Source organism: Juglans regia, chromosome 10 (genome assembly GCF_001411555.2).
Source record: "Juglans regia cultivar Chandler chromosome 10, Walnut 2.0, whole genome shotgun sequence".
NCBI lineage: Eukaryota > Viridiplantae > Streptophyta > Magnoliopsida > Fagales > Juglandaceae > Juglans > Juglans regia.
The window spans coordinates 14,175,065-14,247,153 of record NC_049910.1 but is presented as its reverse complement, the minus strand read 5'-3'; the positions used below and the strand labels follow the sequence as shown (position 1 = coordinate 14,247,153).

Sequence of the window (72,089 nt, the reverse complement as noted above, 5' to 3'; positions counted from 1 at the left end):
GATTATGCATCTAGATATTTACATAATATGACTTTAAATTCGGCTGCATTGGATTATGCATATCAAGAAATTTGTATAGCAATGAATAATATTTCTATAAATTTGAAGATGCACAGTTTACTATCTAAATCTTATTTTATTATTTTTTTCTCTCTCCTACCCCTCTCTCTCTCTCCACCAAAAGATAGAATTTTAGGAAAAAAAATAATAGTGAATGCTAAATAATAAAATTTGCAGGGATGCTAATTGTAAAATATAAATAATAATAATAATAATTTTAGAAAAAAATAAATAATTATAAAATAATAATATATTTTTTTTTATTATTGATATATAATCCATATAGAATTTTGTTTTGATATACAAAATAAATTTTTGAAAGATGTGATTTTACATATTGAAAAACCAATGCTAGTGTTATAATTAACCGGGGGCTCTTTTCAAGTGGTGGGTTGTTTGGTTCAAGAGATAGCCATAGAGTAAGAGTATTATCTCAAAGACTCAAATCTCTTTCTTTGCAGTCTGTGGCAGGCAGTGAGGAGAAAAATATGTCAAAGCTGATGCTTGCTTGCTGCAAGGTATACATATCTGAAAGCCGGAACAGGGTTGCGTTGGAGACAATTGAACGAGCAGCCAAGCTATTCCCGGAAGCTGCCATTATCAATAAGTTTGAAGATGAGACTTACAATAGAGTTGGTTACACCCTTGCCTCCAAGTTGCATCCAAAGCCATCTTACGAACCATGTCCTTTGAGAACCGCTGTGCTTGCCATGGTTAAGGCAGCATTTGAGACAATTGACCTTGAGTTGCATTGTGGAAGTCATCCTCGACTTGGAGTTGTGGATCACATATGCTTTCACCCCCTGGCATATGCTTCATTGGACCAAACGGCTGGGGTTGCAAAGTCTTTGGCTGCAGATATTGGCTGTAGGATGCAAGGTTTCTGCCCTTTGTCTTTGGCCGTATCACACCGTAGCTAGCCGCAAACTATTTAATTGATGTTATAATTGATAAATTAGGGTTACTCTGCTACTGATTGTAAGTATATCATGCAGTCCCCACTTTTCTATATGGTGCTGCCCATGAGGAGGGGAGAACGCTTGATTCAATCAGAAGAGAGCTGGGTTATTTCAAGCCGAACTCCAGTGGAACTCAATGGGCTGGGGGGCCGAGGTCAGAGTCCCTGTTGCTAAAGCCAGATGGGGGCCCAGCTCACATGAGTGGAGAACAAGGTGTAGTGGTAATTGGAGCAACCCCGTGGGTTGATAACTACAATGTCCCTGTCTTCTCTGCCGACATTACTGCTCTTCGAAGAATTGCAAAACGGGTAAGTGAAAGAGGAGGTGGACTTCCTTCAGTACAAGCCATGGCACTAGCACATGGTGAAGACGTCACTGAGGTAGCTTGCAATTTGTTGGAACCAAGTAAAGTTGGAGGAGATAAGGTTCAGCAAGAAGTCGAGAGGCTTGCAAGGGAAGAGGGCATGGTTGTGGGGAAGGGTTACTTCACTGATCTATCACAGGAAGAAATAGTTGAAGCTTTCTTAAAGTTGGGTCCTTGCATGTAAGCGAAAATGAAATGATAAAGATGCTATTTTTTGGTTTGAACTTATATTAAAGGGTTTATAATGAAAAGGTGATTTTTCTGTCTTCGATTATTTATACATTGATCATTTGATTTCTGCAATTTTTCATGTGCATGACATTTTGCTCTTTTTTTTATTCATATTATATGAACTCAATGCTGCCATTTCTTCTCTAGATGTATTCTATATTCTTTGTTCAACTAATTGTTGCTTCATGTTAAAGGAGCAAATAGTGACTCAGCATTACTGGAATATTCTGCACTGCATTCCTAACCAACTCACACCTTGAACGTGCTGGAATGGAGGAAGATTCTCGAATACTTTTGTAACCGAATACTAGTCTTTTCTTATCATTTTCTTTATGTAAATATAGGACATATAATGCCTATAAATACTGCACTGTTGTGGTTGTATAAAGTGTGGAAAATATATACCAAGAGGAGATGAGTTTGAATCAGACTTTACCTTTCGTTGAGTCATTTCTTCGAATGGTTGTAATGCTCTGTTTTCTTTACTTCTTCATGGTATCACAGAGCTCTTAGGACCTCCGTCACATGTCAAACATTATCACTCCCAGTCTTCATTGAGAGAAATGTTTAGCAGAATGGAAAAATCCATATGCCAGGTGATTGTCTGCAGTTTCACATAGCAGTAAACAGAAAAACAGAAAATTATATGTACTTGACCTTGAAAACTACCTGGCAAAAAGTTATGGACTGAGATTCTAGTGAGGCCTTTGATATGTGCTGTTGACCAAGTACCCATGGTTTCATCTGTGCTCGTATCTCTTCGTTTCTAGTTTCAGTGTCCTTCATTTATCCCTGAAAGTGTCGGTATGTATACTAGGATGAGGACCAAAAACTAGCTTTCAGGGAGTTTCAGCAGAAAATGCGTTAATCTTGGTGAACAAACACTATTCCATATTGGTGAAGCAACTTGAATATTTTTGGATAGCATTGAGCAGCAGTCCATTACAGTTACAGCCCCCCATATGTGGCTGATGCTAAATTTCAAGGGTTGCTCCTATTATCCACCAATTTTAAACTGGGGCAGCAATTTATTGCATGTGGAGAGAGAGAATGCTAGACTAAAGCCTCATTTGTTTTCACAGATGAGATGAGATGAGTTGAGATTAAAGTTAAAAGTTGAATAAAATATTGTTAGAGTATATTTTTTTAATATTATTTTTATTTTGGAATTTGAAAATGTTGAATTGTTTTTTTTAATTTTGTGTGAGAATTTGGAAAAGTTGTAATGATTAGATAAGATAAATTGAGAGGAGTTGTGAAAACAAACGAAACCTAAGTGCCATTCCTAGGAAACCTGTTCGTATCTGTTCTGATATTGTCTATAATATGAACAAGAAAGAATAAATTCCATGAAGGGCTTCCATTGTTCTCCTCCAATTGGATATCTCCTTCTAGCTGGGAATTTCAAGACTGCATTCTTCCCACGCTCAGATACCTTCCTGGCTCGGACTGCTCTGTTTTTCCTCTATCAACTTGTATTTGTAGTTTTTGTGGCTCGGCCTTGGGTTGCAGTTGAGTTATTGATTGAGTATCTTTTGCAGGTTGCAGCTTTGTGCTTTGCTCATTGGCTTCATACTGTTATTAACATGTAGAAGGAGTTTGCTATGAGTTGCAGCTAGTTGTCTTAGGATTTGCAGTTTCATTGAAGGAAAAATAGTTCCATATTCTGAAAAATCTAGTTTCACCAGATGGAGGAGGTGCCTCTATTGAAATATCTCAAAATAAAAAATAAAAAATAAAATTATTGAGTCCAGAAGCCATCATCTCAGGGTTCATGGGTGTGGAGAAGGATTTTCACATGGTTTACTGATTTACTTGAAAGATTTTGTTGGCAGGTAGGACTAATAATAGAACTGATGTTTTAGATACCCCCTTGGTCCTTCAAAGAAAAGACTTACGGAGTCAGCTCTGCTGTAACCAATGTCAACTTTAGACAGGTACCAGAACAATAAATCCTTGTTCTGAAGTTGGAACCCGTGGCTGATTATCTTAATTACCATACTCTCACAAAAATATATGTGCAGACTTCATTGCATGGCAGTATGGAAGACAGGAACCTAGTTGAAATTGCTATTTCTAATGGGAGCATGGTAAGATGAAAAATAGTTTGGTAAAAGGTAAGGGATCCACCCCTTCATCTCTACTTTGGAATTTCAAGAAGCATATATAAGTCTTTCAAGTCCATTGCCTGTATATTAATTAAGCAGTTGACAACTTTTTGTAGGATTGTATAACATCTATGTGCTCTTGTTTTGATCTGTAGGCATTCTAATGGTGTCTTCTGATGTTTTCAATGCCAGTATAGACTTCTATGTTCTGCAATGTACAGCTTGCCTGGACAAGATGACACCCTTCTAACCTATTTTGTCAATGTTACATTGTTGGTGTCGCTTTTAGTCCCAAAGTTGTCACCCTTTTTTCCCCTCCTGCAGGCCACACACCACCCAAACAAGTTGATGGAAATTTAAAGTGGAATAAATTTGAATGTTAGAGAAAGGGCTAAGCATGGGACAACCGGTAATAGAAAATTAGATTAGGGTTCTCAAGGCTGTTGGTATTGTACTTGAGTTTACAAGCTATGCCTGTATACAATTCTGATCATTTTAGAGCTTGCCAAGTTATAGTTGGTACTAGGATCATTGAATTAGAATGTCTACACCTAGGGATGCTGAAAATCTTTTCTAGTGCTCTATTAAAAGCCACAATCTTTAACTTTGGAACTTGATTATTTTCTTGACTCGTAGAAGAGCACGATGAATCTTATATTACGTAAGTTGTGGTCTTTTTTCGCTAACTATTTTGGTAAAGTAAATATAGAGGAAAGAAGGCAGAGTTATGGATATTAAATAATATTATTTAAGGAAAATAGTAAAAGAATAAAATTGATTAAGTAAATGCTGAGGTGAATCAATAGAAGCAAAAATCATGCTTAAAAAATTATATAGGTAATAGATTCATGAATCTTATCATAGCCAACCAAAGATTCATTGTGAACTTCGAAAGGAGCTTCTCTTGAAACAACAACGGATTGATCTGAATGCCACCGAAGCCATAAAGGACTATCTAATTCTGACAATGAGTTCCAATTGCATTATGTGTTCAGAAAATTAACTTTTTCTTCTTTTCTATTCAAGTCTTTTTTTGGTTCTTCTTGAGTTTGCTGCCTAATCATTTATGTGAAAAGTGCCTATCATTTGCATATGCATCTCTATTTTGCCAATAAAGGAGAATCATCAAATCAAAAGGACTCTGAAATGATTAGGAAGAACATTTTGGGCTCTGCCTACAACTAATGCAGTCAAGGTTTTCATATGGCATGCCTATACATGCTCTACCCACTAAACTAAACTTATATAAAAGGCATGTTATTGTAGACCCTGTATGTTCTATTTGTATGAGAGGATGAGACACCAGGTCATGTTCTGTGGTATTGCCCTCCAGCTACTGATATATGGTTGGAAATAAAAAACTTCAAAAGGCCTCCATCACAGCCACTAACTTTGGTAGGATTTTTCAACAGATGACAAAAAGACTGACATTGCAGGACTTGACATTATTTGCTATTGTTGCTAGATCTTTGTGGCATAGAAGAAACACCTTGATTCATGAAGGGATTTTTCACATCCATCTACACTATACAACCATGTTGTCCAGGTTTATTATGAATTTCATGATGTGTTGTTGTCTACAAAACATCCATCACCTCCTGCTTAGCCTTAGATTTTACACTGGGGAGTTCCACAAGTTGATTGGGTTAAAGTCAATTAGGATGTTGCCATCAACACACTACAAGAAAAATAAGTATTTGTGATGGATTATTTACAACGATAATGACTATTTGCGACAAAACAGACGTATTTTGGCAGGAAATAATCATTTTGGCTGAAAATAACTAATCACAAATAAGTAGTTTTCAAAGATTATAGCAGGATTGGTATTGGATTTCTTAGAGACTGTGATGGTAAGGTTTTGGCTAGTTTGATGAAGCCATTGATTTTTTGTTTAGATCTCTTAATAGCTTAAGCTCATTGACTACTTGAAGCTGCTTTGTTTTGCAAGGATGTTGGGCTGCAGTTTTATCTTTTTGAGGGTGACTCTTCTCAAGTTGTTGATGCTATTAAAGCTAAGGATTCTAATTCTTATTGTTTTAGTCCTCTTGTATCAGATATCAAGCTTATATTTGCTAGCACTTTTTGGAAAATTAGACATGTTAAGAGGAAGGCTAATATGGTGGGTCATAGACTAGCTCAGAAAGCTGTGATGCTTCTTTCTGAATTGATAGACATAGATGCTACTTCTCCTTGTATTTCTTCACTTGTAGTGGTTGATTTCCAACATTCTTTTTGATCTAATGAACCCCGTTTCTGTTTTAAAAAAAAACCGAGAAATGCCCAAATGGGTAGAGAAGATGGGGCCACTAGCATTTAGCCAAATGCTAGTAGAATCCATTAAATCGTTTAAGAAAACCAATATTGACTTGCATTAGATTGGGCAAAATGAAATTATCCTAACTTTTAGCTACAGTAATTGAAATAGGTTCAACAAATTTGACTTCAAAAATACAAACTTCATCCTAATTTTTTGCTCTTATTTCACCCAGTCGAACAATACAGCTTACAACTTATAATAAAAATTTGTACAATATTAATTAACAAATTCATAGAAGTTTAGATATTTACCGTCACATTCTCACTTGCAAATAATAATCATTGAAAATATAAGTAAAAAATAATAATCCAATTAGAATGAACTTTATAACCATTATGTTTCGAAAAATAATATGACCAAAACAGTTCTTAAAAAATAATAGAAAGTTAGAATTAAATAATATTCTATCATTATATACAGTTTGGACGGATAATCCAATGTGAAATTAAGTTTTGAGAAGGATAGATAAAAGAAAAAAAATGTGATATTAGGTAAAATTTACCTAATGGTATAGCCAATCCAATACTAATTAAAGGGAAAGCACTATCTCCCTTCCACAAGTCTTGACAGAAGGGATATACAAACTATTTTAGTCTTCTCTCTCCCTTCCACAAAAGATTCTAACAGAATTGAGGTGGGAGTGTAACAAAGTGATAGAGGAGTACAGTGGGGACATGGAGGAGGAGGATTCTGTGGGCAGCACTGCCACCAGAAAAGTTTTCCGATGATAGTGTAGAAGGAAGGCGAAGAAGAAGGTGCTTAGCTTAGTGAAGGAGATGAATGAAATAGAAGAGAAATGGGAGACGCTCTGGCTTACAAAGGAGGAGGGTGAGGTCATAGAAATTGAGAGAGCTACGGAAGAAATCCTATATAAAGGCGAGTGTAGTCTAGTAGAGAAGGTCTGTATGGAAAGGAGCATCGGCAAAGAAGTGTTAAGAGTCCACAATGATGAAAGTATGGAGGGTAAGTAAGCCAGAGAAATTTGTAGAACTTGGTAGGAACGTTTTCACAATAACTTTTGTTAATTAAGCTAATAAGCAACGTGTCTGGAGTGGGAGGCATGGTTCTTTGACTCACATTTGATTGCATTGAAACTATTCGATGGAGTGGGAGGCATGGTTGAGATAGATTGTTTGATGGTGGTTTCATGGATCCAACATGGGGCATGTTCTCATTGGTATTTATGGGATTTTTGGAAAGAGGTTATTGATCTTCTTCAAAGTGTTAATGCTAGTATTTGCCATGTTTTTCGAGAATGTAATATGGTGGCAGATTATTTTGCCAAAGAAGGAGTCCATAACTCGTGTATGGATCTTCGGGCTCATAGTCATCTTCCTCGTAGACTTAAAGGTTTGTTGTGTCTTGATAAATGGTTTTTGCCTTATGTGCGCCTAAGCTGAGGGATGTAGCGGGCTTTTTCTTGAACTGGAGCAGCTTGTTTTTGGCTGGTTTGTCATTCTTTCATTTTAGTTTGTAGACTTTAATGGCATGGAATTTCACGAATTCCTAGTTTCCAATATGCCTACATAAACAGGGCATTTTCTTTGTATCGTGTTACTTTGGTGATTTAATAAAGTCTTATTTTTACTTATCAAAAAAAAGTTTGTTGATTTTTTGGTCTTTATTGGATTTTACCATGTTATCACGGTATTCTTCCGTCATAAGTGAAGGCTTTTAATAAATTTGGGAAGGGGTCACTCATGGACATATGACCTTGCCTCTTTTTTTTTTTTTTAAAAAAAAAAAAAAAAAAAACTATTCGACGAATATACACCACCACAGAAGTTGAGGTTTGGTCAGGAGAAGTTTTCGGTTCAGATGCATAACATGCCTTTTGCATGTATGAATGAAGAACGTGGAAGCAAATAGGGAATACCATAGGCATGGTAAAGGAGGTAGATGTGAAGGAGGATGGTAGTGGATGGGAAAAATATCGAAGTGTTCTCATCAATATAGATCTTACTAAACCACTGGACAGAGGTAGAACCATTACTGTGAAAGGTGAAAAGCTATGGATTCCTTTAAGGTATGAGAAGCTACCTAGGCTTTGTTTTTCTTGTGGCTGTCTAATTCATGGATTTAAAGGATGTGAAGGAAAAGTGGAAGGGAATGTTCAATATGGGACGTGGCTCAAGGCTAAATCAAAAACAGATGCTAGAATGAAGAAAAAATAGGGTTCTACAGGTATAAATAGGGGTGCAGATAGTTACCCTACAAATATGGAAGAGAGGGTGGGTATCACAAGTTGAGGTAATAAGAGAGGGTAATAAAAAGGAAGAGAGAAAGAAAAATAGTGAAGAGGTGAGTACTGACTTGGTGAGGGTGGATATTGAAGTTGGGGGTGTGGATGAGAGTAGTGATGGGAGAGGCAGGAGTGTTGAAAAGCCAGTTATGAATTACAAGCTATCAGATATTGTGGAAGAAAAAGAAAAATTAATAGAGGTAAGGAGAGGAAGGGAAGATGAAGGGGAAGTGGCAGGAAGTAAGAGAACTATGCCTATTGAGATAGATAAGTTAATGGAAGTCCCAGGCTCAACTGTTAAGGGGAGTAAAACAAAAAAGACTTAGGCAAAGGGTGAATGGAAGAGAAGAGCTAGAGATAAGGGGGAGGATGCAGACAAATCTGGTGGTTGTATCACTCGAAAAAGAATGAAAGACGAGGACGAGGAGGAAGAGGCAGAGAGTTTGAAGTATTAAAAAAGGTAGGTCGAGCAGTTATAAGAGTTTGGAAGGTTCATATCAAGTATTGGCGGCAACTGTTCAACAACCCCGCCAACCATAATGAAAACATTGAGTTGGAACTGTCGAGGGCTTGAGAACCCTCAAACAGTTCAAGACCTCTACTATATGGTAGAGGAGAAGAAACCCGATTTAGTCTTCTTAATAGAGATTAAGTTATGAGCTGAGAAATGCACTAGATTGAAGAAGAGGCTCAATTGTAAATGTTGCTTTGTGGTGGAGCCAGTTGGGAAAATGGGTGGTTTAGCACTATTATGGAACAATAGGGCTAAGGTAGAAGTATTGAACTACACTCAGAGGCACATAAGTGCCTGGATCACAGAGGGATAAGGGAATGAAAGGTGGTTGCTGACATGTTTTTATGGTCAGCCTGAAATTGTCGAAAGGGCAGAAGCTTGGGATTTGCTTTTATCATTAAGGCCAGGGTGGTGTGTGATACGGGATTTTAATGAAATCTTAGCCCATGATGAGAAGGTGGGTGGCAAGCCGAGATAGGAAAAACAAATAGAGAGTTTCAGATCAGTACTTGAGAAGGAGAATCTTTCAAACTTAGGATGGAGAGGGAATAAGTTCACATGGAGTAACCAATATGTAGATGAAATTTTCACAAAAGAAAGGCTGGACAAGGTAGTGGCTAATCCATGTTGGGCACAAATGTTTAGAGAGTATTGGGTGGAAGTACTAACTGGAAGAAGTTCAAATCATAGGCCATTATTGTTGATCATGAATAAGGAAGGAAGGAAAGCATGGAGGGGGAGGAAAGTTTTCAAGTATGAAGCTAGCTAGGCTAAAGATGAGGATTGTCAAGGAGTTATTAAAGAGGCCTAGCACAATTATGGGGAAAGGGAAGAGTCAGCACAAAACATTCAAAACCTGTTGGAGAAGTGCAAATGAGCTCTTACCAGATGGAGTGACCAGTTGAGTGTGGACAGAGTGAAAGAAATAAAGGAAAAGCCTGAGATCCTAAAAAAACTACAAGATGAAGAGAGTAGTTACAATTATGCAGAGATAAAAAGAATGCAAAGGGATATTGGGGTCGTGCTTGAAAATGAGGATGAGAAGTGGAAACAAAGAGCTAAAAGGAATTGGTATGCTATGGGGGACAAAAACACCAAGTTCTTTCATGCTTGTGCAAATAAAAGAAGAAGGGAAAACAACATAAAACAGGTTGTGATGAGCAAGGGAGGATTTTTAAAAGCCATGATGAGATTGATGGAGCTCTTAGAAGTTATTTTGAGAAGTTATTTACCACAACTTAGCCAAGCACAATAGATATGGAAGATTGTTTGCAACATTTGGAGCCTCAAGTCACAAGAGAAATGAATGAGAGGCTTGTAAGGCCTTTTTGCAGAATGGAGATTGAGGTAGCAATTAAGCAAATGACCCTTTTGAATCACCAGGTCCTGATGGATTTGGTACTTGCTTTTACCAGAATCATTGGAGCATAGTAGGAGAAGAGATGTGTTCTGCAGTGCTAGCATTCCTGAATGGTAACATCCTCTATCCTTCTGTTAACTTTACTTACATTACTCTTATTCCTAAAACAAAAGACCCCAAGGTTGTTATTGAATATAGGCTTATAAGCCTTTGTAATGTCATTTAAAATATTGTGTCTAAAGTGATAGTAAATATATTCAAAGGAGTGTTGACAAAAATCATATCAGCCAACCAAAGTGCTTTCATACCAAGGAGAATAATAACTAATAACATTATAGTTACATATGAGATTTTGCATACAATGAAGGTGGGGAAGAAAGGTAAAAAGGGAAGTATGACTATTAAATTTGACATGTCAAAGGCGTATGATAGAATAGAATGACCATTTGTGGAAGCAGTCATGAAGAAGATAGGTTTATGTAATGAATGGTCAGAATTGATTATGAAGTGTGTTACTTCAGTATCATATTTAGTTTTGATAAATGGTAAGCCAGGGGCTAGAGTGTATCCTTCGAGAGGATTAAGACAAGGGGATCTTTTATCCCCCTATTTATTCATTATGTGTCCAGAAGGTTTGAGTTCTCCGCTTAACAATTCATATTATAAGGGGGAAACAAGAGGGGGATCAAGGATAAATCACTTACTATTTGTTGATGATTGTGTGCTGTTTGGAAGAGATTGTGTGGAAGAATGGAGGAAACTACAAGCTTTACTGATAAGGTATGAAAAAGCCTCTAGACAGTTTTTGAACAAGGACAAGACAACCATTCTTTTCAGGTCAAACACCCAATCTGAAGACAGAAAGATGGTTTTAAGGGAAGGAGGGGCCCTAGTGAAGAGCAGCGATGAGAAATACTTGGAGCTCCCCACTATGGTTGGTAAATCAAAATACAACCCTTTTAGGTGTCTTAAAGAGAGAGCAAGAGTGTGTCAAAAAATGAACAATTGGAAGAATTTTTTTCTCTCGAGAGTAGGGAAGGAAATTATGATCAAGGTTGTCCTGTAAGCTATATCATCCTACACTACGAGTGTTTTCAAGTTGTCTAAGAAGTTTTGCAAAGAAATTAATTTGATGCTTTCCAAGTTCTGGTGGGGAAACCAACAGAAAGAAAATTATATACAGTGGATGAGTTGGGAGAAGATGAGATAGTCAAAAGGGAAGGGAGGTTTGAGTTTCAAAGATCTAGAAACCTTTAATTTAGCTTCATTGGCAAAGCAGACTTGGAGAATAATTTAGAATCCTCTCTCCATGGTTGCAATGATTTTCAAAGAGAAGTATTTAATAAATTCCTCACTGTTGGAAGCAAAGTTGGGAAATGCACCCTCTCTAATTTGGAGGAGTGTCTGGAGTTCCATTGGGCTGCTAAAGGAGGGTCTTAGATGGAGGGTGAGGAATGACAATAAAATAAAAATATGGGGTCAAAGGTAGTTGTCAACACCTTCATCATACTGTGTTCAATCCCTTATTTCGAAGTTGAATGGTGATGCAAAGGTCAAAGAACTGATACGTGAGGAAAAGAGGGAGTGGACTGAGAGTCTTATTAGATGAGTATTTAGGAAGGAAGAGGCTGACCGCATATGCAGTATCCCTCTAAGTAGAAGGAATGTAGAGGACAAAATGATATGGGGTCTTTCCAAGATGGGTTTATTTAGTGTTATGAGTGCTTACTTTCTAGAAGAAGCAAGCAAAAAAGTAGTGTTGGGGGGAAACATCAGTAGAGGCTGAGATTGATAGTAGGTGGAAGAATATATGGGGTCTAAACATACTTGGAAAGGTGAAATTTTTTCTGTGGAAGGCAGGGAACAATTTGTTAGCTACAAGAAGAAACCTGTTTGTTAAAAATATTGTTGAGGAACCAATATGCCCCATCTGTTTACAAGAAGAAGAGTCAGTGATGCATGTATTGTGGCATTGCCCTGCTATGAATGATGTATGGGCCATGGCTTTAAAACCAATCCAGAAATGGAGGATAGCTGAAGGTGATCTACTGAAGCTATGGGAAGAGTTGATGGGAAAGCTCAACAAGACTGAATTGGATGAAACAACAGCAATTATGAGAAGCTTATGGATCAGAAGGAATACATTCATTTTTGAAAAAAAGTTACATAGCCCTTGTAGTGTGATTAGATCAGCAAAGGAAAGCTTGGATGAATTTCAGTTAGCAAAGGAAAATCCAAAAAAACTAGAGAGTTCTAACAATACAGAAAGGGTGGAACAGTTATGGAGACCACCAGGAGAGAATTGTTTAAAGGCTAATTGGGATGCAGCCAATGTTTTGAATACCATACCGGTGACCGTTTCAGTCGAGCCATTGAAACGAGATATTTCATTACCGGTATTGTTTCAGATACCGTTTTGGAATAGTTTATATATAAATAAATTATATATAAATATATATATATATATATATAAATTATAAATAGTTTGGTATGAATTGGGGGGTCAAAAAATGAAAAAAAAAAAAAGAAAAAAGTAAAGGCCCAAATATCGGCCGGTACGGGTCGAAACGGCCGAAATTTTGACCAGTACGAAATAACAGGCTTCCCTGTACCGACTACACCACAAAAACAGTATATTTTGGATGTATTGGCCAGTACTGTACGAAATTCAAAACATTGAATGCAGCCCTTGATGTTAAGTTGAGGAAGATGGGGATAGGAGTTATCATTATAAATGAGAAAGAGGAGGTGATGGTAGCTTGCTGTGATTAGAGAGGCAATGTGGAGCAACCAGTTATAGCTGAAAGTTTTGCACTGAGGAAAACAATGAAAATCTGCAGTGACTAGAGTTTCAATAGAGTGATACTAGAGGGGGATGCACAGGTTATTGTCAAAGCAGTTAATGACTCAAATGAAGACTTCTCCTACTATGGAAGCATAATCGAAGAAAATGAAGATTTTTTTTACAAGCATGGCCTAACTGGAAGGTGCAGTATACAAACAGAAGTACAAATTCAGTAGCTCATAACTTAGCTAAAGCAGCCATACATTTAGATGTAGAGAAGGTGTGGATTGAAAAGGTACCTGCTTTTAATTATTTCAACTTGTTTACAGAAAGACAAAGAATGTATTGTAGACATTGTTCTATGAATGAAAGTGGAAAGTTCTATTTCAAAAAAAAATAAAAAAAAAAATAAAAAAATAAAGGGAAAGCACTATGTTATTTGGGTAAAGAAAAATGATATTGCGTTGTTGCCGGGTATCGAACCATACTTACCACCATACAACGAGTTCTTGAAGTTTGTGGTCAAACATTAAACTTAATGCCTGAATGAGTATCTTCACTTTCAAAGCCATAATCATCATACAGGCAAACAAATATTAATGCCCAGAAAAAAAAAAAAAAAAAAATAGATCAATCCTCTCAATTGCCTCCCCATTTTTTCTTCATCCAAACAATGGAAGGGTTCACCATTTCCTTTCATTCCTCTCCTTTTGGCATTCCTGTTAGGGGTAAAACCCCCTAGCTCATAGGACCATACCAGCCCAGCCCATTAAAGGGCCATCATTAGGAGGTAAGTGGGAAGAGATAAGGAGGGGACAAAAAAAGCAAATCTCAAAAGAGGGGAAGGTAGGTGTTAAGGAAAAATGGAGAAAAAGCAGAAAAAAAGGAAAAAGGAGAGGAGACGTAAAGCAGCCCTTCATCACCACTCCCAAGGGCCAGAATAAAGAGGGATCCAATCGGATGAGAAGTGGACTTGACCTCCATTGTATAGTGAGAAATGAAAGATCGTGAGAGAATGTAAAAATGCTCATATTATAGTGGACTTGCCCTCCTAACGACCCGTGGATGTAGGCACTATGCCGAACCACGTAAATTTGTGTCTCTATCTTTTTTTTTTACATTTCTTGTATTTATTTTCTATTCACTACTATGGATGTACATACGGACACTGCAGCCGCTTCTGACTACCGCCAGGGGCTCCAAAACACACCGATCAAGACTCGAATCTTCACCATGGGCCGGGAATGATTCTTTCTCCTATTTCTAGCCTGTTGAGCTATTTTTTAACATTAACATCTGGCGCTCTTTGTGGGATCGATTTATTTTCTGCACCGAAAGTGGGATAATAACAATTTTTCGGCATGCAAAATAATCTTAGATTGAGCAGATAGATTTTTCCCCAAATAATTATTCTCCGATTTTCTACTCCTATTTTTATTAACAACACTATTAAAAAAAATCATACGAGTAAACCTTTTCTCGCCCATGTGGTTAATGATATTGTGCACTTAATTGTAGTGTGCATAAAACACACACCCAATGGGCTAAGAAGATGAGTTACCCAACCACTTCAGCTGTAAGTGCTTTGAGCACTTTGAGTATATTGTGCAAAAATAGAGGCGAGAACACGAGTAAGAAATGTGCACTTAAATGCACTATGCACATACACAGGTGAGCAAACACTGTGCACTTAAGTGCATAGTGCCATAGAGTGCCATGCGCATCCCAATTGTGCAGGGCACGCACAGTGCACAACAAGTGCATGTTGTTGTGTAACAAGTAGGCTTGTGACAGCCCATCGCCAACTCGGTTAACCCGCCGGCGGCCACCACATGGACCGTCGGTATTTTTGTCTGCACCGCACTGACCCCCACCCACAAGGTTCATGCATAGCACAGGTGCACCTGGGAGGCTCACGTCAGCCCTCTGTGAGCCTAGTGAGCAACACCGGTGGCCACCACGTGATCTGCTAGTGGTTTTCATCCCCCTAAGGCGACCTCTGGCAACATGGACATGCATGCCATGCAAACTAGACTAGTAGGTGCACGGCCAGAGGCTAGCGACTGCCAAACCGCAAGCTCAAGGAACCACCGGCGGCCACCACCAAGTCCATTGGAGTTTTCTGTTTGTCGGAGGGTGGTCCTCAATTGTAGGGGTTCCTCCACCGCAAAGCTCCAACCACCACAGCTCCAACCACAAGACACCAATGAAGCTCTGCCCAATTGTGATCTCATGGAGCCACCGACGACTACCACTAAGCTGATGACGATCATTGTCTAACCCACCATCGTAGTCTGTTGCCGATGGGGTGTTCCTCAGCCATACACGTGGGCACCCATCACGCAACGTACACGATAGGCAACCCCTTGCACGGCCTGAGCTTGCTCGGCCTATGTTTGCTCGACCACCACTTGGCTCGGCCATTGTGGGTTCCTCGGCCACAAGTCCCCTGACCACAATGTTGCCCTACCACTCAATTCCTCTACCAACACAGGTCCCTCAGCCATCGTCAGTTCCTTGGCCACTGTCGAAGCTTCTAGGCCAAGGGTTCCTCAACCATGAGTTGCATGGCCTCAACTCCTCTGCCATAGGTTGCCCGGTCAGAGCCTACTTAGCCACCATGTTTCCTTGGCCACTAAGAGGCAACTTGGTGCACGGTGCACCCAGACACAACTCAGAGTTTCTAAAGCAACAGAGAACTGTCCTCCACAACTTGATCGACCAATAGAGATCCTCTAACCACCTAGAGAAAATGGCTCAACCAACTGAGCTCTTCCACCACGACAAAGCCATAGTATTGCATGTCCTTGGGCACACATTGGATGTCCCATGCAACATTCCAGGTCCTCCCATGCAACTGTATCATATCTACCCACAATACACGCCTAAGAAAATGAGCAAAAAATTGCCGGGAGGCATTTAAGTCCACATCACTTCGAAGATGCTTGAAGATAGACAACTTCCTTAATAGTAAACAATTTCAGGAAAAAAAAAAGAGAGAAAAAAGAAAGAAGAAATAACAACCACTTGCAGACAATTTCAGTCAAGCTAAAATCGACTACAGTGGCTAAATCATTCCGATTTGGCTCTCTCAAAATTTGTGTGAATTTCATTTTTACTAACAAAATTGGCTCATGTGGTGCGAAACACTGGCTACTCAACCCACACTTGCACTGCTCAGACATCTTAAATATACGTTCATCAAAATAAAATGCTTGGTATTCAGAGCACCCTGGACCTTCACCAAAGCATGGTTGCCCACAGACCTTGCCGGTGCACCTCAAACCTTCGCCATGCTCTAGCAAAGCGATTCAGGTTTGCAAATCTCATATTTGTAATTTGGATTATCTACTCTAACCAGTTGGGCTTTTTTAGCGCGAACACACTCACATCTCGCCAAGAGTCAACAGGCAGGACAAGTCACTCAATTGTCCGAGCTCTCTTGTGAGGAGTCAACAGGCCGAATAGGTCATTAGACTGCTTGACCTCACTCATGCCTCGCCAAGAATGAACAGGCGGGACAAGTCACTTGACTGCCTAACCTTACTCGTGACGAGCCAACAGGTGGGACAGGTCATTAGACTACCTGACCTCACTCATTCCTCGCCGAGAGTCAACAGGCGGGACAAGTCACTCGATTGCCTGACCTCCTTTGTAACGAGTTAATAGGCGGGGCATATTATCAGACTACTCAACTTCACCCATACCTCACTGAGAGACAACAGGCGAGACAAGTCACTCGACTGCCTGACCTCCCATGTGACGAGTCAATAGGCAAAACAAGTCATCAGACTGCCCCGACCTCACTCATACCTCTACAAGAGTCAACAGGCAGGACAAGTCACTCAACTGCCTGACCTCCCTCACGATGAGTCAACATTCGGGACAGGTCATCTGACTGCCCGACCTCACTCATACCTCGTCGAGAGTCAATAGGCGGGACAAGTCACTCAACTACCCGACCTTCCTCGTGATGAGTCAACAGGTGGGACAGATCATCAGACTACCCAACCTCACTCATACTTAGCCGAGAGTCAACAGACAGGACAAGTCACTCAACTGCCCGACCTCCCTTATGATGAGTCAACAAGTAGAGTAGGTCATCAGACTGCCCCGACCTCACTCATACCTCTACAAGAGTCAACAGGCGGGACAAGTCACTCGACTGCCTGACCTCCCTCGTGATGAGTCAACAGGCGAGATAGGTCATCTGACTGCCCGAACTCACTCATACCTCACCGAGAGTCAATAGGCGGGACAAGTCACTTAACTGCCCGACCTCCCTCATGACGAGTCAATAGGAGGGACAGGTCATCAGACTACCAACCTCACTCATACCTAGTCGAGAGTCAACAGGTGGGACAAGTCACTTGACTTCCTGACCTCCCTCATTATGAGTCAATAGGCAGGACAACTCACTTGATTGCCCAACCTCCCTCGTGATGAGTTAACAGGCAGGACAAGTCATCAGACTTCCCGACCTCACGCATACCTCGCTGAGAGTCAACAGGTGGGACAATTCACTAGACTGTCCGACCTCCCTGGTGATGAGTCAACAGGAGGGACATGTCACTTGACTACCCGAACTCTCTCACCTTGATAGCAATATCAACACAACATATTCTCTAACAAACGCTGAGTGTTTACATTTGCACCACACCCGCCGCTAGCGTCATGAACGAGCCTCTAAGCTCCACAATTGCTTTGCGCAAGCTACCTTCGAGAAAGATTCGACGGGCTCGGAAACTACCTAAAATCGACCCAGGGGGTCGACAGGCTCCCTGACCACTTAGTACGGGTTACTACAAACAAACTCTTAAAGAAAAATGGAAACACCAACAACAATTCACATCGAGGCAAAGATCCGCTAACACTATCATAAACAAAAACATTGGAAGAATAAATACTCTTTGCTAACGATAAATACTCATGCAAACAAATTCAAAACCGAGTCACTAGACTCGCTGCGAACAACAGGCAATGATAGTCTCTTGATTGTCCGACCCACTTGCAAGCAAAGCCAAGTCATTGGACTTGTTGAGGACTAACATGCGAGACAAGCCACTTGACTGCTTGACCTCTCCCAAGTTCAATAGGCAAGACAAGTGACTTGATTGCCCGGCCTCTCTCGCGCTCAACAGGCAGGACAAACCACTTGACTTCCCGACCTCTCTTGCACACATAAAATCTGAGCCACTAGGCTCGCCATGAAACAATGAGCGGTAACAGTCTCTTGATTGCCCAATCCTCACGCGATTGAAAATGTTGAGCTCCTTGCTCGCACTCAGCATGGTCAGGTACATCTCCTGCCCAAGTCAAACTTCGCGCTCGCACATAGTCAGGTTGAGTTCATCTCCCTCTTAACTTCCAAGTCAAGCACCGCGCTTGCACCTAGCGTGGTCGAGTACATCTCCTGCCTAACTCTCCAAGTCGAGTTCCAAGCTCGCACTTAGCATGGTCGGGTATATCTCCCACCCAAGTCGAGCTCCGCGCTCACACCTAGTACAGTCGAGTACATCTCCCATCTAACTCCCAAGCAGAGCACCGCTCTCACGCCTAGCGTGGGGGCAAAATCCCTCCTAGCCCAAAGGCACATACCAGCTCAATCCATTAAAGGGTCATCATTAGGAGGCAAGTGGGAAGAGATAAGGAGGGGACAAGGAAAACAAATGTCAGAAGAGGGGAAGGCAGGTGTCAAGGAAAAAGGGAGAAAAAAGAGAAAAAATGAGAAAGGAGAGGAGATGTAAAACAACCCTTCATCACCACTCCCAAGGGCCAGAATAAAGAGGGATCCGATTGAATGAGAAGTGGACTCCTTCAGGTTCTTCAACCTCATGATGAGAGCCTTAGAGGGAGGATCTTCTCCAGAATATGGGTCTTCGACCTCCATTATATAGAGAAAAATGAGAGATTTTGAGAGACTATAAAAATGCTCATATTATAGTGGATTTGCCCTCCAAACAACCAATGGACGTAGGCACTATGCCGAACCACATAAATTTATATTTCTATCTCTTATTACATTTCTTGTATTTATTTTCTATTCACTACTATGGATGTATGTACGGACACCGTACAGCTGCTTCGGACTACTGCCAGGGACTCCAAACCACATCGATCGAGGCATGAATTGTCATAATGGGTTGGGAATGATTCTTTCTTCTATTTCCGACCCATTGTGCTATTTTTCAGAATTAACAATTCCCACTTCCCAAACACAATGCAAAGCACCAGAGGTGCACAGGTCAATTGGTGCAGCTAGCACTTTCTCAATAATTAAAAGAAACTCTTTCAACTTTGAAACCTAAAGAGTTCATACTAGGCCTGGTTGGGCAGGCCCCCAACCCATTCACTCACACCTACAAGGTACCAGGTGGTGGCAAATTAAAACTAGAAACGAAAAAAGTGGGCAGGGGTAGGCATGGGTTCCCACCCACTCACCCCCTATTTAAACTACAAAGAAAACTTAAATACTTATCCCTCATCTTTTCTCTTCCTCTTCTCTTCATCCTCACTTTCTTCTCTCCCTCTTCATCTCCTCCAATTGTCGCCGCTCAACTCCTATCCTTCTCTTTGTCTTCTTCATCTCCTTCTCTCGTTCTTCTCCTATTCCTTCTCATTTGTTGGGAATAACCGGATAACGAAGACTAATTAGAAGTATTGTAGCAGAAATAAACACAAGAAAAATAATGACAATCACACACAGTACACCAAGATTTAAATGGTTTAGCTCAATGTGAGCCTACGTCCACTGGCGGGGTCGGTATCAGAGCTTTCACTATAAAACAAAGATGTAGTACAGGAGATTTAATACAAAACTTCTTCACTGAGAAGTTAACTCTCCCTCACGTCTCTCTCACAAAATTCACTGAAGTGTAAAACATAAAATGACTGAAGAAGTGAAATATCAAAAGAGGCACCGCTTCCTATTTATAGAAAACCGTGCAGATTCATTGCTGAGAACATTGGCTCGAGCAAACAGTCGAGCGGCGCTCGAGCGAAGTTAGGGTTTTGGCACCCAGCTTGAGCTAACTGTCGAGCGGGTGTCGAGTGAAGTCTTGGACTTGTATATCACTCAAGCGAATAGTCGAGCAGTGTCGAGCAAAATCTCGGACTTGCATTCCGCTCGAGCTGACTATCGAGCGGGTGTCAAGCGAAGTCTCAGACTTGTATACCGCTCGAGTGAACAGTCGAGTGGTGTTGAACGAAGTCTCTGACTTGCATTTCGCTCTAGCTAAAGAAACACCGCTTGAGCGAACATACACCAGAGGTGCTATTTCAACTAGATTCAAGCCACCTCTTAACAAACCTCTACCTTGGCTTATATTCTACCAAGCCTAACACAAAAAACATCTGACCACAGAACCGACCCCCTCCACCAAATCCCCTAAGGGAATCACAAACCCGAAACACCAATCAAGTCCAAACAGAGTTTGAACTTGTACACTGCAATTGGCTTTGTCATCATATATGCTGGATTCTCAGTAGTAGCAATCTTCAGAATCTCTATAACACCCTCTGTAACAATCTCTCTGAGAAAATGATACTCGACATCAATGTGCTTCGTTCTCTCATGATACATTTGATTTTTGGTCAAATGTATTGCACTCTAACTGTCACAAAATACTGAAATCCCATCTTGCTGTAGTCCCAAGTCACTGATCAAGCCTTTCAACCAAATGGCCTCCTTAACAACCTTTGTTGTTGCCATGTATTCTGTCTCTATAGTTGATAAAACAACAGTAGATTGCAGTGTTGCTTTCCAACTGATAGCATACCCATACAAAGTGAAAACATAACCTGTCAATGATCTTCTTTTATCTAAGTCCCCAGCATAATCAGAATCAACATAACCAGTAACTCTGGAATTGAAATCAACATCTCTATCAAATATTAATCCAAAGTCCAAAGTTCCTCTCAAATACCTGAGTATCAATTTCACAGCCTGCCAATGAGTCTTACCTGGATTAGCTATATACCTGCTAACAACACTCACTACCTGTGAAATGTCTGGACGAGTGCAAACCATTGCATACATTATACTGCCAACTGCATTGGAATAAGGAACATTAGCTATGAACCGTTCCTCCTCGTCTGTCTGAGGAGATAGGGAAGCTGAAAGTTTAAAGTGTGTAGCTAGTAGTGTACTTACTGGTTTGAAATAAGACATTCCAAATTTCTAAAGAACTTTCTCAATGTACTTTCCTTGGGACAAATACAACTTTCCGGCTTTCCTATCTCTGTTGACCTCCATCCCTAAAATCTTCTTTGCAACACCTAAGTCTTTTATCTCAAACTCATTTCTGAGTTGGGTTTTTAACAAACCAATGTCAGATATGCTTTTAGCAGCAATAAGCATATCATCAATATATAGTAACAAATAAATGAAAGATCATCAGATAACTCCTTATGATAAACACAACTATCATAGTTACTTTTCAAATAACCATGATCAATCACAAAGGAATCAAAACGTTTATACCATTGCCTTGGAAACTGATTCAAACTATACAATGATTTCTTCAATCTGCACACATGATCTTCTTTACACTCAATAATGAACCTCTATGGCTGATGCATGTAAATGGTCTCGTCAAGCTCACCATGTAGGAATGTTGTTTTAACATCAAGTTGTTGTAGCTCTAAGTCATACAATGCTACTATAGCAAGTAACAATCTGATCGAATTGTGTTTCACAACTGGAGAAAAAACTTCATTGAAGTCGATTCCTTATCTATGACTGAAGCCCTTAGTAACTAAGCATGCCTTGTATCTTGCATCTGTATCACTCTGGATTTCCTATTTTCTTTTGAAGACCCATTTGCAGCCAATAGTCTTCATCTTCTTCGGTAACATAACCAAATCCCATGTTTGGTTTTTGTGAAGAGACTCAATCTCTTCAATCATAGTTGTGCACCACTGTGCAGATTCTTCACTCTTGACAGCTTCTGAATAGCTGGAAGGCTCCTGACCAACAATATCCTCTGTCGTAGTAAGAGCATACATTACCATATCTGCATGGGCGTATCTCTGAGGTGATCTAATCTGCCTCCTCTATCTACCAGTAGCTATATTGTAGTCTTGCTCACCCTGTGCACTGCTATCAGAATCAGAATCATGCTCATCTGCAATAGCATGATCTTAGGCGCCACTGGGCAGCCCTTGTGGCACTTCCACTTGAAACTCCACCTTCTTGCCAATATCTCGTTCCTTACCTATAGACACAGTAAACTCATTTCTTGGATTAAGTATAGATTTTTCATCAAATACAAGATCTTTGCTGATTACAAACCTAGGTCATTTAGGATTAGTACACCACAACCTAAATCTCTTCACCCCCACTGGCATATCCAATGAATATGCATTTCTTTGCCCTTGGCTCAAGTTTTCCATCATTAACATGAAAATATGCAGGACAGCAAAAAATTTACAAATTTGAAAAATCAGTAGGAGTATCAAACCATACCTCATTTGGAATTTTCAAACCAATAGCTATGGCTGGAGAACGATTGACCAAGAAACAAGCTGTGTTAATTGCTTCGGTCCAAAAATCCTTAGACAAGCCTGAATTAGAAAGCATATTGCAAGCTCTCTCCAAGAGAGTCTTGTTCATCCGTTCAGCTACCCCATTTTGTTGTGGAGTATGTCTAACTGTGCGGTGCCTAGCAATACCTTCATTTTTGCAGAATTCATCAAACTCACCTCCGTAAAATTTCATACCATTGTCAGTTTGGAGTCGCATAATTTTCTTGCCTATCTGATTTTCAATCAAAGCCTTCCACTATTTAAAGTTAACAAATACATCGCTTTTCTGCTTTAGAAAATAAACCCAAACTTTTCTTGAGAAATCATCAATAAATGTAAGCAAATACTGAGCTCCTCCTTTTGATGGAACAGAAGATGGACCCCAAATATCAGAATGAATATGGTCCAAAGTACTTTTAGTTCTGTGAACCCCTGTAGAAAACTGAACCTTGCATTGTTTTCCAAACACACAATGTTCACAAAAATCAAGTTTCCCTGTTTTCTGGTCACATAACAAACCTTGCTTACTCGGAATAGACATCTCCTTTTCACTCATATGACCCAAACACATGTGCCACAAACGGGTGACATCTGAGTCTGGATCATCTGACACAGATACTACAGCTGGACCTGCCACTATAATGCCCTGAAGAAAATAAAGACCATTTTTCTTATCTCCTCTCATCACAACCATGGAGCCCTTATTGACTCTAATAACTCCACCTACACCAGTGTACTTAAAATCCAAAGAATCAAGAGTGCCTAAAGAAATTAGATTCTTCTTCAAATCTGGGATGTGCCGGACGTTAGACAATGTCCTGACAATCCCATCAAACATCTTTATCCTAACTGAACTAATCCCAGCAATTCTTCAAGCCATATCATTCCCTAGCAAAATGAGACCACCGCTGACAGGTTCATAATTAGTGAACCAGTCCCTCTTGGGACACATGTGAAAAATACAAGCTGAGTCCATAACCCACTTGTAATTGAAGCGACTACTAGAGTCGCTAATTGCTAAGACAATATCTAAACTGTTAGACTTTTCATCAGCAATGCTAACGGCATTAGAGGAACTAGTGCCTTCCTCTCTATTTTTCAGTTTAGGACACTCATTTTTGTAACGACCAAACTTATGACAATAATAACATTTTACATTTTTCTTGTTAAACTTCGACTATGAACTGTCTCTGGATTTACCCATGTACTTCTCTGAACTCCTGTCAATAGATCTACCCCTACTTGAGGAACCCTTAACAAACAAACCATTGGCTTGTTCATTAGTGCCCTTCACACTCAATTTATTCCTCAATTCCTTAGAATGCAAAGGAGATTTCACATCTGTCAAGGAAATTGTATCTCTACCATACAACATGGAATTCACAAAATTCTCAAAAGACATGGGTAATGAACACAAAACAATTAATGCTTGATCCTCTTCTTCAAGCTTAATGTCAATATTCTTCAGATCCATAATAATTTTATTAAATTCATCTAAGTGTTCAGAGATAAGAGTACCTTCCTTCATTTTGAGAGTATATAGCCGTTGTTTCAAATACAAACGGTTGGTGAGAGATTTCTTCAGTGACAGATTCTCAAGTGCAAACCAAATACCAGTTTCATTCTTCTCATCAGCAACCTCCCTTAAAACTCCATCTGATAATGACAAAAGAATAGTACTATGTACCTTTTCTTCATCTTCTTTTGAAGGAGCCAGAGAATCATCAGACACTTTCTCTTATAATACTTTTGACAAGCTTTTTTGTCGCAGTAAAGTCTTCATCTTGATGCGCCATAAACTGAAACTGTTCTGACCGTCAAATTTCTCTACTTCAAACTTAGCCATTGCCATCCCACCGGATCTAGCACAGAGCCACGCTTTGATACCAGTTTGTTGGGAGTAACAAGATATCAAAGACTAATTAGAAGTATTGCAGTAGAAATAAACACAAGAAAAATAATGACAATCACACATAGTACACCAAGATTTAAGTGGTTTAGCTCAATGTGAACCTACGTCCACTGGCGGGGTCGGTATCAGAGCTTTCACTATAAAACAAAGATGTAGTACAGGAGATTTAATACAAAACTTCTTCTCTGAGAAGTTAACTCTCCCTCACGTCTCTCTCACAAAATTCACTGAACTGTAAAACACAAAATGACTGAAGAAGTAAAATATCAAAAGAGGCGCCCCTTCCTATTTGTAGAAAACCGTGCGGATTCATTGTTGAGAAAATTGGCTCGAACGAACAGTCGAGCAGCGCTCGAGCGAAGTTAGGGTTTTGGCACCCCAGCTCGAGCTGACTGTATTGCGAGTGTCGAGCGAAGTCTCGGACTTATATATCGCTTGAGCGAACAGTCGAGCGGTGTCAAGCGAAGTCTCAGACTTGCATTCCGCTTGAGCTGACTGTCGAGAGAAGTCTCGGACTTGTATACCGCTCGAGCGAATAGTCGAGCGGTGTCGAGCGAAGTCTTTGACTTGCATTTCGCTCGAGAAATGCTCGAGCGAAAGAAACACCGCTCGAGCTAACATACACCAGAGGCGCTATTTTAACTAGATTCAAGCTACCTCTTAACATCATCTTCTTCCAATTTGCCTCTCGCTAGTACATGACCGCAGGCCACTCGAACTGGTTGTGGCAGAGAGATCCACGGCCGTCAGCATCAGTCCCTACAGACTACAACCCACAACCACGACTTGGTTGTGGGTGGCATTATGGATCTTCACACTTCAAAGCCATGACCGTGGGTTTTCGTGACCCGCAACCATAGTTTGGTCGTTTCTCCTTTTGCGAGACTTACAATCAAGACATGATCATGGTCACTGGATAAGATGTTCTTGAATCTTCATCGCATATCCCTTTTTTTTAGTTAGATCTACACATTTGGGAATGGATTTGAAGATTTTGGAATTGGATCTTTGTATATCTTGATTTTGTAGTGCGTAATACGGGCCTGCCTGTTTGTAGACAGGGACAAACAGACAGTGGGTCAAGGCAGAGCCAGGGATAGAGTGGAAAATGAGCAAAGAAATCTAATGGATTGCTTTCGGCAATGGCTTCATAAAGGTTCACAGTACAGTTTACATGACAAAGTGGAAAAGCTCAAGGTGCAAAACTAAGCATCGACATCCTCAAATTTCACTACAAAAACAACAGCCTTTACTACAATAGGCAATTAGAGAATCAATAAATAGCCATGTTACAGTCACGACCCATGCTCGATATAAAACATTGTACAAGGCAAATCCTGGGCATCAAAACTCAAATCTCGTTATGAACCAAATTAAGGCGGAGAAGATAAATCATAAAATGTTAGCGTCCAAAATCAATGGAAATTGCACTGTTGCAATAAATAATGCGAATAATCAACATATTTCTCCCAAAGGGGCTTGTATTTTTCAATCCCAATCTTCAACCATGGCTTTGAGTTTCCATTGAAGTGCAGCACAGCACCCTTCTCTATCAACTGCGGATCAACATTTGTATAGCCCAATCCCAGAACGTGCCATGAGGAATCCAAAGGCTCCGTCAATCCATAGAATGTCAACAGTCCAGGCGGAAGTGTACCAAGTTTCCATAATGTTCGGTCTACATTCCTTTCCTGCCAGTAGTGGTAGATACCAGTTACGTTCCTTTTCCTCCACTCAACCAGATCGAAAATATTCATCCCAAAAGCCCATCCACATGCATCAGGATCAAAGTGTGCTCTTATAAGAGGGTGAGAGTAATTCAAGTACTTATGGTATCTATGAAATGTCTCCATGCATGTCTCAACAGCTCCGTTGACGTTACCATTCAAATCAATGGAGAAAAGAGCAGAGAGATCCTTTTGAACCACAACATCATCATCAAGAAATACCACCTTCTTCAGTGCCGGAAAGACCTCAGGGATATAAAATCTGAGGTGGTTAAGCATGGATAAATACTTTGGGTTTCGAAACTTTATTGGAGTTCGGCCATCATCATTATTGCCCGAAAAATAATAGCTCTGTGTTTCGGAATCCTGGAGCTGCTTAAGAACAGGAACATAAGAAGCATTTAGCCAACTGAAGTCTTCAAACTTTTGAACCTCAACAGTCACTCCTTGAAAATCGTTCATGGAAAACCAAGCCTTCATTGCAGCATAATTTATTTCATCTGTAACAAGATGGAACACAACCATATCTGGATCTTTGGAATTTAAGGCAGTTGAATTGACCACGACTGAAGTTGCAAGTATGTTGTCGGAGAAGACACAGAAATGATAGAGCTTGTTATCCTTAAGTTTCATGTCTAATTGCTTCCTTTCAACAAGCTTCCTCTGTAAGTTTAAGTTTTTGAACCATTCCGTTGTTAAGCAGACACCAAGGCAATACAAACTTTTTGGAACTTCTTCTGCAGCTATTTGTCCATATTTTGAACTCTTTTCACTCACAGAACTCATTTGTTCATCGAGAGTTTGGATTTTGGCTTTCAGTCTCATGATCATGGTTGCACTGTCATAATGAAGTTGCTGAGCTTGGTAGAGTAAAATTGCCATATCACGGATTGCAGTTCCTGATTCTCTGGTTGTCAGAGGTGTTCGCCTTATTGCAGCATTTGAGAGGAGGATCTGTGAATTGCGAATCTGGGCACTTAATTCCCAAGCAAATTGAAGGTTGTTGCTTTCTTTTGCAATTACAACAAAAGCTTTTGCAAGAGAAACTTGGTCACTTAGTTGCCTGGCGACTGAGTCAGGGCTCAACATTTCTTCAGTAATGTTAAGGCCTTCCATAATTCTATCATGCCTGTAAGGTCTCTGCAGAACAAGATGACATGCACATGTTTTCTTAATACACAAATGGAAATTGAAAAATCAAAGAATATATATAACACCATTTTCACTTCTTTTAAGAAGAAAAGGAGAAGCATGGAGGCTTGGGGAGTTCAAGTTTACTTGTGTTCAGAGCCCAGAAGAATGATAATGGTGTCACCACAAAACAGTAGCATCCAAACAACCGGTATCAGGACCAGATAATTTGTATGGTGCTGCATTTCCACTCCAGATCTTAAAGATCTAGCAATCCTAATTCCTAAAATACTTATCTTTATTTTTGAGTGTCCAACTGTAAGACAAGTTACAACTGAAATGAGACCTAATAAATTTTAGATCCATCAAGTAAGCAGATGCCACAAAACATAAAGAGTTGAAGGTGAATATAAAATAAAAAATGATATTTGCAGTCGTTGAGTGCGTAAGGGCATCACAATCTCTTCGAAAAAACTGAGTAAATATGAAATCCACATAAAAAAAATTAATTTTTTAATAGTAGACCTCACTCTTTTTCAAAGCGACTGTACGGCGTTTGCACACTCTACGACTGTATGTAGCTTTACTTATATAAAATATTCATTCATGCCTACACTCCAGATTAATGCCTAGCAAATTTCATGCAGGAGTTCGGCATCAGCTTTTCACCCTCTTGGTAGAACAGTGGAGCTCTAGAATTCGTCGTATATATTGAAAATAAAGCACTGAGTGCATCCAAAAGTAGCTGTGCTGAAAATGATTTAGTGTTTTCACAATCTGTTTATTTGTACGCATCCAAAATTTAGAATCGGTATTGCCTTTGGTTACAAGTCATCCTAGAGGAAAGTGGAAGAACAATGCTATAGCATGTGGAATAGAGTCCTGGACAGAAGAACCCCAACCCAACTTGCAAAATGCTGCAAAGTTAATACTACTTTTGCAGAGGGGACAAAATGAAGTATAGAAAGGTTTTGAAATAACAGTAAGACAGACTAACAGGAACATTAGATCCGAATCTCTAGATGCCTAAAGGAGAAACCGGGATTTGTCAGATTAACATCCACATAATCTGAAATTGAAAACCTTGGCTCCAATAGACTAAAAAGAAGCAGTACCCGCAATCCAATCAAGAATTTAGTAGTACACTCGATTCTCAAATTGGTTTAGAAACCAAATTCCAATACATTCAACATTAAAATTCCGTAGCGTTCTAGCATTTTACCAGCAACCGAACAGAGTACACTCCAAGGTCCAAACTGATGAATAAAAGCAAACAAAACCAAGATTTACTTTACCTTGGATATCGCCGGCCTCGACTCAATTTGACTTCCTCTGCTCAGAACGAAAATGAAAAGCAAAACCGCTAATCCACACAATACCCACCACAGTACATTTGAAACTCGCCTCCTCACCGGCCTCCGAAAATCCACCGGTCTCCGTCTCATACTCGATCAACCACCCCGTTTTCCTCCCCTCCAGAAAATTTTGATGGGAATCTGTATTCCCAATAGAATCTTGATTTAAAAAAAAAAAAATGTAGGCAAAATGATCACGATTTTGGGGTTCAGTGTCGGGGCATCCGTAACAGATCGCGAGGTGGGAAATGAGATCTATAACGGAAGTGGGGTTCTATGTCAGAATTATTGGGCCTTTTTTTCACAATCCGTAAAAACTAAAGGGGTCTTTCTGCGGATTGAATTTTGTGGTGGAAGAGAGCTTGTGTGGTCACTGTTGTGGGAAGTGAATAAGCAGAGAAAGAGGTCCTCCACTCCAGTGACGGACAAGAACAGTATTTTGTCAAGTGGATTGTATCTGGAATCAGGATTATCAACTGAGCTAGCTTTTACAAAGAAAAAACTGCTCTTTCTCTTCAATAATAATAATAGTAATATTAATAAATATATTTAATTGGATCTTATAATAAATATTAAAAGATCTTTTCACATATTTGTTTCACTCAGAACTCTATTGAGTCATTGACAATGGTCTAGTTATTGAAAATATTAATTCATATTAAGATATCTATTTCAAAACTAAAATAATAATATAATATTAAGTATTTTAGTAATAATTTTTTAATATTTTAGAAATAAATTCTATATATTAATTAATAATTTAATTTTTATTTAAAATTATTATTTTTCAACTATTTTTTATATCAACCTAATTATCTAACATTATATAGCCTTATTTACAAAAAATATTTCTTAAAAAATCTGGATATAATATAGCCTTGTTTACTAATGAAAGTTTTAAAAAGAATTTAATAAAGTCTTGTTGATTATTTGTGATTTGATGGGTGAATAATGACTCTCCAACTTTAAAAATTTCTTTAGAATTATCGTAACTCAAAGTCTAAACTAAAAGTTTTTAATTAGTCCAATGCAGGTCATTTATATAAAACTTAGCTATATTTTAGATTTCACTAGCATTTGGATGGTCCAATGCATGTCACTAGCATTTATAGCTATAAATTAAAAAAAATAATACAAAATATAAATGTATTAAACTATACCATTTAATTTATAGGTATCACAATAAATCAAAATTTCTAGTTGTATAATATATTATTATTAAATATAAGTTATGAATATATTATAGCTTACATTATTAACTATCATTACTATAAAAATGGAATTTATTAACCTCCAAGGTTGAATTTCGAATATGGACCCACCTACATACCTGCAACCATATCTATGGTTAAATAGGAAATAAAAACTAATCCAATTATTATGATGCGAACCTTCTAGATGTTTTTCTTAAAAATAGATGCAAATATCGAAATATTTCTATTAAACACTTTTTGTATGTGTGTATCAATGTGGTTTAGAATATTTTTGGTGAATAAAAAGGGTAGGAGCAGGATTCTTTCCTACTCGGTGTGACCATAGTAGCAACATACCCACTAGAAACCAAGCATGAGTCTAGACAGTAAAAAGCTACAGGCTCTCCCTCAAGTCGAGTTCGAGCCATAACTTAAAAAACTACTAGTAGGAGCCTAGATGGTAGAAAGTTGTAAGGAGCCTAGATAGTAGAAAGTTGTAAGCACTGATCACTTTAGTTTTTTAGATACTTTAGGCTTCTTTTGAAAAATCTACAAAGACATGATAGACCATATAACACCTCATCAAATATGATATGGCGCTGCAACCCTCTTTTTCTCTTCTCAACAACATCTCACTTGAGGGGGTTGCACTTCATACTTGACATCGTGCATTATTGATTTGCACAATGCAAAAGCACAATGCATTATTGTCTGGTATTCTTATTTACTTACTCTTCTTCATGTTGTTGTTACTGTTATTATTGTTACTGTTGTTATTATTATTATTACTACTGCTATTGTTTGGTATTTATGGGATTATTGGGAGACTTTACTAGTGGATTTGGAAGGAATAAACTTCAAAGTTTCGCATACTTTTCGTGAGGGAAATAGAGTAGCTGATTTGCTTGCTAGAGATGGTGGAGCTGGGGTTAATAGGATATATGGTCAGATGGATAGGCTTCCTCAAGTGGTGAGAGGGATGGTCAGCCTTGATAGATGTGTTTTTCCGTCTTTAAGATGTCATTAAGGAGTATGGTTGGGTTGGTCAAGATGTATAGGTTGTTGGTTTTTACGTTTTTGATTTAGCTTTGGGTTTTGTTGTTAATATGTTTTTGGTCTGAATTTTGATCTGGTCACTTGGGTTTGGGGTTTATTTTGTTCATTCTAGTTTATTCCAAGTGTAAAGTTTGTTTTGTTTATGGTTTTCCTCTGCCATATGTGAGAGTTTTTGAAATAAATTTGGAATAGGGGACACTATTGAACATGTGTCCCTGACTCTTCAGTTAAAAAAAAAAATACTACTATTATTGTTGCTACTGCTGCTCCTATTACTACACAAAATATTAAGATGAAACGGGGATCCCAATATGAAATAATAGCAGCTAGGGTGCCGGTAAATCTAACAATTTCTTGATGTATAACTTTGAGAGCTTCTACATCAATTAACAAAATGGGCACTTTTTGTAATCTATGGATTACTATCCATATAACATCTTTACCTTAGGAATTTCCAACACGAAGACCATAGTGACCTGTTCACATTTCCATTGCAACACCTTATGTAGAACAATTGGCTCAGATTATTGGTGTTCTTTCTTCCCCCACTAATAGGTGGAACACCACTCAACATATTTTGGCAATTCATCTATTCAATTTGTTCAACCAATTGTTCTTCATCATTTGGTGTATGCACTCGCTGCTCTTAAATTTGGATTCCATCTGTCCTCACCCAAAAGTGGGGTATATCTTCCTTACTAGCCTTAGACTTGAGTTCCAGTATATCATATCTCTCTCATGGGAATTTTTTGATTTTATCTACTATTAGAGCTTGAATTACTGAGCTTAAGATATCTTTTGTGGCGACTTTGTCTTGTCACAAATAGTAATACCATGAAAGGGCCTCAAATAGCAAGTTATTTCCGTTGCGGCGACATGTTTCTCTCCGCATCAAGTCAGAAGCATGCAAAATAACTCTCTTCGCAAAATTACTCTCCGCCCATTTTTACGGACACTCTCTCTCTCTATCTTCCAAGCAACCCGTTTGTGTTCACTACACATAACAACGTCACCCACCAATCTCGGCACAACCTCTCAAACCACTATAACAACTTTTTGCTGCAGCCATCGTGAGCCTCCACCACCAAGCATGAACTAGTCATGCCTAGCCACCCTGCCTTCACCACCGAAACAAAGCAAAACCCCCTCCATCAGTCCATCCCAGCCTTCACGTTGAACAAGGTCTGAGAAAACAACGTTGTGCGCTGCCTCAATCTCCACCTTAGTCAATTCTTCTCTGTGATAGATCAACTTCCCTGTTGCACGTCATCACCTCCTTGCCTAGTCGGTAAGTCTCCTTTGTCTCTCTCACAATCAATTCACCATCTCTCTCTCTCTCTCTCTCTCTAACTTTCACTCAGTCCCTTTCTCTCTATAGGCTGCCCAATCGTGTCCCACCATTGCGCAAGGCTTCTCCACTTGGTCCCTATTTTAGCAAGCTATCTCTTCTCCTTTCAATCTATGTGGTATTTCTCTCCTTCATTTCGTGTCTATCTCTCTCTGTTTTGGGTATATGTATTTAGCTAGTTTTTTTTTGGGTTCATTTGCAAGTGAAAGGTAAAGTCATTTACATAAAAATATTCAGATACTATTTTAAATTGATTGTGAATCTATTACAAATTGCAGTGCTTTATCTACATTAGGAACTTTTTGGTGCTAAAGGATGGGTTTTGATTAGTTTTTAGATGCTGATTTATAATTAATTTGGAGTTTTGGGAGGTTTGGCGAATGTTGTTTTGGGTAATATACATCAGTGTTTTATTTGATACTTGACAACTTTTGGAAACAACAGTGAGAGAAATTTCTCTGCTATATTGTAGTTTTAGCATATAAGTGTAAATATATATTTGCATTTTTTTTCCTGGACCCTAGTTCAAAGACTATAAGGGTCTTTAGACATGTATATTTTTGCCTCAACATTAATCTTTGCCACCTATAAAAAAAAAATTAGAGCTATGTCCATTTGTCTTTATAACCTAAAACCTAAACAAAATTGAATAATTGAAAATGGTTTGGCAAGTAAGAATTCATTGGAGTTGATTGGTTAGAATTGTATATATTCTATCATTTAGGTGAGCTAAATCCTATATCATAATTACGATCTAGATGCAATGACTTTGAGCCTGACAAAGAATGAATGAACTCTCTTATGGAAGCTTTCTCTCCACAAGATGTGATTTTACTTCCTAACCATGCAATGTTGGTGTGAGTCTATTACATACAGACCAATATTGTCTTCTCACTTGAGGAAAAGGAAGGAAAACAAGAATTGCTCATTATGCAGTTTGAAATGGAAGCATCCCAGTTAAGTATATATCTAGGTGTGACTCTTATCACTTCTAATATACTTTCTTGAGATCTAGATCTCAAGTTCTCAACTATTGGTCTACTGGATTACTCAATAGAGCTGGACTGCAGGGCTCTTTCTTGTTCCCAAGTTTTAGTTCACTTAGTTTAGCATGGAGATATATATTGTGTACTTTTGCTTGAAAAGGGTTATGAGGTGAAGTGATAAAACTTTCCATGGAAGGGGACGATGGATATGAAGGCACTCATTAAATTTGGAACTATCCTCAAAGGGAGGTTGTTTAGGATTAAGAAGATCAATGAATAGGTTTAGTCCACGTATACCAATATATTTAGTCTGGCCACCACCAAGAATTATTGGTATTATTGTGCTGGTATTGAAAAGAACCAACAAGGGGTGAACAATTAAATAAACTAAAGTAATGCCTTCCTATTATTACCCAAACTTTAAAGTTTAACCATGGATTTGGCACCTAATAAGCTCCCCCTCCCCCCCAACCCAAGACAAAAAAAAAAACATTAACAATTGACAGATCCTGTTTTAATGCTTACATAAAGGTTGTACCTTGAATATAAGTTTTAGTGCATCATCAATCTAAAGTTGTTGTAAGAAGGGTTTTTTTTTTTTTTTTTTTATAAATAAGTAAGTTAAAATATGTGGCTTTGATTGTTTGTATTATTACTAGCTCACATGAATACCTTGAGTATCTGTATATTGATTTAAATCTTAAGTGTTATCTCTCTCTCTCTCTCTCTCTCTCTCTCTCTCTCTTGGCTTCTTTGTACTAGATGTAGGGGTTGACTTGTTATTCCAATGATCTCTCAGTTTATTGAAATTGTTTTACTAGATATAGAGGTTGACATGTAATCTAGTTTTCTCTCCATATATTTTTTTTTGTTGCCATGAAGATGGCATAGTATGAATGCTTGAATTACTTAGTTTGTATAATCTGGTTTACTCTACTTCCTTTCTTCTCTTTCTTCTCATCCTTCAAACTATCATTCTACAATTTGACCACAAACTATCAAAATAGACGTGTTCACCTCATCATTTCTTCAGTTTAAGTAGAGAACTATCCAACTCCTCTATTTTTATCTTATAGTGATTTTGACATGGACAAAAACTGGATGTGTATTATCAACCGATTTAGGTCCACAGAATATAGGGAAGGGGTATATCAATTCATTACAATGGCCCAAGCTCACGCAACAACAAACAATATAAGGTGTCATTGTCGCACCAGTCGTAATAACTTTTTCCACCCTATAGACTTGGTGGAAAGATACTTGCTCACCATAGGAATTGATCAAAACTACACTGAATGGATTTTTCATGGCGAGGAAGAGTCTTGGGATGCTAATGAGTTTGATGATGATGTCAATGAAGTGCAAATGGACGAGTACGTTGCTGACATGGATGAGATGTTAGATGACATTAGGTTTTGATTATTTACAAATGTGGAGCTAGTAGAGCCTGGTACCAATGAAGGTCCCACCTATGTGGAGCTAGAGCAAAAAAAATTGATCAATTATTGAAAGATGCTAGACATCCACTCTATCCAGGATGTGCTAAGTTCTCAAAGTTATCATTCATTGTGAAGTTGTTACATATAAGAACAATTGGGGGGTGGAAATGTTAAATCATTTGACATGCTACTAAAGTTGTTGAAAGATTCATTCCCAGATGCACTTTTGCCTGACTCATACCGCGAGTCACAACAAATGGAGCGAGCCCTTGGTTTTGGTTATATGAAGATTGATGTATGTCAAAATGATTGTATACTATACTAGAAGGAAAATGCTTACAAGCATGATTTTTCCAAATGTAGTATGTCAAGATGTGTAACACCCACAACTAAATAGAAAAGAATCCCGCACAAAGTACTTCAATAGTTTTCGTTAAGACCAAGGTTGAAGAGGTTGTTTATGTCGAAAGATACAACAGTAGCCATGAGGGGGCACAAAGAACATCGCATTGACAATTTGAATGTGATGAGGCATCCACGTGACTCAGTAGGGTGGAAGGAATTTGACCAATAGCATATCTCATTTGCTCTTGATGCTCGTAACGTGCGCTTCAGTCTAGCTAGCGATAGATTCAACCCTTTAAATAATATGAGTAAAATTTATAATATATGGCTAGTAATACTTGTTCCTTACAACTTGCCACCATGGTTGTGCATGAAAGACCATTTTTTCATGATGTCTCTTTTAATTCCTAGACCAAAGGCATGGGGCAATGAGATTGATGTGTATTTGCAACCTATTATTGATGAATTGATTGATTTGTGGGAAAATGGTGTTGATACGCATGATGCATCAACAAAACAAATGTTTCAATTGCATGCAATGTTGTTGTGGACGATTAATCACTTTCCTGCATATGGAAATCTATATGGCTGGAGCACAAAGGGAAAATTGGCATGCCCAACTTGTAATGGTGACACAGACTCGTTGTGCTTGAAATATGGTCGAAAGTTAATCATTTCCTATCTCCAAAACATAGTTGGAGGAGGAAAAATACTAATTTTAATGGCAATAATGATCACCACGCGCCACCTTGTGAATTATCTGGTCACGATGTCCTGGATAAACTAAATAATATTGGAGATATATTATTTGGCAAAGGTGAAAGGAAGAGAAAACGATAACCAGATGAACTTAATTGGACAAAAACAAGTATCTTTTTCCAATTACCTTATTGGTCAACATTGAAACTTCAACATAATCTTGACGTCATGCATATTGAGAATAACATCTGTGACAACGTCTTAGGAACTTTGATGAGTATTCCAGGCAAAATAAAAGATTTTATTAATGGACGCAGGAACCTGTTGATTCTTGGTATAAATAAGGAATTACATTTACAAGAACATGGACAACGTCTTTTTATGCCACCTGCATGTTACACGTTACAAGGAGATGAGAGGAGAAGTTTTTGCAAGTGGTTACAAGCTATAAAATTTCCAGATGGATTTGCTGCGAATATTGCTCGATGTGTTACAATAAATGGTTGTAAAACATCAAGAATGAATAGTCATGACTGTCCTATTTTCTTACAAAGAGTACTTCCTGTCGCTATTGCGGGTACCTGGAATCTAACATTCGCTTGGCTTTGACTGAGCTTAGCACATTTTTCAAACAATTGTGCACACGCACATTGTCTATAGATGTCTTAAAGCGTCTTGAGATTGATATTTCAATCATTCTTTGCAAACTTGAGATGATACTCCCTCTTGCATTCTTTGATGTAATGGTGCACCTAGCTGATCATCTACCACGTGAGGCATTGTATGCAGGGCTTGTAGAATATAGGTGGATGTATCCATTTGAGAGATATTTAGAAAAATTTAAGCGTTATGTCCGAAACAAGGCCCATGCTAAAGGCTCAATTGCTGAGGCATACATTCACATAAAATGTTTGACATTTTGCTTGATGTATCTCCATAATCTTCAAACTAGATTTTATAGAGAAGAATGAAACGTAGATGTTTGTGAAGGACATCAACAATCAAAATTATCAATATTCACACAAAAAGGTGCGGCCATTGAGTTCATCAAGTCCTACTCAACCAGATAATAGAGTATTTGCCAAACAATGTTGGTATGTACTCAACAATTGTCTTGAGATTGCCCAAAACCTAGAGTAAGCAGAAGCAGATCAGTGACATTGTTGAACTTATAATATGATGCCTAATTTGCATTTGTACCCACTACTTGATACTATTTACTTTAATTATGTAGGGAGTATCACAACAAATTGAAAGACAAATGTATCAATAACATTGATGATGTGCACGAAAGTTTATTTCCTAAATGGTTCAAGGAGCGTGTGAGTGTGTTGTTGGTAACTATGGTTGGCTAAATTTAGGTCTCATTTAGTTTAGCGTACAACTTGGGTGCTTTAAATTGTCTAACAATTGTTGATTTTAAACAGATTAGGCAACTACGTAATTCAAGTCCCGAAGAGGTGTCCGATGATCTGTACACGCTAGCGTGTGGACCTGACCCATGGGTTGCATCATATACTAGTTGCATTATGAATGGAACCAAGTTCCACACTAAAGCAACATGAAAAATGTCTTCTTATACAAAACAGTGGTGTGCTTGTTCCTAGGGACCATCAAGGTAGGCCTATTGAGTACTACGAAGTTCTAATAGACATTATTGAACTTCACTACCTAGGATGGCACCATGCATATTTGTTTAAATGTGATTGGTTTGATGATGTATATGGCATGCGAAGAGGAGTTCATGTTGGCAGTCACTTTACAAGTGTCGACTCAAGTTGAAAATCTTACATGGAAAAGCCTTTTGTACTTGCATGCCAAGCGTCCAAGTATTTTATCTCAAAGATACGAGCTTAGGGAGAAATTGGCTAGTAGTACAGAAGGTAACCACAATGAATGTTTATGACATTCCCAGCACAACAGTTGGGGATGAGGATGATGATGACTTGATTGAGGATGAAGCATGCCAGGATGAAGAATTTTCTCCACAAGCCCATTTTGTACATCAAGATGATACATGCCTACATATGACTTTGCATCGATTAGATATAGACCCGATTTTGGTTGATGCTACAGTCATGTTAGACCAACCCGATCCAAGAGTTGAGAATGATGAGTTTCTTAGTAACGACTCAACGGAGGATTAGAGTGATTGGAATAGTGACACAGAGTCAAGAGGAGAGGATGGAGATAGTATAGTGATCATGAAACTTGCTCTAATGATTAAGTAAACATTTCAACTTTGTATCTATGTTGTAATGCACCAGGTAAATTAATTATATGTATATCTTTGTGAATATATACTATTCATGTTGATAATGACTTTGTCCAATGTTTTTCTTTTGTTGTTCATCCATCTCCATTGATAGTAACTAATTAGGTATTATTTTTGTTGAGAGTCATTCAATTAATGGGTTCCTGTTGGGTGTTTTTATGGGTTTCCTTTATAATTATTGTCTTGGTGAAAATCATGTACTCTGAATTAGAATACGCCATTGATAGTAACCAATGTTTTTCTTTTTTCACTAATGTGTGTGTGTGTGTGTGTGTGTGTGTATGGTGTTGCAGATAAAGAGGGAGATTGCCACCTTGAAGCTCCTCAAACATCCTACGTCGTCAGATTACACGAGGTATACATGTGCATCCTTTTCTTATCTTCCCTTTTACCTTGAACGTCCTTAAACATTCTAGGTTTTGTATCTTTCGCTTAATTTGACTTATTACTGTGATCATACCTTTTTATTGCAATAAATGAAGCCTTCTTGCAATAATAATAAAAAAAAATTATTAGCTTATCTAGAGATGGCTTTGTGTAGTGGAATATTTGAGAACACAATTCATTTCCAAGTATGGTATGGGCTTGGAATATTTGCATCTATGTCTGATTGTTTTCTTGTTTGTCTAATGTTTATTATGTACAGCAACCAAGGCCAAGGCCAGTTGGTTGTTCTTCTTGCAACTCAAATGGGTATGTTGAATGTAAATCCATATAAATTGTGTGGTGGTATAAGCTACTTCTTTATTCTTGATGATAACATGCTCTGCCAAGTACCTTCAAGAAACACCAACCCAATAATATGGGGGATGTATTAATGGAAATTAATCTGCAAACTATATATATATATTGAAGTTTGGCAATGCTTGTTGAATAAGTCAATGGAGGCTCCCATCTGATTCATGGCTTCTGATTGTACTATGTCCCCCTTATTTAAATTGCCCTATCCTATTTCAACCTATGAATAGAATGAGGTTTTACATTGCTTTCATTGTTTATTTATATATTTTTTTTTAATTTTCAAAGAAAAGAATTATGATTTCTTTTTTCTCTCTAATTTCCCGTTCATTGTTAGAACATTAAAAATTTTAGGATTTAGACTTTATCTCCAGTGTAACTCTTTGTTTTGCCAGACTTAGGATGCTGCAACTGTCTAAGATCTATTTGATGAAAATAGGTATAAAGTGATTATCGTTCCCTTCCTTTTTTCTATTCTAATACCAATTAGGTATTTACATTTTTTTTAGCTATCTAACACAAAAATCAATGATAGTTAGATATTATCCTATTGATGGGTTTAAGTAATTTGCAACACCAAGTGGATTTTATCAAAACAAATAATGATATGAAGTATTTTTGGATATGAACACTGCAACCTTAATGTGCTTTCTACTACTTGCATATGTATTCGTGTTAAGGTCTGCAAGGGATGCCTTTTCCATTTGCCTCATTCTTTCCAACTCAAGTATTTACAATGCTTTTTTCACTTGCACTGTATATCAGCATCTGCATTAGAAAGTGTTTTTGTTTTTACTTTTTAGTTTTCAAATAGGTATGTTGTTGGAGATTTTGTGTGCATAGCTAAAGTTTATGATAAGGAAATGAGTTGTTTATGTCAAACCATATATGATTTCTATTCCATTTATTATATTTAGTTGATTATTTATTTCTACTCAATTTATTTATTTGCTCACACATTGCATCTTTTTTTTTCCACAGTGCTACTGAGTTTATTATATATAAGTTGAAACTGGTGGGGAAGATAACCGAAGTCCACAGTGCTACCGATTTTATGGCTTAGTATAAGCTTAAACTAATAAAGAAGATAATTGAAGAAGACATTTCACTTGTAAATTTGAAATGGAAGAGTTCGAATATCTGAATGTTGATCAATCTAAAACTTTGTCTGTGCTTGATATAACACATGCTCAATTATCTACTCTGGTCAGGTGACCATACCATGGAAACAAACGTTATTGTTTTATATACGTGTATGAAATACTTCCTCTAAAATCAACTTTTCTGCATGAATGTGTACTTGATCTTGGTTCTTGGAAATTAAAGATTAGTCCTAAAACTAATAGATGGTGATCATCTGAATGAAGATGCAAAATGTATCGTCATGCAAAAATTGGGATTCTTGGAAATTGTATGCATATGGACCACTATCCTCCATATTACCCACTTCAACTTGCACTATTTTTTGGGAAACAATAACACTCAAATTTGAGGCTGGCAACCTCCATATTACTTCCAACCTCTTGAGATGATTGATGAACAATACGAGTTGTGATGTGGTTATACCCACTTTCATTCATCTATATATGGTAATTTAACACTTACAATCACCGTTCTACATTATCAACTTTTATGTGTTTTATATACATTTATAGGACCTATTTATTGCATGAAGGATTGCCTTTTGTCAACTCCTCTTCTCAATTTGATTTCATTTCATTTTGATTTGATTTGATTTAATAAAATCATTCTAATGATCATTATCATATAAACACTGTTATATGTGTTTTTCATATAAACATTGTAATATTATTTTATAAACAATATAAACTATTTTATTTTATAAAATTAAATAAATAGAGTTTGAATGCTACTTAAACAAAAACAAAAAAAACAAAATCCATAACATGTAGGTTTAAAAAAAAATACTGGGTTCAACCCGGAACCAATGGGTATGTATGTTTTTTTATTAGTTTCTATACAAAGGTGGCATGCTGACACCAGATAGAATAGCGATTATTCTGTAGGCTAGTTTCAACAAATAATTCACAGGAAAGAGAACAAGATAATCGCCCAAAAACACAAAAAAAATGTTGAATTCAAAATTATCAAATCTAAGAATGTCAAAACTTAGCCCACAAGCCGAGCCATTATAATTGTAAATCGATAAGAGATAAAATTTTATCCAAAAGTAGCAAAATTCTAATAATTGTAACTGTAAATCGATAATAGATAAAATTTTATCCAAAAGTGGCCAATTATGAAAATATCACGGTTTCCTGCCATATTTGCACTGATCTACCAACTCAAGGTAACTTAGCACCATCAACGTGCCACGGGACAACTTAGTATCATCTGATTCAGATCTTTCTGCATTACATGCACAAATGTTAATTCCCTTTTATTATAATAAGGTATGGGAATCTATGAAAATGTATGGAAAAAATAGCATACGAAATTTATGGGAGCTTAGGTCAATTAATAACATATATAGTGAAATATAAAAATGATCTTGATATTTGTCCAAATGTAATTTTCTATTTTTTAGTATTAAATTATAGGAATTAAACACTAGAGAATCTAACATAGTGATATGTATTTTTTTTTTATATATCTAATTTAATGATCAACTTTGTAACCAAATGGTATAACATTGAAGGGCTTGGTTTCAATATAATCAAGTTTTTTACATTGTAAATAAATGGTTGTTACTTATTAGAGAAGGGAACATGGTTGATGTACTGTGTGTAGCTATAGATGGCCAGACCCATGGGTCCCACCGTCAAACCGAAATAATGAAATATCTTTTTTTGATGGGAAGATGATAATACACGGGATCACCAAATATCTAGAAGGAAAAATTGGAGGGAAATTATATCTTAACTTTCAAAAGTCTATACCAGATGCAAGTCACTTCATGACTTTCAGTCCAATATACGAAAGCAGTACACAGAAAGTTGAGAGTTATTTACTTTAGAGAAATCTGCTTACCCATGGGTGGCAAAGGTGCAGATGAATGTTGATGCCATTGGAGACGTTGATGAAATTCAAACTCACCTTTAAGCACTAAGGCCTCATTTGTTTTGGGAACAATATAGAGTTAAATAAAATATTGTTAGAATATACTTTTTAATATTATTTTTGTTTTGAGATTTGAAAAAGTTAAATTGTTTATTTTATTTTGTATAGAAATTTGAAAAAATTGTAATGATGAGATAAGAAGTTTTCAAAATTTTCAAAATTTTAGATTTTAGTCTTGAAAACAAACCCGGCTAAGAGATCCCAGTATTTATTTTCCTACCATCTCTTTTGAAAAAATATCCACTACTTATTATAATAAGTTGCTTCTTGTGGATGCCACTACTTATTAGCTTCATGAAAATTGGTTTCCTGAATTTATTTCTTAACATTATTGGGGTGAAGTCTAACTAAACTGAGCATATGAATTTTCTCAGCTGAGGTCAAATTAGATTTTCGTTAACAATTTGGGGATTAATAATATGCAAACTAAGCTTATAATCTGGTGAAGAGGCCAGTTTAGAGATTTTTGCAAATCCAAAACTTATTTCACAAATCTGTAATATGGATTTTCTCAGTTTAATAGTCTGTGAAATGACCTTATTTCATCTCAGTAATAGAGCTAAACTGGGGTGACATAAACTGAGCTTATGGATTTTGGTGAAGCAAAGGAAAATGAATGGAAATAGACGTGGAATTGTAAGGAAAATCCATAAACCCAGTTTAGTCAACTGCATGAAATGATTAGTACTGAGTACATTTGTCAACTTGTCAACAACCACAAACCAAACAGGAATGGATTTGCAAAAGCTTTTCTTGTTGCCATTCAGATTTCATGAAAAAAGTTTTCTCCACCTTGGTCTACCAGCATGCCTTTTACGTATTATTCCTAAGATTGTTTTATTTATGCATCATCCAGCTTTATCACAGAGAAAGAAAGAAAGTAGATTTTTGGATGGCCTTGCTTGTGTGGATAATGTAGTTAGTTAGTAAAATAGTTATAGTTTAATGTGTTGATAAAGTATAAGCCTGTAGAAATGTTGCATTTTCACAATGATCACCTTATTCTGTAAGTACTTTCACATGACAGGTCTATTTTTCATTAGTTGCATATAGAATAGAATTCCAATCAATTGTAAGTTCAATTTGCCATGAGAGGAAGAAGAAGAGGACTTGGTGGACATGCTCAAATAGATGATTCTTGCATATGCACAAGTCAAGGGAGCACATGGAATGGTCCAACACCTTAGTTGCAACCTAGTAGGTGGACACGAAGGGTTGAGCAAAGCTCATCATCGGATGACTCAACACAGCCACAAGAGATGGTTTTGGGTACTGAGTTTCCTGAAATTAGCAATGGTCCAGATACAAGGGCTGAGAACAATAGTATAAGTATTGTTTTGGTGGAAATTACAAAGAATTTATTATTCATTGCTCTCAGATTTTTCTAAAATATTTATTGTTTTATGAGGTGGTTGGAAAATGTACAATGTTGGTATACACGCTGCAAAATTTATTGTCACTTCTATTTAACATACAATGTTTCCTGCGAGTTTCTCTTTAGGTTGAGTCTTAAATTGGTTTGAATTTCAAATTTCATTCCCCACTTATTTAACACTTCGTGAAGGTCTATGGAATGTATATAAAAATTCTAAAGATAGTGAAAGTCAAGAAACATTAATGATGATATCAATTCCTAACCACACATGGATGTGCTACTGCTAGCTACATCAATCTCAAGAAATTGGGTTCGAAGACAAACTAATCAAGCTAATTGATTACTTAATTAGCTGAAAACATGACCTTTGATGTGTCTATTTTGTTTCAAAGCTGAGAACATGATCACGATAATTATTTGTTTGTTTAGCCAGAAATAACTCTTGAAGAATTAGTCTCAGATGTTCAATGTGCTTGTTGATGCTATATTTTTGAAGTAGCTTTTTTTTTTTTTACCATAATGGTATTCAAAGTGCACATTGATCAGATACACCAAGCCAACAATCAATTAGTTGGGTTTTGTTAACTATCAAACAGGTTTAGAGGTTAAATGAGTCTACAAAAAATAGACGAAAGCCGGTGATAATTATGTGATTAGACATTTAATTAAAATAGTATTAGTGAAAATGGTCATGTACATTTGAGATGTGTGGTTTTGAACACAATAGTTCGTTTAGTGATTCTTATTTGTTATTCATTAATGTCAACATGTCAATGGCAGGGAAACTACAAATGCGGAGGTGTCGTAGACCATCTGGATGCATTGAGTTTATGAAGGTTTGTAAGCATGGTCTCATTCCTTTGAAGATTAATGATGGTGAGAGGGCACCATCATGTGGGAATGCAGTGTTCTTTACAACAAGGGTAACATGGATTATCAAGCATCATGCAAGCATTGTTCAAAATACTTAGGATGTTGTAGATACACAAGAAAAAAAGGAGTTGATCATTCGTATCCGAGTATTGAGTTGCTTTCATTAAACTGGGAAAATAGACTAAATTCTTGTCATATTTTTATTGATGTTATGTCTATGATCTTTATGTCTATGGACTGATGTCTTTTGGTTTAGTGTTGCAGGCTGATTTCATTCTAGATTGAAGCAAAAGGAATCATCGCGAGATGGTCGAGAAGAACCTCGGAAAGAAGTTCAATGACTTTCACTACCATATCATAAAATATACTTGGGTTGTGCAACATACGATGAGGCATTAGTAAAATCAACCTCGTTGGTGGAACTAGAGGTATGGAAAAATTTATGTGGGAGATGGGGGAGCGACAAATTCAAGGTAACAAGTGAAGTGTAGAAGTTTGAAAATATAAGATAGCTTTAGATTTGATGCAGTTTATTGTAAAAAGATATGTATTGAGTATTGTTAACATTGTCATTATAAATATTGCAGTATCAAAATATGGCCAATAGGAAAAAACAGCTTGTGAACCATACAGCAGGAAGAAAGACATTTGTGAGGTTAATACAAGAGATGGTAAGATTATAGTGGAATTCAAGATCTAAGCTCATTAGTCAGTGCTAGTGTGTAACCAAAAGAACGTCCTTAATATTCATGTATGTAATTGAAGGGTCCGAGCTCATCAAACTTGGTAAATTTCTATAAAGAAACTAGATAGTCAAAGAAGAAAGGGGCATTTGTCACTCCCGTGACAGAAACACTCTGTACATTCTCTCTAACTTACCAACTTTGTACTATGTTGTTCCATTCATAGATAACTAAATAAAGAGTTTAGTTATTTCCCCTAATTATAAATGATATAAAATATATTTTTGCATTAGAATACGATGCTTGAAAAGTCAGATGAGATGGAGCCTGAGGAGCGCATAGGTGAGGCTGCATATATTATATTCAGAAATGTGCTAGGACACAGATATGGTTATGCAAGAGGACTTGGTGGTTCAGTTATACCCGAGCCTAGACCATCATCTATGTCAGCACAAGTTGAGCACCTAGCACAAGAAAATGAGAAACATAAAAATGAGGCAATGATGTACAAGATCCAATTGGATGACTTGAAAATGGATGTACATCAATCATTGGTTTGGCAACAATCGTATGACCAGAGGTTGAACCTATCTGACTTGGCATCTGAAAGAGTGTCTAATAGAGATACTCTAGGAAATATTTAGCTGGATGGGCTACAAAGCTGGGATTTTTTTATATTTTGCTGGCATACACATATTTTGTTTATTAGTTGTCTAGAAAATAGTGCAGGATTTTGACCTTAGTTATACTTGTTGGATGTTGCTTCGTGGAATTATAAAAAGTGTTGGGCTACAATATTTTGGTGGGATTACTTTGTTAAAGGTTATGCTTTAAAACCCCTTCCAACTACATATCTTGTCTGCAATGGTTAAGAGAATTGCTCATTGTATTTTATAAGATTAGTTATGATACCGATGACATTAAAACCCTGCAACTTGAGAGATGTATACTAGGTACAAAGAAATGTTTGGTAATTTTTTCTGTAATAGACTATAGGTAGAGATTTATGTTGAATATGCATGTAAAGTTTAAGAGATTTAATCCTCTGTTGTCATTTGAATAACATTGTTGGTATTTGAATTCAACAAGTTTTGCATTATATTGGGAGATTGTTTTAATCAGATCTAACAATGTTTCTTCACAAGAACAGGTCATTGGGTCACTCTTTGAGAATATTTATGTGAACTTAAAAAATAAGACTGTCTATTAAATGGGATTTATGGTGGGGTCAACAAGAATTTTTTTTAATTGAAGTGAGGTTTGGCTTGTCGTTACAAGGAATCTTTCACCAGATTGGTGTTTTCTTCTATATATCATATGGAAATTAGTCCTTGCATGCATACATAATTATATGGCTTAAGAAAACTAACTGGATAACACTATTTCCATATTTGGTGGTGTGGAAGAAATAAAAATGACATGAAGATATATATCGTTTCCCAAAATCTTGTTCTTAGGTGTTAATTTCCACCATTCATTCCCCTATTTTTGGACACGCTATATACTTGGTGTGTGCTTGAAAATGTAGTTTTCATATCATACGACTGAAAATTTTATCCACCCTACAGATGATTGAGTTGTGACCATTGTTAATCCAATTTGAGTTTAGTTTAGGGTTAATATGTTCCCCTCCTGGAGCTCATGCCTAAAAAATGTTATGTTTGTACATTAATAAACACAGAAGGGTCCTTATTCTTGAGCCTAGAGCATTGAACTCCAAAAATTCATGCCACTGCCTGATGTATCTTCTGCCTTCTTGTGAAATATGGATGACCTGTAGATTTTTAATGAATTATTGGAGGCTTTTGCTTAGTTTAGTTTGTACATGCAATAACTAGCATAAGTTTAGTTTGTACATGCAATGGCTAGCATGAATTATTGGAGGCTTTTGTTTGTACATGCAATAACTGGCATAGGTTTAGTTTTTGTTTGAATCTTTGTAATTTGCAGGTAGACATCAATAATTACTTCAAGCACATCAATAATTATTTGAATCTCTGTATTTTGTAGGTAGACATAAGCTCTCAAATGTTGATATCAGCCAAGTGTAATTTTTTGATAGACCAATGAGCCTGCTAGATGCAACATATATACTTCACTCCCACGTTTAAATGTATAGCCATGTTAACAACAATTCTAATGAGTAATACATATTTATGTGTTTAGTGGCAGTAGACGTCTTTAGAAATTTAAGCAATTGCATGACAATTATATACCTGCTATAATGTGTGATATGTGAGTAAATAAAATGTTCGCATTCAAGTTTTGTATGAAAATTGGATGGCAATGTACATGAAAATGGAGGTAAAATATATGGTGTTAGATTTATATTAAATCTAGAACAAAAAAATCCTCAAATACAGGCTTGGCAGAGTATAAAAATGAGAGGAATCTCAAAGATATATTAATTTGTTATTGGGAAAGAAGCAGAATTTTTTATGATTGGTCAATTGATATTATTGGGCAACTAGATTGGCAAAGAATCAATATTTTAAACATTTATTTTATTATTGGCGGGGAATCAATATGCCAAGACGATATACAGGGGAATTGCGATAGAGGTTATTTCAATTTGCATATATCGATTGATTTGCAAACGTACCTAGGTTCAAAACAGCTTTCAAATAACGTTGCTACATTCCAAAAAACCATAAATTTGCTCAACTATTGTTTGAAGCCAGCATTCGGAAAACCCATAGATCTAGTTCTGCGAGTGGGTAAAGTCATTTATTCACCACATATCCAACCCAGCTGTAAATTTTAGCAAGCGGTGGTTTTGGCATTTCCTACGCCATACATGCTCACCGCATGTAGAAAATCTTGAAATTGCAGCATCTATGAATTCACTACATGTAGAATCTCTGAAATTGCGGTGTCTACGAATTCACCGTATGTAGAATCTCTGAAATTGCGGCGGCTACGAATTCACCACAATTGGGAACAAAGCTTCTTACTGCAAGCCCTAAAATCGCCGAATATTGGATTTTACAGCACTGCAAAATCGTCGTAAATGACCCAAATTTGCAACGTCTCCTCACCATAATTGCCCTTCAGAACAAATTGGCTAGGCAATTTTGCTACGAGTTAGCTACAGCAATTGCGGCTGCCCATGATTTCTCACCGAAACTCCTCTAAGAGCACTCTCATTGGATTAGCCAAAATTAAAGGACAGTTTTGATGAATGTAAGAGAAATTTGACTTTTAACTATTCCATTCACATAAATCTCCACATTGGAATAGCTATTTTTTCATTATATAATAATAAAATAATATAAGATGAATTTAGTTTTGGCTATTCACATCAAATCTCCACATTAGATTATACATTTATTCATTATATGATAATGAATAACTAATAATTTCAAAAATATTTAATTTTTTTAATTATTAATTTATTTAATTTTATCATATTTTACTATTCTACTTATTATATGTTAATTAATAATCATGTTCTTATTAAATTAATATATCACTAAGTCAAATTAATATATTAATTATGATAAAATATGTGATAGAAAGAAAGGGAGAGAGAAATAATTAATAAAATATGTATTTGATGTATGTACAGTAACCTTCAAATTTGGAAAAAATTTTGAAAGTCACTGTAGCTAAATTTTAAATATTTGGAATTTAACTAATCCAATGTGAGCATATTTTACTCTTTAATAGCTAAATATTCATTGAATTTAACTTTTAACTAATCCAATGAAAGTGTTCTAAGCAGACGTTTTACTTTCGATCGATTAGCGAAGAGTGAAAATCGTAGTGGTTAAAAATTTGTTGCGAGAAAACAGAGGAAATGCAGGGATCTTGCTCCCCACGAAAAGACAAAATTCATGTAGTGAATTTTTCTTTTTGATCTAATTCTAGTTTAATCTTTTGTTGACCTTGTGTTAGATCTTTATTATCACGATTCTTCCATTTTTATTTTGTTCTAGAACTAGGTGAAAAATGAAAATTGTTCTATATATTTTGCTTGCACGAAGGGCGAGGAGGGGAGGGGTTTCTTCTTTTATCAGAAGAATAAGGAGAGGGTACATACCCCATCTTTCACTGAGAATAAAAGAGAGATTGTTTTTGTATTGCAATCAATAATAAATGATCATAATGAGTCGGCCAAGTACATACCCCATAGTGTCTCTTAAAAATAAAACTTAGACAAACAAGAGTTAGGCAAAGCATTCATAAGCATAGCATCGAGTATGTCGAGTCAACAAGGAACGACAAAGAAAATTCATGTTAGAAAAGTGAAGTACCGAGTTCTAGAGGTTTCTCCACTCGGTTAACAATTCTTTAAAAAAATAGCACGTACAAATTGATATACGAAAACAGACCAAATTACAAATATTGCTAGAAAGGTGTTACTGACTATATATGATGATGCTATCAAAATTTTGGGAAGCTCATATCTAAAATTTCATGAAAGATTAGTACTTTAGTGTAGTTAGTTTTTTACTCGAGTTATGATTTGTGAACTTTGGTTAATAAGTATTAGATGAAAGTGTATGCGCTTGATGATTTGTCAAGTGTAAGAGTGGGTAAAAAAACTTGTAAAAAACTTCCTTATATTATTGAGAAATGTGGTGAAAAATGCATTAGAGAAAAAGAATTCTTTTTCCCCAGAGTAATGATACTTACCATCTATTTTTCTATCACCCAATGATGTAGAATATTTAAATTATTGGACACTATTTGAATTTTGATATGCTTCACTTGTAAATCAATCATTAAATTTTCTTTTTTTCTCTCATCTCTCGTATCTTTGTCACGGTTTCTTTAGAGACTTCTAAAGCAAGTTCCTTTCATTCCCTTCAATTTTTTAGGGCTGAGCACCGACTAAGTCAAAGTCGGTATCTAGGAAATCTGACTTTGACTATGTTAAAACGAAACAGAGTCAGTGTGAAGTCGGATTTGTGCTTATCTTCAAACTAATCCAATTGAGTTGTCAAGAAACAAAGAGGTAAAAGACAAGAACTCAATACTTGTACCATGTACAATTCACACCCAATGGTACCAAACCGCTTGAGCCCAATGCATTACATGGTTGTGTTTTCAAGTCATGTGTGCGTAGTCATTTGGTTGGGTGTTATAGAATAGAGTCAATAGAAATAGATCTAAGTTTCACAAACACAATTGAAATCTCAAAATAGTAAGGGCAATGATGAGAGAAAGAAAAATACAGAGAGGGGAGACACTAGGGATGCCTGGATGAGAAGGAACTGAGGGTAAGGGACAGTGGTGGCCGGTAAAGGGCAGGGATAGAGGGGGAGAGAGAGAGAGAGAGAGGACACGGGTTTGAGGTCATTTGTTGGGGGGGAGGGGGGCTTAATTAGAAGTTAGGGTTACATTTTAGGGCTAATACTCTAAACAGCGTCATTTGGATGGGAGAAAATGACGTCGTTTTACATGAAACAGACTAGGCCACTGAGAGGTTTAGCAAAACAACATTGTTTTACTTGAAATGGGTTGGGCAGTGGATATATTGATCCAAGCGATGCCATTTTAACCTTGAAATTGGGGCAGCATTTGGGCTTACACTGGGTTGCTACGGTTTTGGGCATTTTTTTTCTCTAAACCATAAACCCTAAACCAACCCCTTTTTTTTTAACCATGAGTTTTTTTATTTATTTATGGATTTTATAATTTTCTTCAACACTAAATTTAATTGTTAGCATTGATTATTAAAAATTAATAATTCACTAGTACCTAATTACATGTAATTAGACTATAGTAGTATGTGCTATTAAATTTTTGTACTAGACTATTACATGTTATATATTATACGAAACTATTACATATTACTGAGTGTTAGCTAATCAAGTATATTATTTCTATACTTGACTATATATGATAGTAATACTATAATGTTTATATATACTAGTAACGAGACTATTAGTGTATTTATATTATAGTAAAGGTATATCATTTTATAATAATTAAAACATACTAGTATAGTATTTAATTTAACTATATATAAGTTCTAGACTTTTTATATATGAGTATATATGATCATCAATATTTAGTGTCATATATATATATAAGTTCTAGACTTATTTTCTGTCAAAATGAATCTGTTTACATTGTAAATAATCATTATCGTCATAAATAATCGGTCACAAAGTAATGCTTAGGCAAGTTCAAATGGTTAGGTAGTCTCGAAATACAGACATATGGTAAGTACTCCTACCCAATTATAAGATGACATGTCATTAAAAACTAATGCTAAATAATTTTAATAATATGGCATCCTATCCTGCGATAGAGTGAGAGTATCATGTCATCCGTACGTACTACCAGACTTTGATGATATTCAGTGCTCAAAGCAGCACGCTTATGTATGATCTAGAATAAGAAAAACTATCATGCATGCCAACTTCATCTTCCAGATTCATAAATGAAGAGACTTTAGATTACTCAATTCTTTTACTCTCTCACACGGCTGCAGAAAAGCTATGATGTCCACTTCGAAGAAGCTAATTGTTACAAGATTGATCCAGAGAAAAAGAAAGCCTATTGTAAATCTAGTAAGAACACAAATGTGGCCGGGGATGATAAGGAAGAATTTGCTTTAGACTACGACTACCTGGTGATAGCCATGGGAGCTCGTGTATACACATTCAACACCCCTGGGGTTGTGGAGTAAGCCCACTTCTTGAAGGTAATTTGCATTACATAAAAGTTCGTCCCGTTTGAATAGTGAGATGAAATAAGATGACTTTAGATAAAAATTAAAAATTAAATAAAATATTATTAGAATATTATTTTTTAATATTATTCTTATTTTGAGATTTAAAAAAATTAAATTATTTATTATATTTTACGTAGAAATTTAAAAAAATTATAATTATGAGATGAGTTGAAATGATTTCTCAATCCAAACGGCCTAAATCTGCTATTATAATGAAAACAATGTGTTTTTTGTTCTCTCCCTCTTTAGGAAGTGGAAGATGTTCAGAGAATCCCTAAATCAGTGCTTGATAGTTTTGAAAGGGCAAGCCTTCCTAGTCTAAAGATAGGTTTGAGGGGTGAGATGAGAATTTTATATTTTGTTTTAGTGTTTAAAATATTATGTTTTAGTATTATTATTGTATTGAGATTTGAAAAAGTTGAATTGTTTATTATATTTTATATAGAGATTTAAAAAATGTGTAATGATAAGATGAGAATTTTGTGTCTTATCCTAACCTCCAAACCTGCCCTAAGTGACGAAGAGAGGAAGAGGATTCTACATTTTGTAGTGGTGGGTGGTGGTCCTGCAGCTGTGGAGTTTGCTGCAGAGCTTCGTGACTTCATCCACGAAGATTTACTCAAGTTATACCCTCACATCAACAACTTCGTGAAAATCACACTCATCGAAGCAGCAGATCATATTTTAAACACGTAAGGCACTGTTTAAACATGTTTAAGCATGTTTGATTGTGTTGTCATGTTTTCAGATACCGCTAATGTTACTACAGGTATGACAAGAAAATTACTGCTTTTGCTGAAGAGAAGTTCCAAAGAGATAGTATTCATGTGAAAACAGGATCAATGGTTATACAAGTTACTGATAAAGAGATCTCTGCTAGAGAAAGAAAAACTGGTGAAGTTTCAAATATACCTTATGGTCCTATGGAACGGTTCTATGGGCAACTGGCAATGGGACCCGCCTTGAAATCATAGCTTTCACGAAGCAGATTGGTCAGGTAAACGACACTAGTTTCAACCATAGCGTTCTGGTAACTGTGTGAGATCCACTACTCAAAAGTTTTTTTCAAATTTCTATTCATTTGAGGACAGGTTAACGGGCATGCTTTAGCTACTGATAAATGGCTGAGGGTGGGAGGATGTGAGAATGTCTATGCCTTGGGTGACTGTGCTACAGTAAATCAACGCCAAATCATGGTATGGTATCGACACCTGGAGCCTGATTTATCTGTGTTAATACAAAGCACTTGAAATTGTGCATTTCCCTTGTCGTGCATAAACACCACATAATTACTTTGAAAAAGAGTGACTATTAAAAAATTAATTTTTTTTTCATGTGAGTCCCATGTTTTATTCATTTTTTTTAAAGTAATTACGCGGCAGTTGCACAATTCACGGTTGCAAATATCTTTTCTTTTCTTTTTATATCATTTCGTGTTTACACAAGTTTTCAAGAACTAATTGCATATTATCCACAGAGAGAAGACGTGTGTTTATCTTGATTTGATTCTATTAGATATAATTTTCTGTTTCTCAGACTTTTTTTTTTAATTTCCAACTTGTTATCAGGAAGATATTGCCTTCATATTCAATAAGGCAGACAAGAATAAATCTGGTACTCTAAATCTGAAGGACTTCCAAGAAATTGTTGATGACATCCTCAAGTGAAGCTTCATCTTAAGAGGAGAAAAGTGAGAAACTTTTCTGCCTTACTGAAGAATTCTCAAGAGATTTTGCCCAAAACCAGGCAGCCATTGAAATTGAAAAGTTTAAATCAGCTCTTTCTGAAGTGGATTCTCAGACAATAAATCTTCCTGCAACAGCTCAGGTACCGGATTAAATTCCTTTGCATAACAATCTATTTGACCTCTGACTAATACTTATTTTATACCTTCTTGTGTGCTTCGTGTATTCTAGGTAGCAGGTCAACAAGGAGAATATCTTGCTGACTGTTTCAATCGCATGGAGGAGTGTGAAAAGTATCCTGAAGGTCCTCTCAGGTTTAGGGGATCCGGACGCCATCGGTTTCATCCCTTTAGGTACAAGATTTAGTTTGCAAGCTATAACATGCCAATAAATGTGGTATTGACTATATCAAATGAAATAGGGGTTCTGAATATAAAATGCAGAGCAGTCAATTATGGTTCTCATGATGGCACAAGGACATTTCTACTAAACTTACTTACATCAATGCATTTTAAAGTTGCATTTCAACAGCATCTGGCTAATCATTTTGTAGTTTTATGTTAATGTATTCTTAGCCATAATCCATTGCTTTCCCAAGGAAGAATGTTGATTTTCTCAGCTCCGTCTCTTTTGGACATCTTTTCTGCCTGCAAAACACAATATTAATTTATTTTTGGCTTCATATGAGTTATCTCATAGCATATATAGGGGTGAGGCATATAATCAAATCATATTGTGTACCCTGGGACTGCTACTACTACATCCTTTGAGTCATCAGCAATATAATTAATTCCAAATAAGTATATGATTTGTTTTGCAAATTATATCATCATAGGGTGTGTCTTCTACATCAATTTGCAAGTAGAACTACATATGCGCGCGCATGCTTGATTTGCACGCATGGATATTTTGATGATAGTTTTCAGACATGTTGGTAGCTTTGGATGCTTTAGTGGGAACTAAACAGCATCTCTGTATCTAATTACACAATGAGTAGTGAACAGAATCTCCTTGCTGTGTTACTAAACTCTTTTTATGGTTTTAATTTAAGGTACAATCACTTGGGGAAATTCACCCCACTGGGTGGACAACAAGTAGCAATTCAATTTCCTGGAGATTGGGTCTGGATTGGTCATAGCACTCGGTGGATCTGGTATTCAGTATATCCCAGGTAATTAATTGATACAGATTTCAGGTCGGTTGTTAGTGTCACTATGATTTCTGTCTGATGTTTCTCTCAACATGCTGCAGCAAGCTAGCCAGTTGGAGGGCAAGGATTTCGGTTATATCTGACTGGGGAAAGCGATTCATATTTGGAAGGGACTCGAGCCGAATCCGAGACTAGAAGGGAGCATATGCTACAATAGAAGTTCTTTTCAACCATTCATTTCCTATAATAGAGACAGATGAATGCATATTTTGTTCAGAATTTGTTTGAGTTCTAAGTTTCTTCTGAATCTGTCAATTTGGCTTTTGAGCTTTAACAGTAATTCAACGCGAGTTGTGCGTGCTCTAAATACTATCACAGTTATGGATTTTGACAAAAAATCCAAAACATATTTAAGAGGCACAAAATGATTAGTTTTTCTATAATAGGATCACGGAAGCTTTGTTTTTTCATTAAAACCATTTAAGAGCCACAAAATGAGTAGTTTTTCACTTTTATGACTTGAGATACTCCTGTACATGAACGAGGCCTTAATAGATTCCATGTCTGCAACTAACTTTTATCAGCATCAATTCAATTTCAATTGCCTTCAAATGCCATTTTAGTCCTTGATGAATGAAATTGGACTCTCCCTCTCTGTATACATAAATTACAAATGTGAAAGTTACTTACCTACATGAATACAAGAAGCATTTTATGAATATGCCGACACTTCGTACATTCTTCTCTTATTTCAACCAGAAGAACTTGCAAACAAACCATCATGAGTAACAAACACCACAAGAAGGAAAATATCTTTTAATCATCATTATCATGAGTAGGAATAAAGAGAACATATTCAGAAGTATGATGGCTCAGAGCAGCAAGTGCAGAATGTGTGAGGACATCTTTTGCAAAAGTTTTGAGGCAACTGTGTAAGGAGATACTCCCCCAGATAACCTACTCATGCTTCATGAATATCAAGCACTAAAAGACGATGTCTTTCCACAGAAATTACTTTGAGTCAGAAAAACTTATTACAAGTCTAAGGAATGAGAGTGGTCAAGAATCTTAAATAACAAAAATGATGCTACCCTAAGATTAAATAACAGAAGGTGTGCTTTCTTCAACTATTTTCCAAGGTAAATACTACTCATTCAGAATTAAACTCGTGACTTCAAACCCAACCCCTTATTTAGGGGAAAAAGATGCCAATTTTGCTTCTATTCTTTATCAAGTTACCACATCTAAATGCAAAATCCTATAAACAAAGCTCAAAGAGATTATTCTGATTCAAGGCATGTGGAGATGCGTAAATCCTAAAAAAAATGATCAATTAATAGTTGATGGTGTGATCATCATTATCAATATTAGCAATAAAGAGAACATATTCATAAGTAATCGGGATCAGGGCAGCAAGTGCAATCTGGTTGTTTGCAAGTCATGAGACAACTGTGCAAGGACTCCCCAAGATAGCTACGGATGCTTCATGAATATCAAGCACGGAAATATGATGTCTTTACTTCCCATAGAATTGATATTATGGAGGTAAACCTTATTGCAAGTCTAAGGACTGAGAGTGATCAAGAATTTTAAATAGCAGAATGATGTATCCTAGACTAGTGAGTAGTGAGGGCTACACCGGGGTGTGACTAGATCCTCTCACCTCAAGGATTCCTAGGTGGATGAAATATTCACAAAAAGGATAACAGAAGATGTGGTTTCTTCTCTCTTTCATTTTTCATTCAACTATTTTTCAAGGTATATACTACTCATGCAGTGGTTTCTTTTATTGGCACCGAGAGTTCTAAACTAAGTCCTGACTAATCCTGGGGGTGCACACGCCTCGGCAAGGAGTTTCCGCAAATGCACATACAAGATTACATGACTTCAGACCCAACCCCTTATTTGTATATCTAAATGCAGAATCTTAATAAGTAGTTCAAAGAGTTTATTCTGAATCAAGGCATACGAAGATGCAAAAATCCTAAAACAATCTTCACTTTCTCATGCCACATAGCTTCACCTTTTTTCTTCTTCCTCCGCAGTAAGCTGTTGATGAAATTGTATATATTGTTTACAATTCATCAAGAGCCACACGACCCAGGAGAGGACATGTGAGATTTGATAATAAAGAGCCATTCCATAAAAAACATCTCAGGAAGACTAGAGACATACCAAATCGCTAAGCTAGTTGCCAACATGAAACTACAGGAACCCTTCCCAAATGACTAAAGCCCAATATCGTTACATCACGTGAAACAAATGTAAGTGATTCAAAACGGTGGGAAGAAGTTCCAGAGTGATTTTCTTTATAACTACAGAAAGTCAACTGGATGGTTCTCATTTATAACTACAGAAAGATAACATTACCTTCTGAAGCACATTAAATATCAGTTGTGTTGGGCTCCCTCCTATATGGAGGATGGTCCATGTAGGATCATTAAGCCCACATGGAGAGGGGGTTTAAAGCCTGCTTAATTAGATTTTAAAACCAAGTGCTGCTTCTGAGTTAGAAATGAAGAGGAGAGAAAAACCGTGTGAGAGATTGGGTAGAGGAAGAGACAGCCAAAAACAGGGGAGCTCGTCCAGCTTCAATCAAACACTCCGATCGGAGTTGTCTCTGTAGTTCGATTGAGCTGAAATTTTGTAGGCACGTTCAAGACTCAAGGCTCTACAATCTGAACGGTGGAGATCGGATTTGGAGCAGTATTTCTGGTGTTCGAGGTCGCGAACCGTGACGCGTCTCTTGGTGAGATATCTTCTAATCACACTGTTTGGTTGCCAAGAAAGTGTTTTTCTTGAGATCATTGATGATTCTATGCCTCTGGTGCCATCTAGAGAGAACATTTGTGTACACATTATTGTCGATAGCGGAAGTTTTAACTAGTCTCGTGGTTTTTTCCCTTTGCTCCGTGTGTGTGTGTGTGTGATTTTGCTTTATATTGCTCTCTATTCAATTACTTCCTAACAGATTCATACAAAGTGGGAGATAATTATTTCCGCTATTTAGATTTCTCCCAACAATATCAAATAGGAAACCACTCATTTTCATTAACTCAAAGCACGTATTTCATCAAGCAAGAGAAAAGCTTAGTTCATTATTGCATAAGCGATCAAGAAAACTCTAAACTATAGACTTACATCCTATCCATAGAAAACATTAGCTTGCTTACCCCATAACAAGAGTTATGGCTCACAACAATAAAGCTGTAATGAAGAAAGAACAATCACCTTGCTTTCTTGTTATCCAATTAATTCTTCTTGTGCATCTCCCTCAAAATTCAAAGCCTGACAAACTGAAGGCTCCGCCCCCTCAGCATTGCAAAAGTACGACCTTCTCCCAATCAATTCAGCCACTCTTTTGGCTGGTCCCGAGTCTCTCGGAGTGTCCTTCACACACCGGACTATCCTAATTTTCGGAAGCACTCCACCCATCTCAGCAATTGACTCTAAAGACTCATCTTCCTCACCCTTGTATACCAGTACCTCACTCGGAATCTCCCAAAGTTTCTTCAACCGACTGTCCGTTCCCTGATTCCCATGTAATTTTCCCACCGATGAAGTGCGCCTTCGGTCACACCTGTTACCATGCTCATTATCATCCTCCGGTAAAGACCGCTTCCTCCCATCGCTCAGTCTCGAATTCCCATTTGTCTGATTGGAAATCTGGGTATATCGGCTCGCCACCACCCTACCAGACTTAAATGGTTTCTTTGCGGTCAGCGACTTTTCTCCATCCTTGAACAGCTTCTTTGGCTGAATTGATGCGAGAAACCGATCTTCTTTCTTGAGAGGCCTTTTAGACCCGACCGTGGTTGCTGCCTGCTTTGGAGCTTGAAACTTAGACAAAGTTTTCCGCGATTTCGGGCTAACACTCAGACTCTTACCCCTTTCTTTTGCCGCTTTCAACTCATCAATGTCTTGAAGTTTCCAAAAGCATGATTTCCGGCGACTCTGAATCGGTTGGACCGGCGTGATTTCAGTCTTGCCTGGCTGTCGAGGTCTGGCTCCGGCGAATATCTCCGCGGGACCCAAACTTACACCCCTACGGTTAATCTTTGGCTTTGCGCTTGAGGTTAAAGGTTCTTCGATCTTTCTGTTCAAATCAGAATTCTCTACACCCTGTTTCGGCTCCATAAACTTAGCCGGAACAATCCTTCCCCGCCTTTCGACTGTACTCATCGCATTCCGCTCGGCCTTTTCGAATCGAAGCGCTTCGAGTCTCAATGATAACTGACTAATCTCCTTTTCAATACTCTCGATCTCCGAATCAATTACTTTATCCTCACGGACTCTTTTGTTTTCCTCTATTGCTTTGTACCCCTTCTTTGGAACCGCCGGAGTTTCAAGAAGAATCTTCAATGGCAAGTTCCTACTCGGGAGAAGTGGCTTAATGGGTACCGGAGATTTTTCTGATAGAGGGGATTTTACCACCAAAGGGATCAGATTTTCTTTGCCGCAATCGGATTCAAGAGACTCAGACCGGTTCACGGCGTGCTTATCAGACCAAGAGGCTTTAACGGGGTCCGATTCATCGGATTCTTCGTTGTCAAAAGCGGCATTGTTCCATATCTGGAGCTCCGGGGCGTTAATTGCATCTGGGTAGAGAGTACTCATTTTTGCTTGCTGGGGCTGGAGTTCTTGGAGACCAATGGGATTTTAGAGCAAGAGAGATTGATTGTTTTAGGGAGCGTTTTGGCTTGTGATTTAGTGGGTTGTTACTCTTAGTTAACCAATTTCTTTTGTATTTTGAGATTTTTTGACCGTTGCTCAAAAATTAAAAGGGGGAGATTTTATGACCGTTGGAGCCTAGAGGGGAAGTAGTGGCTTCGGAGGTGCAATCTTAGCCGTTGGATGTTATAACCGCCCCTATAGACGCTCCGGTTAGGATAATGTAAGATGGGCCATAGGGTCCCATGTGGAGCGTCTCGATGTTCGTCCGCCGTGTTGATTTGGGCCAGTTTCGGGTCTACGTTTGGGCTTCAACCCGATCAATGGCAAGATTGGTTGAAAATTAAAATAACAAACAACTTCATGATTTATCACTATGTTTACTTTTCTTTTTAGATTTTTTGTTTGAGCAGAAAGCTGTTAAAATGGGAAGGAAAATTTTATTTATAATTACAATTTTACTTATATAGTCATATATGTGCTAATATCTCAGCAATTGTTTTTTTTTTTTTTTTAGTAATCAAACATGTTCCTCTTTAATATAGCAAATGTTGGATACAAGTAGAGACTCCCCTCCAAGGAAATGCTCTCCTCAGAGAGTTTTACAACATCATTTGCTAAACAATGGACAATACTACTATAAATTCTAGAGACATGCTAAAACGACTGAGTTGGAATATTCTTGATTTCTGCTTTAATGTCTTGGATAATCAGGCCTGCAGTGCTCCAGTCCCATGTCTCTCTATTGATGTATTGGACCACAGTGAGTGCATCCCCTTCAAGGTTAAGATTTTGTAGATGTAGGTGTTTGCAAAGAATTACAGTTTTGAGTGCATCCACTGCCTTAGCCAGTTTTGCATCAGGAAACAGATTCCTTTGAGATCTTAGAGTTGCAATCACTTTACCTTCCCAGTTCCTCATCACCACCCTTATTCCAACTCTGCACCTTATTCTATCTACAGCTGCATCCCAATTAGCCTTAAAACCATTCACAGGTGGGGGAATCCAATTAGCAACTTTAGGCCTCTCTGTTTGTCTGGAAGAGCAGCATTCAGTAGCTGCCTTGAAGTCTCTAAGCATCTGGTGGCTATTGTGTACCAGCTTGGAAGGGGAATTTCTCTGCAAACACAAGCCCATTTCTTCTCTTCCACACTAGATGTACAGTGATAGCAAAAAGCTCTAAGTCTTCCTCACTTAATACTGAAAGAAGGTGACTCACTAAGTCTTTGAATGTTTGGAAACTGACTTACTTTCTGTAGACTCCTAGAACAAATTCCCCATACATCCTGCACTGACTCACAAGCCCATAAGGCGTGTATTACACACTCAGGTTCCAAAGTACACACAGGGCATAGATTAGAGCCCCTTATTCTCCTTTTTACTGAGGTTAAGGTTTTTTGGCAATGAATCATGGCAAACTCTCCACAAGAACATTTTGACTACACTTTGGACCTTAATTTTCCAAATAGAGGACCAGATCTCCTTATGATTCACTCCCTTAGATGATTGTCCTATAGAATGTTGTTCCATTTCCCTAAGGAGATGATAGACACTCTTCACTGTAAAACAATCCATCTTTAGTGCACCTCCACACTAGCTGGTCTGAGCTACCCCTCCAACTGATAGGGATCCTAGTTATGTTGCTAATGTCCTCTTTACAGAAAATACTCTTCAAAACAGGCATGTTCCATGCTTTTGTCTGCTCATCTATAAGGTTAGCTACTGTCCAATGAACCAATCTCTCATCTAGAAGGGTCTGCACCTTGTATGAAGTAGGTTGATGAATCCATTTGTCCCTCCAAATGTTGACCTCCTTTCCATTCCCAATGCGCCATATCAAGCCCTCTACCAATGCTGGTTTGGCCTCCAATAACTCATTCAAACATACGAGGCATTACTACCAAGTCTTGCATGCATGAAATCAGATCTATGATAATACTTGGTTTTTAATACTCTAGCCACAAGGGAGTTGGTTTGTTGAGTCACTCAACAGCCTTTCTTGGCTAGTAGTGCTCGATTGAAATGATCAAAGTCCCTATAACTAAGCCCACCATCTGTTTGGTTCTTTCCAAGCAAATTCCAAAAAAGCCATTGAGTTTTTGTCCTATCCCCTCTACTGCCCCACCAGAATTGCTGCATTAGCCTATTAATAGCCTTGATTATAGACTTAGGGAGTTTAAAGATGCTCATGCAATAAGTGAGGATAACTTGCACTATTGACTTCAAAAGCACTTCTTTACTTGCATTAGAGATAAATTTCACCTTCCAATTTTAACTCTATTTCTAATGGAATCCAGAATAGGCCTAAAAGAAGCCAGCTTGTTCTTCCTTACATAGGATGGCAATCCTAGGTACTTCTCAAGGTGTTTGGCTTCCTTCATCCTAGATGTCGAGAGAATAACTTGTTTAGCAGCTACAAGAGTGTTTTTGCTGAAAACGATGGCTGACTTCTCCAAATTAAGTCTCTGTCCGAAAGCAACCTCATACGAGTTTAGAAGCCTGAACATTCTACTCCTCTCCAGGGCATTTGCTTTACAAAAGTGCAAGCTATCATCTGCGAAGAAAAGTTGGTTAACCAGCGAAGAACCCCTAGCAAAAGGAAAACCAGAGATATAAACCTCTCTCTCAACTGAGTCCAACATATTCCCAAGTACCTCCGTACATAAAATTAAAAGATAAGGGGAGAGAGGGTCCCCCTTGTCTAAGGCCTCTAGATGGTTGGAAAGGTTTTCGGGGAACACCATTTATCAATAAGGAGTATTTGACAGAGGATACACACTGCAAAATCAAGGCAATCCACTCCTTCTTAAAGCCCATCTTGTGTAGGACAGCTTCTAAAAAAGACCACTATATGGTCATAAGCTTTGCTCATGTCCAACTTCATTGCCATGTAACTCTCTTTCTTTTTTGTTCTTCATTATGTGCTGCATGGAGTGCATGGCTTCATAGGCAACTATTATGTTGTCTGATATCAAACGCCTAAGGACAAATGCACTCTGAGAAGGGGAGATCAATGTTGACAGGAAAGGTTTCATTCTGTTGGCCAAAACTTTGGACAACACTTTATGTACCACATTGCAGAGGCTAATGGGACGGTACTCAACCACCATTGTGGGGTTTCAATTTTTTAAGGATCAAGACAATGTAGGTCTCATTTAGTTCTCGCAACTTTCTATTAGCATTGAGAACCTCTCTGACTACAAAGAACACCCCCTCACCTACAGTTTCCTAGTAATCTTGGAAAAAGCCAGCTGAGAATCCATCAGGGCCTGGAGAGCTCAGAGGGTCTATCTCAAACAAAGCTTGTTTTACCTCTTCATGTGAGCACGGCTTTATGAGCTGGCTATTCATCTCAGGTGTCACCACTGGGTTCAAATCCCTCAGAACTTCAGAGATGTCCCTCGGGTTGGAGGTCATAAATAAGTTCTTATAATACCTTTGAAATGTAACACATATGTCAGCTGGATCATTAATACAGACTCCCCCTTCATCGATAATCCTTGATATAGTTTGTGTTTTCCTTCTTTCAGAGGCACACTTGTGGAAGAAGCTTGTATTCTTGTCACCTTCTTTCAACCACTGCTGTTTTGATATTTGCCTCCACTTGAGCTCCTCATCTGCTAGTAGCATGTTAACTTCATTTTGAAGGCCCTTAATGGATTCATTAAAATCACCTTGATTGATTCTCAGCATCTCCTGCACCCTAACACTTTTTTGCCTGATTTGGTTCCTTTGGTTCCCAACAGATACTTTAGCCCAAACCTTCAGGTTCCTTCTGCATCTATCCAGGTCATTCTTGAGGTTTATCACTGAGTGCTCCCCTCTAAAACTAGCCTGCCAAGACATCCTAATTATGTCCTTGCAATCCTGTTTCGAAGACCAACAGGCCTCATACCTGAATAACCTTTCTTTTCTGCTCATTGCAGCTTCCTCATTATCACAAAGGACTAAAAGTGGAGAGTGGTCAGAATTCAATACAGGTAATACATGTACTTCATTGTTGCAATATGGCCACTAACCATTACCCAGGACTCTATCCAGCCTTTCTTTAATGAAGCCTCTCCCTTATCTATTATTGCTCCATGTATACTTTGATCCAATCAACCCTAGATTAGTTAAGTCAGAATCATCGAGAGCCAGCCTAAAAGATTCCATTTGAGAAAATGGTCTAGTGGATGCCCCTGTTTTCTCCTCATTACATAAAATTTCGTTGAAGTCCTCCATACATAGCCATGCCATATGGTTCTCTGGTTTCAGCATTCTCAAGAGTCTCCAACTCTCTTTCCTCTTTTTTGTAGCAGGGTTTCCATAGAAACCTGAAAGCATCCATGTTTGGCCTCCCAACTCAGGTGTAATAGTCACTGAGATATGACTATTGGAGTATGAAAATAATTTAGCACTCACCTCTTCTTTCCAAATGAGGGAAAGACCACCACTCCTACCAACACAGTCAACTATAAAATTGTTTGTAAAGCCTATCTTGTTCCTTACTTTCTTCACTGTTGACTTGTTACTCTTGGTTTTAGACAAAAAAACCATTTTTGGGCCTCTTTCCTTCATCAAGAAGTGAAACTCATTAACTGTCTGGGGGTTCTCAAACCCTCGGCAATTCCAACATAAGAGTTTCATGGGGACTAGCAGTGCTACAATGCAGCAACTACCTTGTAATCCCATTATCTTCCTTCCCCATCGAGATTTTGTTTGAGTTTCTTACCAACCACTACAGTCTACAGTTGAGACATACTGTTTTTTCCTCTTTTGTCCAGCTTTTACTTTATCCAAGTCCATTGCACACGAGTCAGTCTTGCTCAACATGTCTAATCCATCACATGCCCATCTTTTCCATCTGGTTGTGATAGAGGATCCTCTCGTGCCAGTGAGGCACAGTTGCCTCACTCAAAGAGGAAAAGTTCTGCTCATATTTTCCTAGGATAGGTACTCCACCTACCAGAGAGGATTCTGCCCCTACCAAAATGGAAACTGCCCCTTGTCCTTCCACAAAAGGATAGTCAGCTTTCCTTTTAGAAACAACAGGGTCTTCTTTTCTATGACATAATCCCGAATTTCCTCCAGCATTTAATACTCCCTGATCTTCTTCCACGTAGTCTGCCTCGAGCCCCTCCTTTCCATGTGTATTTGTTTCTTGCTAATCTCCGCCATCTTCCTCCCTACTGACACTCCCCGGCCTCCCTCCATGGCCAAGTACCTTCCTATCTTGACTATTGCCAGTCAAAGAGGCTTTAGGATTTGCCCTTAGCCAAGGACCATATTGTTGACTGAAACCTTCCATACTCGTCTTCCCTCTATCCAGACTTTCACATATGCCCATAGCATGCTTGATCATTCCACAATGGTAGCAAAAGTTTGGCAGCCTCTCATATTTGAAAGGAATCCAAGACTTTGATTCATCCAGACTGAGTTGTCTCCCTCTTGCCAAAGGCTTAGTGATATCTAAAAGGACTTTAACTCTTAAGAAACTCCCCCAGCAAAGACCACTGCTATCAGTGTCGACCATAAGTACCTCTCTCACCCCTTTGCACAGATTAACACTTGTGTTATAGTTCATACCAGCAAAAGGTAGATCATGGCACTGGATCCAGAAAGGTTCTTTCTTAAAACGCATGTCCATCCAAGACCTGAACCCTTCGCAGTCTTGCAAGCAAACTAGATTCTTATCAAAAGACCAGGGACGGCCTTTCATGATCCTCTTCTTGTCTTCCACCTTCTTACACTCCACCAAAAACTTGTTCCTGCCTACCTCTTTGAAGACAGCTTTCCCTTCTATCTGCCATACTCGGGATAGGGTGTTCCTAAGGGCACCTGTGTTGGCTTCCTTATCAGCCAGCACCAACATCACAAAACAAAGTTTGCTTTTTTATTCTGATAACACCACATCTTCATTTCTGATTACCACCTCCTCTCGTTCCTCTTTCGTGAGTTTCAAGCCTTCACACATTTTAAAAATGTCCCCTTGCATCACTTATCCTTCACAGACAGAAGTCCAGAAGGATGGAAGCTTTAAGTTTACCAAGAAACATAGAGAGGAAAAACCTTACCTTCACACAGTGAAAGAAGGACCATCTCAGCTATTGAAATGGTAAAATTTTTAAAATTTAATAAAAAATAAATAAAAACTAATAAAATTAAGCGAAATACTCACAATATATAAATTATAGCTACATGTGGCACTTCTTAAATGATAAACTAGATTCACGTCAAGATGATCAACATAAGATCAAACATTATTTTCGATATTATAGAAATAACAAAATCATCAAATAAAAAAATGATCCTAACTGTGTTTTTTAAAAAGATTAATTTCTATTCACGAATGTTGAGCTTTTACTAAGGGGTGGCTAATCGTGATTTCGGATCGTGTAAAGTTAATTGTCTCAAAAGTTGTTTCATGATCTTCAAATTCCAGACTTCACCACCATTTTCTTTTTCCAAATTTTCTACGTTTTTAATAAAAATTACTGCCACATCCACTAGGTTATCTTCATCAGGATAGGTATCGTTCGGGGTGTAACTTGTCTAGTATGTTTCGATTTTGGACAAATTTTGGGACAAAATTAGTAACACCAATTTTGCATTTTCAATAACGAACCCGCACCGATTACCCTCCTAAACTTGTACTTCCGGTTTTAAAAAGAGGCAATTTATCATTAAAAAAAAATCTATTTATAAAAAAACTGTTTTAAACAAAATCTATTCTATTAAAAATTTGTTATAAAAAACTGTTTATAAAAATTTGTTTTATAGAAAAATATGTTATGTAAATGCTATAAAAAAAAATCTGCTTTATAGAAAATAAAATAGAAAAAACCTTCCTATACTATATCATTATTTCATATATAATTATTTATTATAATTAATACTATAGTGATTTATATAGTAATTTATATATAGACTTAAATTATATTACTAATAGTAATATTATTAGACTAGAATTAGGCCATAAAATGTAAATTGTAATTAATATACATTATATACTAATGTATATTAGTATTACTAATTTACTAATTTATTTATCAAAAGGAATATATTGAGAATTTATTTGGCTATAAAATCTTGTTAATATATAGATATATTTATATATATATATATATTATATTTAAAGCATATGATCAAATAAATGTTCATGTCTTAAATTAAAATTTTATATTATAAATTATAATAACATTATCTTATACATAATTATAATTTATATTATTATATATAAAAATTATATATACTAAAAAATATATTATATATAATATTAACAAAATTAATTTAAAATATATAATATATTAAACCGGTCCAAAAAAGCGTAGAATCGGAATTGGACCAAAACCGGCCGGTTTTAAAACTTGGGGAACTGGTCTTAGACCGGCTGATCCAAAACCGAATCGATTCAACTGGTGCGAGCTGGTCCGAACCGATTTTCTGGTATACCAAATACTTTTTACGCCCCTAGATATCGTAAATTGGTATGGAGTTCTATCCTATGGAAGAATGTCCATCGTCAAACTCTTCTTTCTTATAGTAAATTCACTCAACATAATGTAATAAATCAATGAAACCTTAGCTTGAAAAGTACTAGAAAATTCTGGTAAATTAACACTAAAATCGAGGTCACACTCCTCCGAACCACAGTGCTACCAAGATAGAGCACGATTGTGATACGAGTTCTCAAAACTGAAATTACAATCGTGATCTTCCATCTCACGATTGCCGATATCCTATGTTGTTAGAAGCCGGTTGACTCTACAACTTGCATCTGCAAATTCTCAATCATCACATCCTGAACGCTATAATCACAATGAAAGACTTCCTTGTTCGGAACCTGTCCACGAGGACCATGACCACTAGTCATGGAAACTGATGAGATATTACCTCAGGAAAGATGTTAAGCTTTGATGCCAACTGATGCCAGACAGAATATAGATTATTTTGTAAACTAATTTCAACAGATAATTCACAAGGAAGGAAGACAAGAGAATCACCCAAAATATAGAAAAAACTCTTAATAATATTGGTTAATAGTAAAATCTGAAATTATTTCATGAAACCCACAAGTCGGACTTAAATTAAATAGCTGCAAGATTCAAGATTATGAGGATTTTTTCAAAAACAGAAAAATCTAAGTTATTGTATGAGAAATTAATACATAAATAAACAAAAATTCTACTAAAAAATTGATCAAAACCAAAATCAAAATCACTTCCAAATTTGAAACTAAATATTTACTAACAAGGCAAGAATGAACATACATAAATCTATGATTTGAGGAAAAATAACTAATCTTACCCTTACTTTAAGAAAGATATTAAATTGTTCCTTCCATATTTGTATAAATTCATTTTCAAAAAGTAGTACTTCAATATAATCAATGTAGAATTTAGACTTAGATACCCTAATATCAATTTGGGTTTGCATCATTTTCTCCGAAAGTCACCCTAATATGGGAGGGGTCAAGCTTGGAGACTTCTCATTAATTTGTGGGAAATAAAACTATCATGAACATTGCATTCCGGTTCTACATGTCAAATTGGAGGGTTCTGGTCTTCTAAGGGAATTTCCTATTGTTGGCATATAGGAATTAGGACAATAGAAACTATAGTTGCAATATGGAAATATATTATTTTTACTCAATAATAGAATACTTTTGCCGCTAAATACTGCGTGCTTAAGTAATTGTAAACTGACTCAGTTTGATTACGGAGATGAGATGGGATGTTTTGTTGAAAATTGAATAAAATATTATTATAATATTATTTTTTTTTTTTAATTTTAAAAAATTGGATTATCTATTATATTATCTGTGAGAGTTCGAAAAAAATTATAATGATTATATAAGACAAGATAAGATAAGATAATTTAATTTTACGTAACCAAACTTACACTTTTAAAACTATCACATGCATGATGTAAACCAAATTATATTTAGTATTGTAATTTTTCCAGGTAAGAGACCACAATTTATCCTAGTTGTGTTTTTGTTCCGACAATTGAAAACTTAAAAGTCCATAAAAAAAACCTTTTGTGACGACCAAAAGATTCCGCCAGCAAAGGAGTGGAAATCAATGATTTTCTTTTGTGGCGAGTAACGTTTTGAATACGAAATGACCGGACTGGAATATGACCTGACCAAAGGAGTGGTAACTTTTGATGTGCATAATTAAGAATGAAGTTTCATACAAGTTAGAAAACAGATCATACAAATATTGCTTGCATGTAATGTCCAATCTCAACCTTTTCTCTCATTCATTTATGTAGACAAAACCAAATTCTGGACATACACATGTTTACATAAAGAAAATACAGTTATCCATTGTTCAAAATAACTCCATGTAATTTGAAACTGATCAACTTTTGATACGGTTTTAGTCTAATTCCAGTTTACCAACAGGTAGATTTATAAAGTGCTCTCGTAAAAGTAAAACTCCTAATTGAACTAATACATTTAGATGCAATATATTATATTTATTTTATAATATAAACAACTTTATAATCTAATATACTATAACAAGTCATATCACTTTATAATTTTATTACTTTTGCGAATCAAATGTTTGTTAATATTTTACGTCACTCCCTGCATTTGGATGTTGAGCTGAACTCAATTCTTTATAAATAATAATGAGTTGAATAGTAGATTGAGTTATGTGAGACCCATCTAAACTGAATTTAAAGTGTGTTTAGATGTTAAGATAAGTTTAATATTTTTTATAAAAAATTAAAAGATTGTGGATCTCATGTATAAAGATATGTTAAGTTGAAAAAGATTATGTATCCCTGAGTTAAGATGAGTTTAGTAATTTAAAAATTGAATGTTTGAATGTTAGACTCAGTTTAAAATTAGACTGAACTCAATTAAATCTTACGACTAAATACAGCCTAAATATGTGTTTTATCATTCATATCTACCATGTGAAAGAAAGATCAGCAATGCAGGCCGGATTAATTCGAATTTGAGATTTGTCACACCAAAGCGTGAAATATAAAATATTCTGACCATCCAAAAAAATTTGAATAAAATTAATTTATCCTCTCATTTTGATCATTTTATTTAGTTGCTGGTCAAAATTTTTTTTTTTATTTAATAATTAAAAAAGTAATTTTAAGTATATTGATATATATTTTTTATTTTTTAAAAATATTAAAATATATTAAAAAAAAAAAAAAAACACTAGACAGTAAGCCAAAGATAAGAATGGAGAGACAGTGCAGCCCCACTCAAAAAATTAACACCCATGTCTGAGGTGGCTGCGACTTTTATTATTGCTAGTGCCATGGATGGGATGGCTTTTCAAATGTCAAAATTTTCGGCCAGATTTTTGCTCTTGATTTCTGTCTCTCTGTGTGAATTTTGTCATGTTTAATTTTCAAAGCTAACTGAACTAGTAATTTCTAGTTACCTTTCGTACTATTGAACTAATAATGCATGAGATCGAGTCTTGACGTTGCATGCTGATCTTCTTGTGTCTTTCCAAACACAACAACCGCCGCCGATCCCTATCCCCTCGGGAAAATAGATTCCCGGCAAAATTAATATGACCTATTTTACAATTTCATAATATATATTTTCTTATCTCGATTTTTTGAATGTTCAATTAGATAAAATAATATTGAGCATCTTATATTCTAAAATTAAGTTTATTTTCTACATTTTAAATAAATAAAAAAATTGTAAAGGAGAATTATAAAAAAATCTTCAACTCTAAAAAAATCTTCAACTCCAAAAAAATCAACAAAGTAATTGTCTCAAAAGTTATTTCATGATCTTCAAATTCCAGACTTTGCCACCATTTTCTTTTCTCAAATTTTCTACATTTTTAATAAAAATAACTACCTCATCCACTAGGTTATCTTCATCAAGATAGGTATTGTTAGGGGTGTAATCTGTCTGGTTTGCTCCGATTTGGAACAAATTTTGGAACCGAACTGATAACACTGATTTTACATTTTCAAAAATCGATCCCTCACCGGTTACTCTTCTAAACTGTACTTCCGGTTTTACCGGTTCCGATATTAAAAAGAGGCAATTTATCATTAAAAAATCTGTTTATAAAAAAAATGTTTTAAAAAAATCTATTGAGAATTTATTAGGCTCACTACAAGAAATCTAGCCTTTTCCAGCGGTCAAAATCGTCACAAATACCTTTAGAAATCGCTGCATTTGATCAATTTCGGCGATTTATAAATCGCTGCAGGTTCGCCGCTATCCTAAAGCCATTTTTGATCAATTTCGGCGATACGCAAAAATCGTCACAAAGACTACTATTTCCGGCGATTTTCATCTGCCGGAAATGTTAAAACAATCGACAGAAATAGCCCTCCAGTTTACCTTTGAAATCGCTGAGAACTACTATTTCCGGCGATATTTATCGTCACAAAAACTTAATAAATCGCCGCAATAAATTATTATTTTTCTCAGCGATTTAAAATAATCGCCGTTATGAAGTATTTTGCAGCGTGTAATTTCCGCCGCAAAAAATTATTTGTGGCGATTTTATGTCGCCGAAAATATATTTCTGCTACGACAAAAACTATTTCCGGCGAGTAAAAATCGCCGGAAAAGATGTTTCAGAAAATAATAAAAAAAAAATGCACAAAACAGTATAGAGAAAATATTATACACATCCAAGTTTTGCAGGCTTCACAATTTTACCTTACACTATGGATTGCCCTAATATTCTTTTTACACAAAAAAGATCCAAAGATCTATAGTAACTATACTAAGACTATACTAAGCATATTAAGGTAATAATCATGAGAATGAGAGACCAGTTCAAGGGACAAGCAGCAGAATAAATCAAATAAGCTCATGGATATGTCATCCTAATATTTTAAATGACAATTCTCTCTCATGTCATCCTAATATTGTAGACCTGTGTCTACAATCAAAAACTAGACTGACCTTGATTATTGAGTGAGGAACATTCCTGCAGAGTACTGCTCCCCACCCAGCATACAATGAACGTAAACCACCCTTTCCAATAATTCCAAGCAATGCATTCCTGCAAAAACAGAACAATGAGTAACATGGAAATAGCAAACTACCAAAGCCAACTCTCCTTTTTTTTTTTTGTTGGGGGGAAACGTGGCAGAACCAAAGCATCATATAAAACAAAACATATTGGATTTTAATCTTACAATCTGAATAAATAAATAGCAAAATCCAAAAATATACAATATTTTACCAATGGTTGAAACAAACCAATCCCTCAGTTGAATGAATTCGAGATTAAAGACAACATCAAAATCAATGCATAGTAAGCATAAAAGGATGTACTATTAATAAAGATAACACCAGGATCTTATAGTTATACCAGCAGTTCTGATAGTGTGAACCAACTTGCATCTGTTGTTTTATACGCTCGCTAGGAGTAAAAATAAATGAAGTAGCAATGCTTGCACAACCACCAGCCATACAATGGGCAATAGAGTAATACTCCTGCAGGAAAGAAGTGCGTGAGACTCGAAAGCAAATTAGTGTTACACTTACAATCAGAACCAACAGCCAACACAAAATAATTGAAGACTTTCCACAGGCTTCTAATTGTGTTCAACTCAGCTTTCTCTCCAACTCTACCCCATATAACTTTAAAAAAACAACACTAAATGAGGGGATAGGAAAGGCACAACTACCTTTGGGAAAAGAGGAATTCTCTAAATGCACTATTACACAAAGCTAAAGAGGTAGTTTTTATCTCAGAAACACCAATATCTGACATATGATAGTCTGTATATATACTATCATCAGACCACATTAACAAAACTATGTTTCTTCTCAACAATTGACCCTTTTTTAATCTTTTTCATTTCAGCTGGAGTGTATCAATTCAAATTTTGTAAGAGATAATAATTAGCAAGATTTTTTTGAAAATTATGTGGATTAAAATGCAAACAATATTGTGTGAATTCCATGCATGCAGTACAGGCCGGCCATACAAATAATGTTTCATATATATTATCCATCTTAGTGGAAAAGTAAGGCAAATTAGAGGCATATTACAGCAGGCTTGGCGGGTTTTAAGTTGATTTCGGACGGCCGACAATAGAGCGTAAACATATATAATAAGCTAGAGGTATATATATATGATAGAAATGATTAAAATGAGAGAAGAGAGAGAAACAGAACATAATATTTATACATGAATGAAATGAACATGAGTTCGATCTACTAAATATGTCGAGTCATTAATGTAGAAAGATTAATGCAAATT

General features: G+C 36.9%; 4 protein-coding genes and 1 pseudogene across 8 annotated transcripts in view; 2 read left to right on the top strand and 3 right to left on the bottom strand.

The window, feature by feature from the left end:
- The window catches only part of LOC109019201 (formimidoyltransferase-cyclodeaminase-like), a 6,415-nt gene extending 3,709 nt beyond the window's left edge, over positions 1 to 2,706 (top strand). Inside the window, exons 2-4 of one of the 3 annotated variants that reach the window (XM_019001444.2) lie at positions 522 to 939; positions 1,056 to 1,563; positions 1,819 to 2,706. In XM_019001444.2, coding sequence (XP_018856989.1) covers positions 549 to 939; positions 1,056 to 1,563; positions 1,819 to 1,858 — 939 coding nt within the window. In that variant the 5' untranslated portion in view covers positions 522 to 548 and the 3' untranslated portion in view covers positions 1,859 to 2,706. Of the gene's footprint in view, positions 1 to 460; positions 940 to 1,055; positions 1,636 to 1,808 lie in introns of those variants that run through there. The other 2 variants (XR_002000718.2, XM_019001445.2) reach the window with 2 other exon arrangements.
- A 23,012-nt stretch (positions 2,707 to 25,718) lies between these two features.
- On the bottom strand, positions 25,719 to 29,052 carry LOC109015001 (probable galacturonosyltransferase 10). The gene is made up of 2 exons (XM_018997495.2): positions 28,534 to 29,052; positions 25,719 to 27,247 (listed from the first exon to the last, which is right to left on the bottom strand). Exons 1-2 carry the CDS (start codon positions 28,681 to 28,683, stop codon positions 25,796 to 25,798), a joined length of 1,602 nt encoding a protein of 533 aa, XP_018853040.1. The 5' UTR covers positions 28,684 to 29,052; the 3' UTR covers positions 25,719 to 25,795.
- Positions 29,053 to 48,886: 19,834 nt separating this feature from the next.
- LOC109020130 lies at positions 48,887 to 54,566 on the top strand (annotated as a pseudogene).
- Positions 53,408 to 59,174, bottom strand: LOC109020128. 3 transcript variants are annotated; one of them, XM_019002537.2, is made up of 2 exons: positions 57,439 to 59,173; positions 53,408 to 53,704 (listed from the first exon to the last, which is right to left on the bottom strand). In XM_019002537.2, exon 1 carries the CDS (start codon positions 58,822 to 58,824, stop codon positions 57,451 to 57,453), a length of 1,374 nt encoding a protein of 457 aa, XP_018858082.2. In that variant the 5' UTR covers positions 58,825 to 59,173; the 3' UTR covers positions 53,408 to 53,704; positions 57,439 to 57,450. The 3 variants fall into 3 exon arrangements, with proteins under 3 accessions (XP_018858082.2, XP_018858083.2, XP_018858084.2); XM_019002538.2 differs by lacking the exon at positions 53,408 to 53,704 and adding an exon at positions 54,753 to 54,861 and having other exon boundaries at positions 57,439 to 59,174; XM_019002539.2 differs by lacking the exon at positions 53,408 to 53,704 and adding an exon at positions 54,878 to 57,041 and having other exon boundaries at positions 57,439 to 59,174.
- A 4,850-nt stretch (positions 59,175 to 64,024) lies between these two features.
- On the bottom strand, positions 64,025 to 64,732 carry LOC109020129. Its single transcript, XM_019002540.2, has one exon. It carries the CDS (start codon positions 64,730 to 64,732, stop codon positions 64,025 to 64,027), a length of 708 nt encoding a protein of 235 aa, XP_018858085.2.
- Positions 64,733 to 72,089: the final 7,357 nt, after the last annotated feature.

Coding starts and splice junctions, on each gene's coding strand:
- LOC109015001 (XM_018997495.2), bottom strand. CDS start 28,683: ATGAGACGGAGACCGGTGGATTTTCGGAGGCCGGTGAGGAGGCGAGTT. Junction 27,248..28,533: donor CGAGGCCGGCGATATCCAAG/GTAAAGTAAATC, acceptor CTTGTTCTGCAG/AGACCTTACAGGCATGATAG.
- LOC109020128 (XM_019002538.2), bottom strand. CDS start 58,824: ATGAGTACTCTCTACCCAGATGCAATTAACGCCCCGGAGCTCCAGATA.
- LOC109020129 (XM_019002540.2), bottom strand. CDS start 64,732: ATGTTGGTGCTGGCTGATAAGGAAGCCAACACAGGTGCCCTTAGGAAC.